The sequence below is a fragment of the Neofelis nebulosa genome, assembly GCF_028018385.1.
Source record: "Neofelis nebulosa isolate mNeoNeb1 chromosome Y unlocalized genomic scaffold, mNeoNeb1.pri SUPER_Y_unloc_3, whole genome shotgun sequence".
Classification (NCBI taxonomy): domain Eukaryota; kingdom Metazoa; phylum Chordata; class Mammalia; order Carnivora; family Felidae; genus Neofelis; species Neofelis nebulosa.
The window spans coordinates 91,590-162,500 of record NW_026691919.1 but is presented as its reverse complement, the minus strand read 5'-3'; the positions used below and the strand labels follow the sequence as shown (position 1 = coordinate 162,500).

The window sequence follows — 70,911 nt, the reverse complement described above, 5'->3', positions numbered from 1 at the left end:
CCTCTTAGGACTACATTTGCTGCATTGCAAGAGTTTGACTATTGTGTTTTCAATGTCATTTGCTTCCATGACTTTTTAATTTTGTCTTAATTTTTTGGTTAATCCATTCATTCTTTAGTAGGTTGTTCTTTAACCTCCTATGCATTGTCTTTCCAAATTTTTTCTTGTGCTTTACTTCAAGATTCCTAGTGTTGTGGCCTGAAACAATGCAAGGTATGATCTCAATCTTTTTCTCCATTTTGAGGGAAGATTTGTGAGCCAATATGTGATCTCTTCTAGTGAATGCTCCATGTGTACTTGAAAATAATGTGTATTCTAATGTTTTAGGGTGCAATGCTATGAATATACCTGTTAAGTATATCTGATCCAGTGTATTATTCAAAATAATTGTTTCCTTGTTGAATTTTCCCTACTGTTATTGTATTATTATGAATTAGTTTGTTTTTGTTAGTGAATTCATATATACATATTTGTGTGATATAAAATAGGGGGATTTTCTTGATGGAAAGACCCATTAATTATTTTATAATGCCCTTTTAAATTTCTTTTTACAGTCTTTACTTTAAAATCTCATTGTCTTATATAAGTGTGGCTACTCTGGCTTATTTTTGACATCCATTAATGGGTTTTGGTTTTTGATCCATTCTGATACCTTGTGTCTTTTGAGTAGAGAATTTAGTTCATTTACATTTAGGGTTGTTACTGAGAGATATGTGTTTAGTAGCATTGTGTTAGCTGTAAATTTGGTATTCCTGTGATTTTCTCTTTTCCTTTTTATTATTTTTTCCTGTTTGTCCTTTTTCCCCACTCAAAGAATCCCCTTTCATATTTCTTGCAGGTGTGATTTAGTGATCACATACTCCTTTATGTTTTGTCTAGGATACTCATTGTCTCTCTTTTACTCTGAACTATAGCCTTGCTGGATATATTCCTGGCTGCATATTTTTCTGCTTAGCAGTTTGAATATACCCTGCCATTCTCCTCTTGTGTGCCAAGTTTTTGTGAATAGATCTGGTCTCTCCTTGTATGTTAAAGGCTTTTTTACCCTTGTTGCTTACAGAATTCTACCCTTGTCTGTGTATTTGACTATGATGTGCCTTACAGCAAGGTATTTTCTAGAGTCCTCTAGGCTTTTTTCCAAGCCCAGCTAGAATTCTTATTATTGTTGCAAATTCTAGTTCAGAAATCTTATGTATATCTGTATTGACTACATTCCTGACCATGTTTTTTTCCTGTTCTTTATTTTCGGATTAATTCCTTCATCTTGTAATGTTGGAGGGATCAAATAATAAAATAAAAATTGAAAAATAGAAAAAAATAATAAAGAAAGATAGATCTTGCATGTGTTTTGGTCTGCTTGTTAAAAGAAGCCTAATAGAAAAAAGAAAAGACAAATGATAAAATAGAACAGAACAGAATAGAATAGAATAGAATAGAGTAGAATAGAATAAAAAATAAAATAAAATAAACATTAAAAATAAATTTCTACCTCATTTAAAGGAAAAGAAGGGGCGCCTGGGTGGCGCAGTCGGTTGAGCGTCCGACTTCAGCCAGGTCACGATCTCGCGGTCCGTGAGTTCGAGCCCCGCGTCGGGCTCTGGGCTGATGGCTCGGAGCCTGGAGCCTGTTTCCGATTCTGTGTCTCCCTCTCTCTCTGCCCCTCCCCCGTTCATGCTCTGTCTCTCTCTGTCCCAAAAATAAATAAAAAACGTTGAAAAAAAACAAAAAAAAATTTAAAGGAAAAGAAAAGAGAAACGAAGAGAAACCAATATACAAACAAAACTCAAAGGAAGCTAGATCCTTATAACACTCTAGGATCAGTAGAACTAGTGTGTGGAAAGGGTTTGTGCTATCTTCTGTGGGAGATGCCTGCTGCTCTGATAATCAGGCTGAATTTCCCTAAGGGAGATGTGCATGAAGGGCACAGGCAGACAGGGCTTGATGTAAAGACTCATTCTCTACTTGGTGGATCTGTTTATCTCATTGAGGTTCACCAGTGCCAGTGGAATGGGGGTGAAAATGTTTTCACTTTGCTCTATTCTCTGGAGCAGAAAGTACATTCTCTCACAGATACACAATCCAGCATGCCTCCTTGTCCCTGTTTGTGTCTGAACTATCTATCTACCTAGTGGTGCCACCTTCCTGCATTTTATCTCAGGAATGACTGTGTTTCAGAACTCCACACTTTACAAACCTCTGTGGCTTGGACCCATACTGATCATCTGGGGAAGTATAGCTGCACTATGGCCAGTGCCCACTTGTCACTGGAAACAGTTGAATGACCACACAGTGGCAATAACTTGGAGTTTATGGTAAAAGGCAACACATAGTGCCACCATGGCTTGCTGCCTGTGGGTGTCATCTTTGTTCCTGTACTGGTGAATGGGGCAAACACTGTACTGGGTCTTTTGCTCATGGAGAGACCATACTATCTCTACCAAATGTAATCCAAACAGGGGAACAGCTTCTCCCCATGTGACCTAGGGCAATCTCATAACACAGGGCACATTCCAGGAGCTTCACCCTGCCTTCTCTCCAGAGAAACACAAGGCCCTGATGTTCAAAGCTTCAGACTCTGTACTCTGCTATTTATAAAATACTGCTCTTATTGAAACTCTCTCATTTCCACCCTGTCAATGGTTTGGGGGAACATTTTTCTTGTGCAGTTGCTTGCATGCATTTTTTTACTCTTTTTTTTTCCTTCACTTTTCTCTAGCTCACCTTTTGGTGTAAGGGATCCCTCACCACCACAGCATTCACAGCTCTTTTCTCCCACAAGTCAACACTCTGCAATTCCTTCCTTCCATAGGTGGTCTTTCTGTTTGTGGTTGTGCATCTGTGTTCTCTAACACTTCCATAGATTCGTTTGGTGTTCAGAATTATTTGATACTTACTTAGCTATTTGGGGGAGGGGCAAGTTTAGGACACCCTAATTCTCCACCTTAATGTCCTCTTAACAAAAATTTTAATTTCCCTTTGATTACATATGTTATGTAATAACTAAATCGATGTTCAAGTGTGTATCAAAAGTAAAGGGGAAAAATAAACTATAAATAAAGAAAAGAATTTTAAAATATATCCAACAAGCAATTCATATCCAAAATATACAATGAACTTATATACTTAAGTGGTAGTAGTAATAATAATGATAATAAAAGCAATAATAATAATTATAAAAATATGCAAAGACCATGAAGAGATATTTTTTTCAGAAAAGAAATGCAGATAGCCAGAAGCTATATTAAACAGTGCTCAAAACAAATAATCGCTTAGAAATTCAAATCAAAACCACAACGATATATCACATTACCTTGTCTTATGACTAAACAAAAGACATAAAGCTTTGGTGGGATTATGGAAAAAGAACACTGTTACACTGTTTCTGGGATTGCATATTAATACATACATTAGTGTAAACAGTATGAAGTGTCTTAAATTTAAAAAAAATAGACATTAAATGAAATCAAGCAATGATGTTTCTGTGTATATATAAAAATACATTTTGGGGCGCCTGGGTGGCGCAGTCGGTTAAGCGTCCGACTTCAGCCAGGTCACGATCTCGCGGTCCGTGAGTTCGAGCCCCGCGTCAGGCTCTGGGCTGATGGCTCGGAGCCTGGAGCCTGTTTCCGATTCTGTGTCTCCCTCTCTCTCTGCCCCTCCCCCGTTCATGCTCTGTCTCTCTCTGTCCCAAAAGTAAATAAAAAACGTTGAAAAAAAATACATTTTTAACAATATGTTGAAGAGATAATTTCACTCCCATGTTCATTGCAGCATTGTCTATAATAAGCAAGATTTGAAAGCAATCTAAATGTGCAGGCAAGGGTCTAAGATGGTGGTGGAGTAGGGGACTCTTAGCTCATCCCATCCCTTGAACACACCTGCATAATTATAAAATAATCCTAACTAGCATACAAATCAAACTGAGGACTGGCAGCACAAACTTACAACTAAAGGGGGAGAAAAAGTCAAATCAAAGATTGTAAGCATTGTTGATACATGGTTTGGGAGAGAAATAGATTACAGTTAATTAAGAGGGTAGTAAACTGTGGCTGTGGAGAAAGACAAGTGCCAGAGGAACACACAGGGGAATGAACAAGAAAAACATTTCACCGGATACATTGCCTAATTAAATGATAGGGGCTGATTTTTTTTAAGTCTTGCAACCATCAGGGTGTAAGAACTAGAGTTTTTAAGTTCAGCAGGCTTCACGGGGATACAGCCCTGAAGTCAATGCTCTAGTCCTACAGAGAACCAGGTAAAGGACACTACAGCAGATGGCATGGAAATGGAGATTTGAAGAATGTTTGGCGCATATATGAGGGAGATTATTTGCTCTTCCTGGAGTATATCCCTGAGAGGAAGAGTTCAAGTAGATGCCTGTGTAGACAAAGGAGCTGGCCTGCACCATTTTCTCTCCTATCCATCAGCATAAACACAGAGCCACCTGGGGAAAGTAGCTCAGCACCAACACTTAGTGCCTAACTTGCTTGCACCAAAATACACACCACTGAACTCTTGTGTGAAAGTCGTTTTCAGTCAAGATTCCTGCAATGTAGTATTATGGGATCTCACCCCTAGAATACCAGCCTAGCACCCTGCCCATGCCACACAGCTAAAGCCTGAGTTTTGAAAGCCATCAGGGTTGGCTGGAATACAGCCTGGAGAGCACTGTGCTGTGCCTGGAGAGGACAGCCAAGCAACATTAAATGGACAATATAGAAATAGCAGTCTGAATAACACCTGGAAAAAATAGGAGGGTGAATATTCCCTCTACTCAGAGTGCTTCTCAAAAGGCAGCATGAAAGGAGGTACCATCATGGGGAAAGGGGTGTTGACTGGTGCCATTTTCCATCATCAAACCTCAAAATACACACATAAAACCCTGCAGTAAGCAGCACAATGCCAACACTAACTGCCTAGTCCACTTACACCAGGAGCCACAACCCTGAGCTCTGGTGATACTGCCCTTTTTGGTCAAGTTTGTCTCAGTCCCATTGTGGTGGGCATATCCACAGCACATCTCCTAACCAGAGAATTCTACAGGGATTCAGTTGTTGTAGAAGTAGTATCAGATCTCATTTAACAAGCAAGGCAGAACATACCTAGTTCTGGCCAGAACTATCTAGTAAGAACCATACACTGTCAACTGCAGGCAAGGAGAGCTTCTTCAGAAGACAAGCCAAGGGATAGAGAACCCAAGAGCAGAGCATACACAGAACATACCAGAGACACCTTGTATGCACGAGGCCATGATCACTATAAGAATTATTTAAGAAGCCAGAACTCTCAGAAGCAGGAAAATAAAGGGCTTTTCTAACACCCAAAGGAAGACAAAGACTTAGACAAAATGCTAAGATGGCATTCATCCATCCCAAATTAAAGAAAAAGATAGTCATCACCAGAAATCTATGCAAGACAGGTATAAATAACATGCATGATGGATAATTTAAAGCAACAATCATAACAATACTCACTGGGATTCAGAAAAAAATGGAGAAGTCTGCAGCAAGGCCTTTACCCCAGAGATGAAGAGTTAATAACAATCAGTGGGAAGTGAAAAATACAATAACTTAAACTGGAAATAAACTTGATGCAATGAACACAAACTGGAAGAAAAAAGGAAGAGATAAGTATTATAGATGCAATATATGGAAAATGATCTGAGAAAAATAGAGAAAGAAGAGTTATAGAACACAAAATAGACTTAGGTAAATCAGTAATGCCATCAAATTAAAAAAAAAAAAATTTGTATTATAGGAATTCCAGAAGAGAGAGAACAGGGACTGAATTTCAAGATACAACAGGTGAAAATTTTCCTAATTTGGGGAAGGAAACAGACATCCAGAATCCAGGAGGCACAGACAATTCCCATTAAAAGCAATAAAAGCATGCTGACACTAAGACATTTTGAAACTAAATTTGCAGAATATATCCCTAAATAAAACCTCCCAACAGCACCAAAATAAAGAATATCAATATTTTTCAAGGGAAGATGCATAAGGCTAGCTACAGATGTCTAAGCATAAAACTGTAATGCCAGAAGACAGTGGCATGACATATTCAAAGTGATGGATGAAGGGAGAGGTGCTGAATGGGAAATATCCACAGCCACAAAGACTCTATCCAATAAGGATATACTGCTGAGTAGACTAAGAAATAAAAGACTTTCCCAAACAAACTAAAATAAGAATTTCATGACCACTAAACCAGTCATGCAAAAGTAATAAAGGGGAAGGGGAATCTAAGAGGAAAGGAAAGATGAAAAGTGACAAAACAAGAAAAGAACAGATTAAAACTCCAGAAACAATGAAAAAATAAATAACAGAATGGCAATACATACATATCTATCCATAATCACTCTGACTGTAAATGGACTAAATGCACCAATCAAAAGATGCAGGGTGTCAGAATTGATGTAAAACCGGGACCAATCTATATGTTGTCTATAATAGACTAATTTTAGACCTAAAGTCACCTTAATATTGAAAGTAAGGGGATGGAGAACAATTTATCATGCAAATGGAAACCAAAAATAATCCAGAGGAGCAATCCTTATATAAAACAAACTAGACTGTAACAAGACATGAATAGTAAAACAGATTATCCAACAAAAATATCTAGTAACCTTAAAACTTATGTCCCCAACTTGAGAGGACCAAATATATTGCATAAGTTAATAACAAACATAAACAAATTGATGGCAATAAAATAACAGTGGTGAACTTTAACATTGCACTTACACAATGGACAGATCACCTAGGCAGAAAATTAGCAAGGAAACAATGGCTTTGAACTACATGATGGACAAGATGGACTTAACAACATATATTCAGAACATTGCATCCTAGAGCAGCAGAATACACATTCTTTTCAAGTGCACATGACCCATTCTCCAAAATAGATCACAAACTAGCTCACAAATCTTTCCTCAGTAAGTCCAAAAATATTGACATCATGCATGCACATTTTCTGACCATAACACCATGAAACTTGACATATACCACAAGACAAAAGTTGGAAAGGCAAAAAATGAATTGAGGGTATATTACATGCTACTTAGTTAATAGTTCAACCGAATATTAAAGAATAAATTTTTAAAATCCATGGAACAAAGTGAAAATAAATACACAACACTCTAAAACACTTGGGACAGAGCAAGACAAATTCTGAAAGGGAAGTATATAGCAGTAAAGGCCTACCTTAAGAAGCATGAAAAATCTCAAATAAACGAACAAAATTTACATTCAACAGAGATAGAAAAAGAACAACAAATGAAGTCCAGAGCCTGCAAATGGAAGGGAATAATAAAAATTAGAGCAAACAGAAATGATGTGTAAAGTAAACAAACAAACCAAAACAAAATAGAACATATCAATGAAACAAGGAGCTGGTTCTTTGTAAAAATTAACAGATTTGAAAAAAATCCTAGGGATGCTTATCAAAAAGAAAAGATAAAGGTCACATATAAAACCACAAATGATAGAGGAGAAATAAGGAACACCATAGAAATACAATTATAAGAGAATATTATTAAAAAAATATATGCCAACAAATTGAACAACCAAGAAGTAACAAACAAATTCCTAGAAACTTGTAAAATACCAAAATACTGAAACAGGAAGAAATATAAACTTTAATGATTGAGAACTAGCAAATATATTAAGTAAGGAAATAAAAGTACCTGAAAACATTATGGCGGTTCCTCAAAAAATTCAAAATAGAACTACCTTACGAACCAGCAATTGCACTACTAGGTATTTATTCGAAGAATACAAAAATGTTGATATGAAGGGGCCCATGGACCCCAATGATACAATGCACTTCTTCATCGCTTGTTATAGACCTGGTTTAATATCTAGTTTCTTATGTTTTGGATTTTAGCCTTTTGGACACGTATCAGCCCCTCATCTCATTGTGATGATTTTCACTTCCTTTTTTCTTCTTTTTTTTCTCCAACGTTTTTTTTTTTTTTTTTTTTTTAATTTTTTTTTATTTTTGGGACAGAGAGAGACAGAGCATGAACGGGGGAGGGGCAGAGAGAGAGGGAGACACAGAATCGGAAACAGGCTCCAGGCTCCGAGCCATCAGCCCAGAGCCTGACGCGGGGCTCGAACTCACGGACCGCGAGATCGTGACCTGGCTGAAGTCGGACGCTTAACCGACTGCGCCACCCAGGCGCCCCGATTTTCACTTCCTTGAAGATGAGTGAGTTTGAACATCTTCTCATGTGTCTGTTGGCCATCTGTGTGTGCCTCTGTGCTTCCTGGATTTTGATGTCTGTGTCTTTCCCCAGTCTAGCAAAGTTTTCTGCTATGATTTGTTCACATAACCCTTCTACCCCTATTTCTTTCTTCCTCTTCTGGGACCCCTATGATTCTGATGTTTTTCCTTTTTATGAGTCACGGATTTCTCTAATTCTTACATCATGCTCTTTCAACTTAATCTCCCTCGATTATTCTGCTTTGTTTTTCTCCATAAGTTTGTCCTCTATATAGCTGATTCTCTGTTCTGCCTCATCCATCCTTGATGCTGCTGCATCCATCTGTGATTGAAACTCAGTTATAGCATTTTTAATTTCATTCTGGCTATTTTTTACTTCTTTTATCTCTGCAGAAAGGGACTCTAGTCTACTTTCGACTCCAGCTACTATTCTTGTTATCATGATTCTAAATTCTGGCTGAGACATATTGCTTGTATCTGTGTTGGTTAAATCCCTGGCTGTCGTTTCTTCATGCTCTTTCTTTTGGGGTGAATACCTTCGTTTTCTAATTTTGAAGGGAGAAAAGGAATTAATTGGGTACAAAAATTGAAATTAAAAAAACTAAAATTAAAAAATAGTAAAATTAAAAAATTAAAAACACATACATACACACAAAAAATCAAATAAATGATGCTCGATTCTAGGCGTGTTTTGTCTGGGTGCTGAAAGTGGTTTGACAGATTAAAGGGAAAAAAGCGAGAGGGGGTAGAAAAAAAAAGAAAAAGGAAATCATTTGAGAATTTGAAAAAATGAATACACTGAAGTAGACTAAAATTAGATGATGGGATAAAATAGAATTTGAAAAAATTTACACAAAAGTAAAGAATATAGTAGAAAAAATTTGAAGAAAAATACTTTTAAAAGAAATTGAAAGTAAAAATGAAGTCTTTATCTTTCTGCATTCAAGAAATAGAAAATAAATGAAAAAGAGAAAAAAGAAAAAGAAAAGAAAAATAAAATGTTTAAAAAATTTAAAAAGTGAATACACTGAAGTAGACTAAAATAAAATGATGGAAGTGAAACAGAATTTGAAAAAATTTACACAAAAGTAAAAAGTATAGTAAAAAAATTAAAGAAAATATTTTTAATAAAAGTTGAAAATAAAAATAGAATTTTCTCTTTCTGTATTCAAGAAAAAGAAAATAAGTGAAAAAGAGAAAAGAAAGAAAATTGAATAGATGGGCCTGCTAACAGATTGAAATATAACTGACATTACTTTATTTTCCCCTAGAAGTCAGACTTATGAAGTGCTTTATAGTCCATAAACTAAGCGGGTGGTGAGACTTTTGTTCCTGAAAAGTGAGGTTGGCCCTTGGGTGGGCCCCAGTGTAATGTCTCCTTTCTCCACTAGATGGTGCTGCTAGCATTCTGGGGTGGAGTGTTTTGGTACCCTTAGGTGCATATGCGCATGCGCAGGAGAGGTGAAAATGGCATCACCCAGCTACCCAGTCTCTAGTATCTGAACTCTGTTCTCCCCAATCAGCCATAGTGAACCTGTCCTCTGTATTCAGCTTTAGATAACTCTCATTCTAAACAAAAAACCACTGTGGCTCACATAGGGACTCACTTAAAAATGCTGAAAATCACAAAACAGATTTGGACCAGAAGGCTAAATTTTCACCCAACATAAATTTACTTCCTGTAACTGTCTCCTTCATCCTACATTCTTCAGATCTTGTCTCTGACCTTTCAGAAGATTGTGTGACTCTGGACCTTGGCCTCAAATCCCTCTTCCACAATATGGCTATTTTATCACACAATCCTCTGGATCTGCCAAGAAACCCATTGATCACTGAGCTGCCTCTGTTCATTGCCCTTTCATGGCAAGAAATACAAAAACCACCCCAACTCAATCCGCAGGTTGTATGCCTTCCAATGCAGGACATGCAGTTACTTATGTAAAGGCTGAAAGTAAGAAAATAATGTTAGCAGAGCCTGTGAAAACACAAGGTACACTTCCTTTCACTTCACCTACTTCTCAGGGCTCTGTAATCACACTCCATCATCTCCAATCCTTCCCAGGTAGAGTCCCTTTTAAATGCATCTACTCTCACCACAGACATGTTGTCTGGACAGCTTCAAATATTAGACATTACAATATTATTTTATTCCCATATAGAAGATCTTACCAAATCTAGAAAAGGGCTAGAAAGATTAGTGGCCATTCATAATCCTATTCATAGGGAATTTAACTGGTTTGTAAAAGATGTTCTTTTCATCCATGATTACTGCAATTATTTTCCAAGTTATGTAGCCTCTTTGGAAAGTCACTGACTTGGGAAACTGTTGGCCAGACACCCTCCCAGGGCCTCTTGAAAATGACCAGGAAACAGCTCAGTTGGAGGTTTATATCAAAGTCTGGGAGAAACACTTGTAGAAGCTTTATTCCCAAAGGTAACCTGTTCTAAGAGAACATAAACCATTCAGAAATAAGGGTAGCATCCCAAAGTTTTTCTACAATACTTTATACAGGCTTTCCAAAGACACACTGCATTAAACCCCAAGCAAGGCTCATGAGCATTGAAATGTTTTCCTTTATGCATTAGCTAGAAATCTTTCCCCTTACATGAAGGAACAAATCCAAAACAGTGTAGTTGAGGTGGCAAAAAACTCTCAACATTATATCCACTATTACCCTATCCACTATTACCCAATTCTTTGAAAACAGCTAATGGGAAAGGGTGAAACAGGAAGCAAGGAGAGAGACACGCGGATAAAAGAAATAAAAATAAATGAAAAGCAAAAATCCTTGCCTTCCAAATTGTTTTTTAAGCAGAAAAATTACTCTGAAATGTAATTTTTGTTGGTGTTTGTTTTTCAGATTTCTCATATAAGTGAAATCAAACAGTATTTCTCTTTCTCTGTCTGACTTCACATAATGCCCATGTCCATCCATATTGTCTGAAATGCTATGATTTTTTTGTTATGACTCAGTAACATGCATTGCGGTTTTTTGTGTGTGTGTGGGTGTGTATCACTGCTTTATCCACCTATCCATTGATGGACACATAGATTGTTTCTATGTCTTTAATATAATAATTAATGCTGTATGAATCTAGGAGTGCACATATAATTTTGAGTTAGTGTTTTTGTTTCCTTTATATAAGTACCCAGAAGTTGATTGCTGGATCATGTGGAAGTTCCAATTTAAACTTTTTGAGAAACCTCCATACGGTTGGCCACAGTGTAAGTTCACCGTCTTACATTTCCACCAGCACATAGGGAGAAACTGGATTTCTTAACTGGTGAAACTTTCTCTATCACCCACTTGGAGTATTTATCTCCCACCCATCAACCCTAATGGCTGACTTAAACTGATGAGAGTCTTTCTGGGAAACCCAATTTTTGACCCACATCTCAGACCACTGTGATATCTGTAGGCCCTTTTCATAACCACCATCTCTTTCTAGTATCCCAATTCCTCACCAGTAAATCTCTCATGGAGGGAGGTGTGTTATCTACAATGTAATGCCACCATACAGTGTAATAGTAAGGGTGGTTTTACTCCTCTCAGACCAAACTAAAGATTGTTACTTTCCCTAATGGGGACCAATCTTGATTTAGAATCCTCTGAGGAGTACCCAGAAAAAAAAAAGATTTCCCAATTAATCTTTGCAAATGTGGTTGCGTTACTGCTAAATGGAAAACCTGTACACTATTTCATTGAAAGGGAATAAAACTTTCCCATCAGTGTCCCCAAAGCCTCTGTCATGATATGTAGAGTGAGTAACTGAACCTATAGTAGACTCTGCCTGCAATCCAGTATTCCTACATTTACCTCCTTAACCTGAAATATTACAAACTTACCAATGAAAAAGGAAGGAAAGTTTGATTCAAGAGGGAACCAAGCCTGCTCATTTATACAAGTTCTCTCAATTTCTCTTTGCATTTATATATAAAGGAAGACAATTGTGAGTCCCTCTCAATATTTTGGCAAGTTCTTTATATTGATTTTGACTCTGTAACCTTTACCCAAGACTTCAGTCTCATTTAGTATGTTGTTGACATTTTCCTCTCTAAGCACGTAACTCACTTATATAAAAATGTATACCCCAAAATTTAAAACAGGTACTCAAACAAATACTTGTACACAAATGTTCTTACCAGAAGAATTCACAAGCCAAAAGTGTGAAATGGCCTTATAATTAATCATCTGACAAATAGATGAACAAAATGAATTATGTGCATACAATGGAACATTTTTCAGTCATAAAAAGGACTAAAGCTCAAATACATGGAACAAGGTAGATGAACCTTGAAAACAATACACCAAGTAAATGAGGCCAAAAATAACAATACTTCTTGAATGATTCCATGTATACAAAATATCCAGATAGGTAAACTCATAGAGACAGAAAATTGGTTAGTTATTGCCAGGTCCTAGAGGAAAGTAGAGCTACAGAATGACTGCATAACAAGATATCCTTAAAGGGGTGGAAAAGTGTGTGAAAATACTGTGAAAAGACTAAATGCCACAAAATGTATGTAATAAAATGGTGACTTTATGTGAATTTCACTTCACTAAAAAAATAAATAACTGAGTATCTATGTTCTTATAAGATAAAAGAAGTTCAGAAGTAAGAGTATTGCCAAAAGACAAGTTAATTATGAAGACATACCAGTCATAAATGCTGTTGCACCTAATGTTGAAGTTTCGAAATATATAAAGTAAAAGTGACAGATTATATAAGAAAAATAGATACATTCAGTAGATTTTAGTACTGTTATCCCAACAAAAGTTAGGCCAAATATACACACATAGAAAAGTAAATATTGGGGATGCCTTGGTGGCTCAGTTGTTAAGCATCTGATTCTTGATTTAGGCTTAAGTCATAATCTCACAGTTGGTGGGATTGAGTGCAGAACCTGATTTGGAGACTGTCTCCTTCTCTCTTTGTTCTCCCCTGCTTGTGTGTCATAGACTCTAAGTCTAAAGTACTCTCTGAGCCAGCAAGAGAGTGGGACACAGTATTAAAGTGAGAGATGTGTGTGTGTGTGTGTGTGTGTGTGTGTGTGTGTGTGTGTGTATACAGGTTTTGTTCACATATCTCTTTCTAGGCCAGGCCTCCTATCTAAATTCTTTCAGGCAGTTAAGGAAGATGTAAAAAGTGGTAAAAAGCTTTGCCTACCTTGGCTTTAATTGGCTTTAGCTCAAAATACATTGTCAGATTAGCATATTTTGGGATGAAATAGTCTACTCTCTTTAAACACACAAAGGTATTTATAACCACACATCATTGAGAGAAACGCATATGAAAATCATGATGGGATACCACTCACATACATTAGATGTGTGTAATGAAAAAAATAGGGATTAACAATTGTTGGGAAGGCATCAAGGAATTGGAAACTTGTGTATTGCTATTGGGAATATAAAACAGTACAGCTGTTATGGAAAATAGTACATGGTTCTACAAAATGTTAACTATATAACCCAGCAATACCACTTCCGGTATCCTCAAAAGAACTAAAAACAGAGACCAAACAGAAATTTCTATAACAACATTTATAGCAGCATTATTCCTAATAGTCAAAATGTGGAAATGACCCAAATGCCCTTGAACTGATAAAATGAATAAATTGTTTGGCCATCAAAAGAAAGGAAATCCTACCATATCCTGTAAGATTGGTGAACCTCAGAAATATTTTGTAAGTAAAATAAGCCACATATAAAAAGACAAATATACAATTCCGTATCTACAAGAAAATTTCCCGTCCCTTCTATGTTCCTTGGCTGGTCTAACAATTAAGTTGATACAGACAAATTAAGATACAGGAGAAGAAAAATTAATTTTATACATATGGGGGCCCAAAAGATATGAGACTTAAGAGGTAGCTGGGAAATTGAAGCTTATATAACATCCAGAGCTAAGTATAAGTGTAGGTATGGAGATGCAATGGAGACGAAGGACATTAACAGAAAGCCAGCAATGTTTGGGCAATGAGAGCTTCCCTGTTATGCAATGGAAGTTTCTTAGGTATCTCTGGCAATACCTCTATTCCTGATACAGGTTCTCTGTCCAACGTGTAAATTTAGGTGGTAGAAGTGAAGGTAAGGAGCTTTTCCTGAATATGCTGGGTTTTTACTGCCTTTAGCTCCAAATAATTCTTATGCCAAAGAGACATATTCTGGAGTGGCAAAATCCACTCTCCTTCAATACCTAGAAGAGAGAAATTCATAGTGACAGAAAATACAATACATGGGCTAAGAGTTAGAGGTAACTTGGAGTTACTATTTAATTGATACAGAATTTCTGTTCAGAATTATGAAAGGGTTTTAGAAATGGATGGTAGTGAAGGTTGCACAACATTGTGAATGTTCTTAATGCTCCTGAACTGTACACTTAACATGGATAAGCAGTAAGCATTCTGTTATGTGCATTTTACTAAATGTAAAATAAGACAACACAGAAGTGGAGGGAAACAATATTGACACAGAAACTTTATGTAAGATATTCTACTGAACAAGAACTCTACTATTCTACTAATCTACTGAAAAAAAGAAAACCTCACCAAAGACCAGTCTGGGAACACATGAAAGAATAAAATATAAGTCTAGTGAAAAACGAAAGTTCTGAAAAGGTAAGGAGTATGGGAGAAATTAGTCCTGCTACTTCTGAAACATAATTCAAAACCTGTATAATTAAACACCTGGTTCTTACACATTCAGAGACAGAAAGGAAAAATAAATCAAATGACATGAATGCTTTCCAGTGGAACAGAACTAAGTGTCCAAAAATCACACATGTACATGTGTAAATTTAATCCACTACAAAGGTGGTATTTTGGCCAACTGGGCATAAAAACTGGACATTTCAGTAAATAGTACTGAGATTAAAGGACAGTTATTTGAAAGCAAATGATAAACCATAATACATACACTTCACATACAAGGCACTTAACTTTACTCACCATATAGAAAACTCTTGTAGAGGCCAATGGCAGGACTCCCCGAGATGGGCTACTTTGGCACAAAGATTATTTCTAATTAAAAGCAGTCAAAACCAAATAGACTCAGCAAAAGTTTTTTTTTTTTTTTAATGTTTTTTACTTTTGAGAGAGAGAGAGAGAGAGAGACAGAGGCACGAGCTCATGAGGGATAGAGGGAGACACAGAATCCAAAGCAGGCTCCAGGCTCTGAGCTGTCAATGCAGACCTTGACGTGGGGTTCAGACTCACAACTGTGAGATCATGACCTGAGCTGAAGTCCATCGCTTAACCAAGTGAGCCACCCAGGCGTCCCAACTCAGCAAAAGTTTTTGACCCTCTTGTCTCCCTCAGCTGACTCAACACAACTGAGATGTAGCAGCTGCTCCTAGAAGCAGCAATCTGCATAGATAACTACATTATGATAAGAACAAGGGGTGGAAGACAGGGATTGAAGGAGGGGAAAACAAGGAGGAATTCAGCAAAGCCTTTTTGTGAAAATTCCTATGCCCCATTGTCTGTGTGAGGCCCTGCAAACAGTTGCTTAACACATATCTACTCTTTATCTTTTTTCCTGTGATTTGCACACCTTCCCTTTGAAAGCCCAGACTCCTACCTGCTTCTCCTTAGTGCAGAATGATGTATGTCACATATATCCAGTCTTTCAATTTTGTGTTGGTGTGGAGTCCCCATGTATATGAAATTGAATTTGATGTTTTTTCCTGTTACTCTCCTTGTATCAATTTGATTCACAGTCCAGCTAGAAGGATCTTGAAGGGGACATGGAATTCCTTCCTCCCCAACAATGTTATGGAAGTTCACTCAAACAGAAAAGAAAAGAAAAAAAAAAAAAAAACCCACCCTAGAGGAGCTAAGACGGAGGTGTGGTAGGAGGACCCTAGGCTTGCTTTGTCCCTCGAACACAGCTAGATAACCATCAAATCATTCTGAGTACCCACGAAAATGACCTGAGGACTGACAGAAACAAACTCCACAAGTAGAGAGAGACGAGAGGCCACACGAAGAAAGGTAAGAAGTGCAGAGACATGGTTTGGGAGAGAAACAGACTGCAGGTGCTGCAGAGTGCAGAGAACCCTAGTCACAAAGAAGGGTGAGAAAGAGGCACACTGAGGGGAAGACACAAGAACATTTCCCCAAAGGCACTCACTCCACAACGAGAGGGGGTGAATTTTGTGAGCTTTTGTAAACAGTGGGGTTCAAAGCCTGGAGTTTCACAGGTCCCCAGGATAGCTGGGATGGAGTTCTGAGGACGGTGCCCTACTCCTGGAGAGAAGACAGGCAAACAACTTCTGGGCAGATGGCATGTTCTAAGGATCACCTCAGTGGGCAGGGAGAGACTGCTGGTTTGTTTTGGAACACATCTGTGAGGCGTGGCATTGCCTCTGTGGAGACAGAGGAGCTGGTGGGCACCATTTCCTCTGCTCCTGAGCGGAGGTGCAGAGACACATCCTGAGGGCAGCTAACCACAACACTGCACAGCAGGCTTGCTCCAAATCCCACACCCTTGTGCTCTGGTGTGACTGCCCTTCTGTACCAAACCTGCATCTGTCGCAGCACAGCGAGAACCTTTCCCAGAGGACCGGTGCCCATCTCCCCAACACCAGGACCCTGAAGTTTGGAAGTTTAGAAGTCAGCAGAGCTGGCTGGGGTAAACCCCAAATGCACTGTGCTCCTCTGGGCCGGCAAGTAACGCGGAATAGACAGAAAGCAGCAATCTGAAAGACACCTAGACACATGAGGGGAAATTATTCACTCTTCTTGGGGGGGACTTCCCTGAGAGCATAAGCATGAACTCCTCTCTCCAGAAACAACGGACCTGGCTAGGTCCCATTTCTGCCCCCCCGCCCCCACCATAAGCCACTTCAGTAAATAGCACAGTGCCCACACAGTGGATGCCTGACCTGCTAACACCGAGTCCTGCCCCCCTGCACTCTGCTGGCACCGCTTCTGTGCATAGGAGCCGGTGCAGGGGGCGCCTCCCCCAGAAGACCAGCACACATCCCCCACACCCCACGTGTACCGACCATTGAGTTGTGCAGGACTTCAGTTCTAGTGGAACTAGCATCAGGTCTCTTTTACCATGCCTGCTTAAAAACTTACCCCACTCTGGCCAAGGACCCAACACTGTCCACTGCAGGTAAAGAGAGCATCTGCAGATGACTGGCCTGAGGGATAGAGCAGCCACAGCAGAGCAGCAGAGCACACCAAGCATACACCACAGACATTCCCTGAAGCATGAAGTCCCGCACACTATATGACTGGCTCTTCATAACGCCTTTAGTCTCACTGTGTGGGCACCGTGGGCACAGCAAACATATCAGGCTTTTCTAACACAGAGAAGAAGACAGAGACCTAGACAAAGTGCCAGGAAGAAGGAATTCATCCCCAAAGAAACAACTAGATAAGGTCACAGCCAGAGATCGAACCCAAGCAGATGTAAGTAACATGCCTGGTGGAGAATTTAAAGCAACAACCATAAGGATACTGGCTGGACTTGAGAGAACAATGGAAGACATCAGGGGCGCCTGGGTGGCTCAGTCGGTTAAACGTCCAACTTCGGCTCACGTGATGATCTCGTGCTCTGTGAGTTCCAGCCCGACGTCGGGCTCTGTGCTGACAGCTCGGAGCGTGGAGCCTGCTTTGGACTCTGTGTCTCCCTCTCTCTCTGCCCCTCCCTTGATCATGCTCGCTCTCTCTCTCTCTCTCTCTCTCTCTCTCTCTCTCTCTCAAATAAAGAAGTAAATAAGTAAGTAAATATATAAACAAACAAACATTAACAATTTCTTCTAGAACTTTTAGTAGAAGGGAGGAGGACATCAGGGAGGCCACCTTGATAAAACAGTTATAACACAATCATTCAGAAATGAAAAAATAAAATAACAGCTTCATAACAGGCTAGATGGAAGGACCACAAGGCCGGAAGAAGCAGACGGATGAACAAGTGATACGGAAGATAGAGTTATGGAAAATAATGAAGGTGACAGAGGAGAGAGAGAAAGAAGAATTGTGGGGATAGATTTAGGGAACTCAGTGACTCCATCAAATGTAATAACATTCATATACTAGGAGTCCCAGAAGAAGAGAGAAAAAAGAGGAGAGAACATTTATTTGAGGAAACAAAACATCACATTCAGTGATAGGGAAAAGACAGCGCGTCCACGACAGAACTCCCATCAAAATTAACAAAAGTAGGACAACACCAAGACGTACTGTAATTAGAGATACAAAACAATAGGGACAGAGAAAAAGTGTTAAACTCAGCAAGACAGGGGTGCCTGGGTGAGTTAGTCCTTGGAGCGACCAACTTTGATTTTGGCCCAGGTCATGATCCCCGTGCTGCCTGGCCTCACTATTCTGTGAGGGCCTCACTGTTCTCACAGCGGGGGATGTGAGAGTCCCCAGTGGAGGGAGGAGAGGTTGCAGTGGCGCCATTTCCCCTCCAGCACCAACATGGTGGGACTTCAGAGAGCAGTACTGCCACTGCCAGTGGAGGCAGGACCCGCTGACACCCCACCCTGTTCATCCGTGCCTGGCAACTACTTATTTACTGGGGAAGGAAGCAGGCATTCAAGTCCAAAAGGCACAGAGAACTCCCCTCAGAATCAACAAAAGCAGGTCAACACCATGACATATCATAGGGAAACTTGCAAAATATAAGGATAAAGAGAGCATTCTGGCAGAGAGGAGTTAAGATGGCAGGGCAGCATGGAGACCCTGAGTTTGTCTCATCCCTGAAATGCAGACAGATCAGCATCAAACCATTGTAAACACCTGGGAAAATTGGTCTGAGGATTAATGAAACAATCTGCATACCTTGAGCCTCAGAACTTGGCAGGTCTGTGGTGCAAAGAAGTAAACCGGGGTAGAGAAAAGCCATGGAGGGCAGGGAGCCATTCTGGCAGAGAGAGAGCAGAGAGGGAAAGAGAAAAGGGGGAGAGTGTGGGACATCGGGAGCGTGCAAGAAAAGAACTCTCCCTGAAAGTAGCTGGAGAGAGGGAGAGAGAAAAGGGTGAAAACACTCAAAGAGGACTGGACAACAAATCTGTTCCCTATCACCACTGATGGGGGGAAAGGAGAGCATTTCAACAGCACAGGATTGTGTTAACAGTGGAGCACGAGTCTGAAGTTTCAGAGCTCAGTACCTGGTGGTGCTCTGGTGACAAAGTAGGGAGAATCTCCCAGGAGCAGGCAGCGTGGCCTGCGGGGTCCACGTGCCACATGGGGAGAAGCAATTTCCCTGCGTGGAGAGAATCTGGTAGAGGCCATATGGCCTCCCCACGGGAAAAGACCCCACAGGCCCAGGAGAGCTGCCTCATTTGCTGGTATTGAGACAAAGACGCCAGAGTGCAGGGAAACCTGGCCCCAGCTGCGTGCTGTGATCCGAACCTTTGAGGGTGTGCTGGCACACCACTGTATTCTGGGACAAGTCGTCACCTGTCCACTGCTCCCAGATAACTGGCGTGTGTCCAATCCGGGGGAATCTCTGAAGCCTGGGGTTCTGAGACACAGTCCCATCGGAGATACAACTCTGGAGGGAAGTGCTGCCTGGCCGGCAGACAGCCTGGACACAGACAGTGTGGATGCAGGGAGTGGACAGAGGCCTGAGACAAAGGAGGGGTGCTTCCTCACGTGAGGGTACAAAATTCCCATTCCAGAGACTGGAGAGCTGAGTGAAGTCATTTTCTTCTCTAGCGTGCGTCCCCTCCCACACACACTCATCAACGCTACTGAGCTAAGCAGCGCCACCCAGCGGAAAACAAAGTCCACCCCCGCCCCGAGCCTGACCAACCTGTGTCCTCCAGACACATCTCCCAGAAGACCAGAACAAATCCCTCCACCGGTCAAGTCTGTGGACTATAGCGTACTGCAAAATTTCAGTTCTAGGGAAAAGTGGAGGCAACCCCACTCGGATTTCATTCCTTACGCTTCTTCATCTGTTCATTCTCTTTGCTTCTGTTTTTCTGATGTGTTCTGTTCTCTTTTGTTATGTTGGTTCCTTTTTCTTGCACACAGAAGGAACAATTTTTTTTTTAATTTTTTCAAGTTTAAAAAATTTGTTTTGTTTTCTTTAACGGTTTTATTCGACTTTACTATTTAAATTCTTTTTAATGTGTTCATTTTTTTAGCTCTTTTTCCTTTCTCTTTAGTCCCTTTTCTATCAAGCATCTCTTAACATGCAGACAGATGCATACCTAGGATCTAGCTTCCTTTAAATGATATTTTTGTTTTGTTTTTAATATTTTACTTTTAACTCTTTAAGTTATTAATTTATTTCTCCCTCCAACATGACAAGATGGAGGAATTCACCCAAAATGAAACGAGAAGAAATGACACCTAAGACGTAATCAACACAGATACATGTAAGATGTCTGAACTAGAATTCAAAGCCACAATTTGTAAGACTACTAGCTGGGGTTGCAAACAGCACAGAAGACACCAGAGGAACACTTTCTGCAGAGATAAAAGAACTAAAAGCTAATCAGGCCAAAATGGAAAATCCTATACCGAGATGCAATCAGGAATGGCTGTCATGACGGCAAGGATGGAGAAAGCAGAGCAGCAATTCAGTGATATAGACCGTAAGACTATGGAAAATAATGGAGCAGCAAAAGAGGTAGGAAACAAAAGCAAAAGATCACGATACAAGACTTAGGTGACTCAACCACTTGTTAAAGAGGAAGGACATTCACATCCTAGAAGTTCAAGAGGAGGAATAGAGAAAACAAGGGGCAGAAGGTTTATGTGAGCAAATTGTAGCAGACAACCTTCCTAATCCGGGGAAGGACACAGACATCAAAGTCAAGGAGCACAGAGAACTCCCATTAGATTCAATGCAAAATAACCAACTCCAAGGCATATCATAGTCAAATTCACAAAACACACAGACAAGGAAAGAATTATGGAAACAGCCATGACAAAAACAGTTCTTCACCTACACGAGGAAGCAGGCCAGGCTTACAGCATATCTGTCCACAGGAACTTGGCCAGCTATAAAGGAGAGGCAGGATACATTCACCGTGCTGAATCAGAAAAATCACGCAACCAAGAATGCTTTATCCAGAACTGCTGTCACTCAGAATGGAAGGAGGGATAGAGTATTCCGGACAAGCCAAAACTAAAGGAATCTGTGGCCACTAAACGGGCCCTGCAAGGAGTCTCTAGGAGGACTCTGTGAGTGTAGAAAGAAACAAAACGGAACAGAACAGAATGTAAAAGAAAACAAACAAACAAACAAACAAACAAACAAACAAACCACAAAACAGATCAAAAGCAACCAAAACCTAGAAAGGGCAAGAGAATTTCACCAAAAAGACCACCTCCACAATGGCACTAAATTCATGTCTAAAGGTAATGGACCCAATGCTCCAATCAAAAGGTAAAGGTAACCACTCTAAAGGCAAATGGACCCAATGCTCCAATCAAAAGACCCAGGGCATCAGAACGGATTTCAAAACAAGGTCCATCCAAATGCTGCCTACACAACTCTCATTTTAGACTAAAGACACTTGAAGATTGACAATGAGGGGATAGAGAACCACCTATCGTGCTACTGGACATCAACAGAATGCTGGAGTGGCCACACCTGTATCAGACAAACTAAGCAGACCAAATAATTAAGGGGTCTATCCATCAAGAAGACCCAGCAATCGTAAATAGTTACGTCTCCAAGTGGGACCACTCAAACATGTAAGCCAATTAAGAACAAACAAAGAAAATCACGGATACTAATACCATGACTGTAGGGGACTTAAATACCCCACTACAACAATGGACAGATCATCTAAACACAAAATCAGCAAGGATACAATGGCTTTGAATGACAGGCTGGACCAGATGGACTCAGCAGATATATTCAGAACATTTCATCCTAAAGCAGAAGAATACACATTCTTCTTGAGTGCACCTGGAACATTCTCCAGAATAGATCACATACTGGGTCTCAAGTCAGCCCTCAACATGTGCAAAAAAGATTGAGCTCATACCATCCATACTTTCAGACCACAAGGCTATGAAACTTGTAATCAACCACAAGAAACAAGTTGGACAGCCCTCAGAAAGATGAAGGTTAAAGAATATCCTACTAAAGAATAAATGGGTTAACCAAGAAATTTACGAAACGATAAAGAAATACAGGGAAGCCAATGAAAATGAAAACACGGCAGTCCAAAGCCTTTGGGAGGCAGCAAAGGCAGACCTAAGAGGTTTGCAAATCAGCCGTATCTCGAGAAGCAAGAAAGTCCCCAAACACACAATCAAAACTTGGCCCCGAAGGCGCTGGAAAAAAGAACGGTGAATAAAGCCCAAAACCAGAAGAAGAAGGCAAATGATACAGATTAGAGCAGAAATCAATGATATCGACTGATCAACGGACCAGTAGAACAGATCAACGAAACTAGGAGCTGGTTCTCTCAAAGAACTAACAAAACTAATAAACCCTAGACAAAAATAAAAAATAAAAAGGAAAGGACTCAAAAAATAAAATCAGGAATAAAATAAGAGAGATGACCATCAGTACTTCACAAATACAAACAATGATAAGAGAATATTATGAGCAGTGATATGCCAACAAATTGGGCAATCTGGAAAAAACGGACAGACTCCTAGAAACATGTAAACTACCAAAACTGAAACCGAAGATATAGACAATTTGGACAGACCCATAACCAGTAAGGAAACTGAATCGTAGTCAAAACTCTCACAACAAAAACATTCCAGGGCCGGATGGCTTCCCAGAGGAATTCTACCAAACAGTTAAAGAAGAGTTAATACCTCTTCTTTCAAAGCTGTTCCAAAAAGTAGGAACGGAAGGAAAACTTCCAAATTCATTCCATGAGGCCAGCATTACCCTGAAAAATGCTGTTTCGAAGGCGCAGATGCACCCAAATGTTTATAGCAGCAGCACTCTCAACAACTGCCTATCTAGGGAAAGAGCCCAGGGAGGGAGGGAAGAAAGGAAGGGAGGGAGGGAGGGAGGGAGGGAGAGAGGGAGGGGAGAGAGAGAGAAAAGAAAAAAATGAAAGAAGAACAGAAAAAAAAAGAAGAGAAAAGAGAAGAAAAGCAAAGCCAAGCCAAGCAAAGCAAAGAGAAGAAAAGAAAGAGAAAACCGAGGCAAGTATTTGGAAAAATCTTAAAACCTATATCCCAAATGTCTCTTGGGGGGAAAAAAATGGATCCCGATTTACATGTCAGACCTAAACCTGTAAATGTCTTAGAAGAAAACTTGGGGAGGGGCGCCTGGGAGGCGCAGTCGGTTAAGCGTCCGACTTCAGCCAGGTCACGATCTCGCGGTCCGTGAGTTCGAGCCCCGCGTCAGGCTCTGGGCTGATGGCTCGGAGCCTGGAGCCTGTTTCCAATTCTGTGTCTCCCTCTCTCTCTGCCCCTCCTCCGTTCATGCTCTGTCTCTCTCTGTCCCAAAAATAAATTAAAAACGTTCAAAAAAAATTAAAAAAAAAAAAAAAGAAGAAGAAAACTTGGGGAAATGCTTCATGCCATTGTATTTGACAGGGATTCTTGGACTGACGCCAAAAGCACAGAAAGGGAAAAAAAAATAGCTTGACTTCATGAAAATTGAATATGTTGTGCATCAGAGAATACCATTAAGGGAGTGAAAAGGCAAGTGACAGAACAGAAGAAAGTATGGTGAAATTACGTATCATAAGATATTAACACCCACAACTTATAGGCAGTTCCTAAAGCACAAGAACAAAATAACAACCCAATTTAAAGATGGGCAAAAGACCTGAATAGACATGTCTCCAGAGCTGACCAACACATCGCCAATAAGCACATAAGAGATGCACACTATCACTAATCCTTACAGAAAGCAAACAAAACCACCGAGTAAGACACCATCTCACAACCATTACGATGGCTCTTATTAAACAAACAGAAAACAACAAATATTGGCAAGGCTGTGGCCTAATGGGATCTATTCTGGAGAAAGTTCCTTGAGCTCTTGAAAGAAGGTGTGTTCTGTTGCTTTGGGATGCAATGTTCTGTATATAGCTTTCAAGTCTGCCTGTTTTATTGTGCTGTTTAAGGTCAATATTCCCTTACTGATTTTCTGTCTGGATGATTGGTCCATCGATGTAAATAGGGTATGAAAGCCCCTACTGTCATTGTATACTTATCTATATTTCTCCCTTTAGGTCTGTTAATGTTTGTGTTCTCTATGTGGGCGCTCCTATGTTGGGTGCATAGATACATAAACATGTTAGGTCCTCTGCTGGACTGACGGATTTTTCATTATGATATGCCCTTCTTTGTTCTTACACAGTTTTTATTTGTCAGGTTATTTTGTCTGATGTGACCATAGGTACCCCAGCTTTGTTTTGGTTTTCATAAGCATGGGATGTCTTTTCCCATACCTTCACTTGTGGTCTGTGTGCATCCTTCCATCTTAAGTCATTCTCTCACAGGCCGCATATAGATGACTGTTGTTTTCCAAGTCCATTCAATCACTATGTTTTTTTGATTAAACAATTTAGTCCTTTTACACTTGGAGTAGTTATGGATAGGTCTGTACTCGCTGCCGGCTGTTTTGTACTTACTCTGTTTCTTTTCCTCTTGTCCAGCTCTCTGGGGTTTGATGAGTTTCTTAAGTGGTATGCTTACATTCCTTTCTCAACGTCTTTTGGTTATCTACCACAGATTTTTGTCTTGTGATTACCAAGAGGCTCCCGCATAACATCGTGTGTGTGTGTGTGTGTGTGTGTGTGTGTGTGTGTGTGTGTCTATTTTGTGTTGTAACAACTTAAGTTAGGATGCATTCTAAAGCTCTACATTTTAATTCTTTGCTCATGTTTCGGGATGTTATGGCACATTCAAAAAAACACCTTCTATCGTGTGTGTTCTCTCCGTGATTATTGTAGTAGTTATGGCTAGTTTTACCACTTTTCCCTTTTAACTTTCAAACGAGGTTTAAAGTGATGAAGCCCCTGCCTTTACAGCCTTTCACCGTGAGCAGTATGATTTATACTTCCACGTTGTGTTGCTGATTGGTGTCCTTTCTTTTCAGTTTGAAGGACTTCCTTTTACAGTTTTAGATTTCACATCTCCAGGATATCCTTTACCTCTCCTTCACTTCTGAATAACAGCGTTAGCCTGGTGGGTATTCTTAGTTAGTCACAAGTGTTTTGTTTGTTTCCTTTCAGAACTTTGAGTATATCATGTCACTGACTCTGGCCTGCAGAGTTTCTGCTGAAATACCTGCTGATAGGCTAACAGGGTTCCCTTGTATGTAAATTGGGTTGGTTTGGTTTTGGTTTTGGTTTTGTTCCCTTGCTGCTTTACAAGAATCTTTGTCTTCAACTTTTAACGTTTTAAGTACAGTGTGTCTCAGTGTGGATGTCTTTGGGTTCATAATATTTGCAACTGTGCTTCCTGAATCTCAAGGTCTGTGCTTCCTGGATCTCAAGGTCTGTTTCCTTCCCCGGGTTAGGGGGGTTTTCAGCTATTTTTTTAAGTAAATTTTCTTCCTCTTTCTCACTTGGTTCTCCACTTGATGTTGTCCCGTAAGTCCCTTTAGCTATCTTCACTTTTTTCCCATTTTCTCTTTGCTCTCTGATGGTGAGCTCCACTGCTTTTGCCAAAAAGTTTACCGACCCTTTCTTCTACCTCACTTGGTCTGCTGTTGAAACTCTCTGGTGTATTTTTCAGTTCAGTTAATTGCATTCCACTGCTCGACCACTTCTCTTTGGCTTTTTTCTTTTTTCTTTTCTTTTGTGTTTTCGATCTCTTTGTTAAAGCGCTCACTGTTCTCATCCATTCTTCTCTCAGGTTTGGTGAGCACCTTCATGACCACCACTTGGGACACTTAACAGAGAAATTACCTATTCTGTTTCATTAAGGCTTTGTTTGTTTGTTTGTTTGTTTTCCCGAGGTTGTATCTTGGTGTTTCTGCTGGAACACACTCCACTCTTTCTTCATTTTTCCAGACTCCCTGTGTCTGTTTCTATGCAACAGTTGAGGCAGTCACCCCTCCCAGTTTTGAGGGGATGCCTTGAGTAAGAGGAACCGCGGAGTTCAGCAATGCCCTAGGTCTTGGTTGTCTCTCAAACCTTCAGGATTGTCAATGGCCTATTTTGCCCTTCATAAACACACATGTTCAGTGTGCCAAGACCTGTTGGGGTCCCAATGTAGGCGGATCTCAGTGAGCATTGAGATCTGTACTAATTGGAGTACAGCCCCAGGTAACACATTTTAAAATACGCAAATATATGCAGTTCTGTAGGACCAGAAGCAGAAGCTTCCATCTGGCTGTTTCCCAGAGCAGATGTGTAGCTCTTGCCTTTCCTGACGTGGCAATCCCCAACAACTCTGATTGCTGCCATCTTTGCATCTGGACCGTGTGTAGGCCATTCAGAGACGCTCTAGGCCATTCCTGCTTCTCCACAATTTTCAGAAGGTGCCAGGTTGCTAAGTGGGGTATACTTGTGCCACTTGGAGCGGTAGTAAGTACAATTGTTCCAGCTCTATACTTAGAGTCAGTAATTCAGAAAAGAGTAACGTGTATGCTACAGAGCGGATGCTTTCAAACAGATGTGAATGGACAAAAGTCATCACTGGTAATTCACACAGACACTTCACAACCCACGAGAATTTCCGCATTTACCTTGGAACCAACAATTCTAAAACATTCCTGCCACGATTCTTCAAAATGTCCTATCCCATTCTTCACTTTTTTTTAACTTTTTTTTTTTTTTTTAACATGTATGTATTATTGAGAAACAGACAGAGACAGAGACAGAGCACGAGCCTGGGAGGGACAGAGAGAGGGGGAGACATAGAACCCGAGGCAGACTCCAGGCTCTGAGCTGTCAGCTCAGAGCCCGACGCGGGGCTCGAACCCACGAACCGTGAGATCATGACCTGAGCCGAAGTCAGAGGCCCAACCGACTGAGCCACCCAGGTGCACCGCCGCCCCTCCCCCCACCCCCTGCATTCTTCACTTTTAAACTGATGGCAGAGTTTCCTTGTTGAGAATGTTTCCATATACCCAAGGTGAATGCTACTTGAAATAACATGGGCCACAGACCAGAACAAACTCTTTATACAAGTCAGTTTCTTTGGAAGATGCAATAAAAATAGAAAATTAAAAAAATAAATAAAAATAAAAATACAGTGCCTGGCATATAGTGGATGCTAAGGAAATATTTTCCCGAGAAATAGTACTGTTTTACTACACTACTTCACAACACTCAACTTCAGTCAAATGGTTAAACACTTTTGAATCTAACCGTGTTTCAGGTCTACACTTTCTTAATCTACATATAGAAAATCATATCCTCCCAACTGTCAGGCATCTAAACGTATGATGGAAATGCTGACCTAGGAATGCCAGAGCTGACTGAGTTTTAGGAAAGCTATTCCACATCCCAGAGACTACTAAAATGCTGTATATCTAAGCATACCATAAAATGAGGCCATACAATCAACCTAAGTCTCAAGGAATTAGATTCTTACCCTCAATTTTGTAATGAAAAACAACTTTACATTTAAAACCATTCAAAATCACATCTCATAAGCTTATCAGGCACACGCACCTTTATTATATTTTATACGGGCTTTGCACCCTTAATACTCACAAGATCAGCATATGTCTTACAGAGAGCTGCCAGCTTCTCCTCTGGAGTTGAAAGAGTGTTTAAGGCTTGCATCAATAGTAACACTTCTTTTCCTGATGGTCCAAAAGGAATGGAGAAAAAAAAAGTACCAGAAGGATAAAATTAATCCAATCTGTCAATTCTACATAAAAATTATGTTCAGCTATCCAGATTATGATTTAAGGGGACATTAGATACAGGCTCACCAGTAAATCAGTGAAACTATTTTCAAATTCTTAATTAGAAGGGGTCAGCCTCCTCCCTGCCCCACATCGCTTCACTTAATAACTAACACTGCTAGTGGTCAGCTATTTGGCACTGACACTGTAAGAACACCACTGAATGAAAGTGTAAATACTCTAACTTAGCCACTGGTTCCAGATTAAGACATTTTACAAAGGGTAGGAATGTCTTCAAAAGCTTTCTGCTAGCCAAGTACAAGTATTCAAGGAAGTTTAAGACTACCTAAAGCGCACATAATCCACAGGGACACACACTTTTTCCAGTGACCAATGTGACTTATGACTGTTTCCTGGTGATTTACCAAGGATACTCTGGGTGCTAATCAAGATTAGGGCCAAGAAAAAGAAGTGGAAAAAAAAAATAGCTCTTTCCTTGGGGAGTTTTACAAGGATACTTTAATAACTGTGCCAGGGATGGGGCGACTGGGTGGCTCAGTCGGTTGAGCGTCTGCCTTCGGCTCAGGTCATGATCTCGCGGTCCGTGAGTTCGAGCCCCGCGTCGGGCTCTGTGCTGACAGCTCAGAGCCTGGAGCCTGCTTGGGATTCTGTGTCTCCCTCTCTCTCTGCCCCTCCCCTGCTCATGCTCTGTCTCTCTCTCTCTCTCTCTGTCAAAAATAAATAAACATAAAAAAAAAAAAATTTTTTTAACAGAGAAGAATGTGCCAGGGAGAAGCGGTAGCTGAGGTAAGTGGGGGCAAGCAAAGGGTGCTTCAAACTAAGTGATACGCTTCCTTCTGTACCCTGCGGGTAGGTACCTTTTTATTTTCTGAATTGTTCCCTCTTGTATGTAGGACGTTTCATTTTAAAAATCTGAAGACAACTTTAATAGTTGTCTTAAATTTAATAACTTAAATTAAGTTAGATAACCTTAATATTTTACAAACAACTATGCATGGGAAAGAGGAGGAGGAACAGGCTGACTTCAAAAAATACTCTGCTATGATAGCACACACAATTTCCGTAGTGAAACCATTTCTCAGTCTGTTCAAGGACAAATACAGAGGGAATACAATTACCGAATGTGTAAGAAGTAACAGTCCATGTCAACTCTAATTTTATGAAGGTTTTAAACTGTAACCATTTAAAACTATTTAACAATTTTAACCTGAAGCTATAATTTACACACATTGGTGGAGTGATGGGTTCTGAAGACACCTGTCTTGTTGGCGAGGAATTTTAAATCCTTCTCATATTCCTGTAATGTTAAAGTCCTACAGGGTGCTCAAAAGCGGATTTTTAACAATTCCAAGTTATAGGCAGGTACAGAACTCATGCAAATCAAACCACGTAAACGTTACATACAGTAGGAATTTTAAAAATTGAGAAGCAACCCGTAAGGCCAAGTAGGCGTTTTAGATTTTATTCCTCAAATGTAACATACCACATTCTAAGCCCTAACCTGTCAAACTAACAGAGCAGGAGGGAGAAAGCACACCCTGAAAAGCATTCTTGTGAGCCTGCCTTCTACGCCACAGAAAACATACACCGTTTCCAAATTTTAGTGAATAGTCTTTTAAATAAACTGAGCACATACAGAGTTCTCGCAGTAATTATTGGTCAGATTTCCACTCCACTCCACTCCACTCCACTCCACTCCACTCCACTCCACTCCATTCATTTAAAGGGTTAAATACAGGGCAAAACAACAGCACTGCTGCCCAAAGGCCACAAACTTTTTCCCCCAAAAAACAATTCTTGATTATTTGCAGAGAAATAATGTGATTCCTATGACCAGGCTTCCTACCTTGTCATATTCTCATCCTGATTATAACTGCCAACCTGTTCCAAGAACACAGAGGTGTGTTTGCACCTAACCACATCTTAAGACAGACTTAAAACAGACTATGTTCTGTCATTACCTGTGCTGCAGAAAGGCTAGGTAAAATGAGTAGCATGTGAAAATGTCCAAGCACTGAGCAGAAATTATTACCTAAGGTTTTTCCTTTGTTCCTGTTGCACTGTGAATCTTGCTGATCATCAGAAGGATCTCTTCCACCATCTGGCCCAGGAGGCTCCATTCTTGACTCTTGCGTGCAGTACACTGGGTTCACCAAATTCCTGTTCTTTCTTACACAGTTACTGTCTTCATCCTCTTGCAAGGAATGCCTGCTACTTGCGCGAGCAAAATTTGAGTCTTGGTGCTGAAGAGTATCGTTCGATTGAGAGTCACACAACCTATCTGCTTTCACCCCTAGCCTGCAAATTCTAGATTCATCCATTGTGCCACTCACAAACTAGAAAGAATGAAGAGGGGGAAAAAGAAATTTTAAAAAGGGCCATGGAAGGGGCTAAATCAACTGTAATGAAGGAAGGGGAACTATGCAGTGCATAAGAATACAGTTTTCCATCCTACATTGCTCATGTCTAAACACACTGTGTACTTTTCGTATGTGGTACAATCAGTGGGCCCATCATCATTTCACAGTTTTTTTCCCCCCTCCTTTCACAGTTGTTTACAAAATAGCAATGCCATTTAGAATCAAAGGAGGCAAAGAGTTGGGAAGGACTACCATAATGGTAGAATAGAAAACCCCGAGGCTCTGTCCCTCCAGCAAGTAACATGCTGGCAGAATCCACCAGAATCAACTTCTGCAGAACTCTGGGACCTTCTCAAAACTTACAACACAAACACAAAATAAAACTTATAACCCAAACGGAAGGCTGAGCGAATGAAAAAGCAGCTGTCTTGCAGCAGGAGAGAGCACTGTGGGATTTTAAACTTCCCACCAACCATTCCCTATACCCTACGTCAACAGTGACCATGGAGGCGGCAGCCCACACTCTTAGTGCCAGAGGGAACAACGCAGACATTATTTTCAAAGGATCGTGGTCCCAGTCAACCTTTCTGGCAGGTCTCTGAGAACCGTGTACGTAAGTTTGCCTCTGTTTTACTCTGGGGAGAGCTGTCCCAAGACTGAGGTAGCTTCCCAGGATGCTCTGGATACAAACATCCCAGCCACAAGTATTAACTTCAGCGGCTGGGTGTATGGAACAACAATCAGGAAAAAGGAAGTGAGAGAGAGAGACAAGCTAGAGGAGAGAGAAACTGGGAAATGAGATGATGATATAGGCTTTTTAAAAGTTCTGGCATCCGTCTGGCCTTCATGTAGAAGTGAAAGCTAACGTGTGAAAGCAAAGTTATCAACAGCCTGGCTACGCCGTTCAAAAGCAAGTGGAAACATGTCTTGTGTACTGATGGGGGGCCACCCTCTCCCTCTTCATGTCCTCTGATTTCTTCCTGTGTACCCTGACTTTAGCCACCTTAAGGAGGAGGATGGCTAGGGTCGGGAGTAAGGATTCCCCATCCCCCAATGGAAGCCAAAGGCCATACGCCTGCATCCCAGCATGCTGGTGTACCGTGGACAACAGAGGGACTCAAACTTTTATGTCTCTGTTTGGAAACAGCTACTGAAGTCACTGCCCCCATCTGAGTCTGTTCCATTGATTGCAATTGGGGCACACTTCACAGATCAAGGAAGTGAGACAATCAGCCATGGGCTTATTCAATGTACTGATACTGCGCTGCCCTAATCTGAATGTATGCTTCAGATTACTCTACAAATACATGTATACATCGGATATAAAGTGTAATATGCTGCCAGCGGGGATTCTGTCATTTGGGGAACCCACAAGTAAGTGCTTTTGGCGTCCACAAATCCTAATGACTCCTTTATGTTACAAGTCTCTGTGATAAGGCAAGCAATGGGCAAGCCTACCTCACATACCCGGTGTATCCTTTTGAAAAGCACCAATTATCTTGTCCCTGGGCTCCTGCAAACACTGAAGACTTATTCCAAGATGCTCTCCTGACTCTCTGGCCTGATATTCTCCTTTCGGGGTGGGTGAACTCAGTTTTTAAGACTAACAATGTAGGAAAAGCCCAACAGGTTTCATGTAACAAACTGAAATGGCCGACTCGAGGACTTAGTCAGCCAAGTCCCACCTCTACTTTACACAAAGAAGTGTTTGTTGTCATTCTGGAGGTCTGTTGCCTGAAGCAAAGCCACTGGCCCAGTGGGATTCAGAGGGGCTCTCCAAATTCCTGTTTCCTCTCCAAATCTCCAGTGTACCCGGTGACCTGGTTACAATGAAACCGAATGGCCGCAGCTGGCTGTGCTCGCTGTTTTGCCTCAGCACAAATTATGAAGAACCAAGAATGGACATGGCTGCTGCGTTAGGTGGAGTGAATTCAAGGTAACTCCTACTGCTCTGCTGCTCTGGCCTATACCTTATCTCTCCCCGGTAAGACTTGTTACGGCTCACTACTTGGTCTTCAACTTAGAAAAAAAAGACAGACTGGTAGATTAAGGACCTCTTCTTTAGCACCACGGAATGGGGAAATCAATCAAACCCACTAAATGAATCATCTGGGTTATTCACGTAGATGCCCATGGTGAGAGTGAAAGCAAGCTGTGGATCAAGCCTGCACCACCCAGACTGCCGCCTTTGCTACAGGCGGAATTACGCTCACTGACTGCACGGATCATGGCAACATGTACACCACCATCGTAGACTGGGCACCAAGTAAAACATTCTGTTTCTGATGTAGACGTTACCATTGTATGCTAGGCTTGTGACACAGGCTGAGAGTTGACCCAGTTGTCTCCAGATTGGGAAGGCCACAGCACACAGGGCACTGAGTGTACCTCCTGCTGGAAGTCTGAGTACCGCTGACCTTTGAACTATTGCCAGGGCTACTGGTCTCGGGTACCCCACGGCTACCTCCTTTTCAGGTTGTGGGGTTGCCACTCCACTCTGATCAGCTGACTCTCACCACAGCAACGAAGCCCTTGCCCTAATCGATCCTGTGATCACCTCCTACAGATGACCTGTGATCTGACAGTGGCACACCCCTTATCAAAGACCCACTAAGAATGCAGCGACGGTCCGGGTACGCCTTGTACCACCCATGTTCCCCCATCATCCATAGGCACGTAGTATTACTGGGAGTTAGGACTGCCCCTCAAAAGCCATCTCAACAAGATTCCCAACAGGTGCCAGGGTAGCGCAGTCAGTTAAGCCTCCAACTCCTGGTCTCAGCGCAGGTCTTCTTCATCTCAGGGTCATGAGTGCAAGCCCCACAATGGGCTCCATGCTGGGTTCCTAATATTACCTCCCCACCTTGTCCTTATCTACACACCTTGGAAATGCGAGTTGGGCCAGTGAATGCAGCTGCCCCCAGAAAGGGATCATCCCCTCTGTCTCCTCCCGGGTAATCATCATCGGGGCCAATGCGGCAGAAGAAATTCAAAGAATCCTGACCATAGCATTCTTAGGCTGATGCTTGCCTCATTCCCCCGACAGTAAAACCGAGTCACCCAGGGGGAACACTCTCCAGGTACCAAATGGGGCCTAGAGGATTCAAACGTTGCATCAGCTACCTGGAGTCTCTTGTGGGACTGACGTGGTCCTCGATCACAAGGATGATGGCGTACACTGTTGAGTACAATGCCCAAGGGATATCCCTAGGGTGATAGTCCACACCGGTCAAAGAGGAGAGAATGCATCTCTGTGCCGTTTATACAACTTACCTCAGCCCTGAAGTACCTAACCTTTCTGGACAAAAGGACTGCCACAAGTAGGGGATGACTGGACAAAAGGTAAAGATGTATCTCCTGGAAATACCGGAGATATTTTTGCGGCAGTTACCAAAATGTACGCATTGAGGCAGGAACGGGTTAGGCGAAGGGGTGCTGGGGGTGGGGGGAAGGAAGAGCTCCTTGGACTGGACACACTGCTGAATGTGCCTTCCAGCCAGACAGCTCATGACAATTTGACTGCAATTTAAATGGATGTAGCTAGCAGGGGATGTCCCCGAACCTGCATCTCCCAAATAAAATACATGTGTACCTCACTGAGTGTCTGCCCTGCCTTCCTTCCTCTTAGGCATCACCAGCTCATTCCAGGGGCAGAAAAATGCCATCCTCCCGATGTCATGGACTGGCCTCGGGCAGGCCATTCAAAAAGGGGATATAATTCAATTACTTACCTGCAAACTCTAAGACTCACCGGCTCTCTAGGGAGTTATGCTGTCAAGCACTCTGAACTTGTGCCACTTGGGGACACTGATTGAAGTCCTCCCTGGGAAGCTCCAAAATCATAAACAACACTTTCTTTCCAAAGGTACCATGTGTACCTCGTCTTTCACGGAAGTTGTGCACTAATTTGTGTCCCTCAAGCGTCGTCTATCTTAGCGGTGGTCATAATGGATCACCAAGTGTTTAAGTCATAACAGATCATCAAGTGCTGAAGTGTTTATATATATATATATTTTTCAACGTTTTTTATTTACTTTTGGGACAGAGAGAGACAGAGCATGAACGGGGGAGGGGCAGAGAGAGAGGGAGACACAGAATCGGAAACAGGCTCCAGGCTCCGAGCCATCAGCCCATAGCCTGACGCGGGGCTCGAACTCACGGACCGCGAGATCGTGACCTGGCTGAAGTCGGACGCTTAACCGACTGCGCCACCCAGGCGCCCCAGTGCTGAAGTGTTTAAATACCACTAGTACTCATGTAGCCCTCAGACAACTGTGAAGTGCTCTCCAAAATGACGCTAGCTTTGGTTCCTTGCAGGAACCCACCCGAGAACAACTAACTCCACACGTAGGTGGGTTTATGCCCACAGCGCAGGTAGTTTTATCCCCACAATGGAAGTCATTCACGAACCAAAGGCAGTCTGAAATCTGTCCACAAATTTAGTTGAAATGATCAACAAATGGCTTCAAGGGAGTCTCACCTCCCTGGCCAGAGTTATTAATGATGACAAAATTGCCCTAGACCTCTTTCTTGCGGACCACTTGTGAGTGTATCTTGCCATGCCTCAGGCCAGTGGAAAGGTCAACACCGGGCCCCATCCGGCTTTCTGATGGTCTATGAGACTTCCTCAGCCAGTTACAGCAGGGCAGGGTTGAAGTTAATCCTGCCACTTGGGCTCTTCCTCATGCTTGGAGTCCTGTTGATAGTATCCTATGAGATAGACTGGAAAAATCTGGTCCTGGGCTATGCTGGTCAGAGTGAACAAGTGTGGCCAATGGGCACCCAACAGAAGATTCACCAGAACCTACGACAGTGTTTCTGCCTCTCTTGTGGGCAGAGACACGACACACCTCCTGTCTTTGTTTCAGACTATCTTTTCAAGGATGCCCTGGGGAAAAAAATAAGAATGGCATCTACTTCTAAAGCAACGGGCAGATTTGCTTACTGCCTACGTTTCCAGTTGCTGCTGTAACAAAGGGCCACAAACTCAGTGGCTCATTTATTATCTTATATCCCTTCTTGAGGCTCTGTGGGAGAATCCATTCCCTTGTCTTTTCTGGGGGCTACCTGTGTTCTTTGGCTCGTGGCCCTTTTTTGCATGTTCAAAGCCAGTAATAGCAAGTTAAGCCTCATGCATAATGCTTCCCCCCCCCCCCGCCCCCCACCACCTCGCCACCGACTCCTCTCCCCGTCTCCCCGTCTTTCCTTTGCAAGGATCCTTGCAGTTTCACTGGGCCCATCCGAAGACTCCCTCAATATCCTAACCTATGCCGCCGCATCTTTGCCAAGTCCCTTTGGACAATGAGGTCATTCATGAGTCCTGCTGAAGACATGGGCGTCCTTGAGCAGGCACTGTTCCTCCCACCACACTGCCCATTATTAACGAGTCAGATCCCCTAAACCTAGCATTACTCTTCTGAAATGCAAACATCATCTGCTTCTCTTTACACCACCAGGCTCAGGAGACAGGTGCGTGCATGCGGGCCCTCAGGTAAATGCAATTGTAAAAAACTCTTCTTCTGTCTCGAGGTTTCTCCCCGTATTCATAAAATACTGCCAAGTTATCCGTTTGCAAGTAAAGTAAAATCTCTGGCCCTCCACAGTTTCTAGTTACCATGATTTTTCAGATTTGGGTATCTGCCCGATATTTTCTAGAAAATGAATGAAATAAGCCCGTCAGGATAAACAACAGAATTTGTCGCAATGGGAAAACTTCAAACTTTCAAATGCAAATCAGAATTTTGGATAATTTCAGTCAGTCACCATGACTCCAGCAGCTTCCCAGTACATAATGGCTTTTCTGCTGAGAGTGACAATGATATCAGCAAGTATGATTGCCTAATATTGGACAACAACATTTGGAAGAAGAATGTACGTCAGTGAATTCAGTATTTTCCACATGACAAGGCATTACAAGATGACTGAAAGGTATAGGATCCATCTGAACCATGAAATACAGCACTGGGTTTTCACAGGACCCATTAAAACTTTTTGGTAGCACTGTAGACTCCAAACTGGAGTCCTTGGTGCTTTTTAAGGAGTTTTAAAAATAAAATTAAGTAATATTTAGATAACTTCTTAGGCCGAAGAAATTAAGAACTGCCGCCCTCAGGTGTAAATAAGGACACACACAAGACGATGGCAGGAATAAAAACATAATCTAAGAAGAATTTGTACCTTACAAATGATCTGGCAAATCCAATTTTAGGGAAAATGCCCTGGCACTACGTGGGACCACAGGACCAACCACTTCCTTCTTGGTCAACTATAACTTATAAGTAAGTTATATTTATTTTTTAAGTGACTGGCATTACCAAGCCAGGATAATCCAAATAGGAGGTGAGGAAAAATGAATCCTAAGCATTTCCCCTTGCTCTTCACTGCTCTGATTAAACCATCTGGAACAGTGATATAATCCCTCATTTAATACTCAGAAATCCTTTCCAGGCAGGTATAATGAACAGTCTCGGTGATGAGCAACTTTAAGAAGTCTGTCCGTGTACAAGAACCAAAGATATGGACAAATAAAAATGCATTATCATTATGACCTATCACATTCTGAAGAGTAAGTTCTTCTGAAAGTGGTAATTGAGCTCTGGTAGGCAATAATACATGGACAAAATAACTTAGTAGGAGTTACTACAAATACTTCCTGCTGGCAGGCAAAGCATCTGGGAGAAGAAATATAAGTGCTAAATATAGGGATGAAGAAATCTAATTTTCTGCAGCACTGAAGAAGCCAAAATTGACCAAAATAGTCTGGCAAACGGTCTGTTATGAAAAGGGTCTTATAGAGTTTCTAGTTTTATAATCTCCATGCTAGTAGTATACATACTAGTAGATTCCTTATAGACGAATTCTAAAATGACAGTATATATTAGACTAAGTACTTTGCCTTTTAAAACAATCACAGAGGGTTATATATTTCAGATTTCATACCTGTGGCGGTTTTGTCTCTAAAACTACGATGAGCTAAAAACCACTTCTAGCTCTAACTATATATAATTCAATGACTATTTGTACTCTGAGAGATACAGGTACAAATCTATATTGATATTGGCAGCCAAATAATCAGGAATCCAAAGATTTTAACGTCCACTGAAATATGCTTGGACCTGACCTATTTTGCAGAGTGGCAGGGGTTGAGTCACACAACTAGCATCTTTAAAGCCAGAGAGTCCTAAAATATAAGATGGTCCTCTACTTTTGTGGGTTAGCTAAGTGCATCATCTGTGTCCCAATTTTCTGAAGCCACCTTTCTCCAGCTCCATGTGGACCAATCATCATGCCATTTTGAAACATCAATGCTTTTTTTATTTGTCCTACTTTCCCAGACCACTTTAGCATTTGTTAACACACAACTGTGGACTTTCTTCAACAGAACTTACAGTGAATGGGTCTCTCTACTTCACACTTCAAACAATGGTCAACCTGTAATTTACCTAAGTTACACTTTGAGGTGCTTTTTCCGAGAATTCCAGTGCACCCATACCTCCAAATCTGTATCTAACGTCCAGGTGGGGCTCAAATGAGTGAAACCACAGGTATGAAGCCTAGACGGTTCACAATCCACCTGGTCTCTAGATCTCACGAGATTTCTGACACTTCCTAATCACATCCCACCCTTAATTAAATTTACTTTCATTTAGTAAAACTATTACTCATTTACTTGCCACCAATATTTGCTCACACTCAGCAAGAAGGCTTTGCCCTTTATACCCTTAACAACTGAGGACTGTGCTAATAAGAGACAGCATGAGACATATGGGACAGATAATGGTCTTAGAGCCAAAAGAGCCCAATATTTTAACATATCTCTTACCACATCCTGTGCAGCCATGGTGAGAGCTAAACACTCGTTACCTCATCTGTAAACTGGATGGACAGTACCTACCTTATAGAGTTGTGAGAAAATTTGCTATGATCAATATAAACTGCTGGCCCACTGCGGAACTACTGTAATAATTTGTGAATGAGGGATTCTGTAAGATGCATGCTATGTTAGCTTCTTATTACTGTTGTTAACAAGTTACTATCAACCTAATGCATTAAAAATTCACATTTATCATCTTACAGTTATGAAGAACAGAAGCTCTCAGGCCTCCTTCTCGAGGCTCTCAAGGAGATTGTTTTCACACCTTTTCCAAGTTCTAGAGACCACTCCTTTCTCCACCTTCAAAGTCGGCAGCAGATTCTTCAGATCTCTCTCTGATACCTGCCCACACCTCCTTCTCTGAGTCTCACACTCCTGTTTTCCTATTATAAGGATGCTTGTGTTTACACTGAGCCCACCTACCCAAACAATCCAGAACAATCTCCCCATCTCAGCACACTACTTAATCATAAGTGGGGAGTTCCTTCTGCAGGATAATATACCCACGGGTTTCAGAAATTTTTTTCTCTTACCACATGTTAACACAACAACATTTCTTAAAGAAGAAATGATGTTCTATGGCATAAATTCTAGAAGCTCTTATTCCCCACCACACCAGTCTACCTTACAGAAGTAGAAAAAATGTCATCATAACAAGTAAATATTGCTTACAGCAGGTTAAGCGGTGGAAAGTGGGAAGACGGGAGGGGCATTCTGGAAACAGAATTAAAATCAATTCCCAAGACCATAAACATTAACAAAAGTATTGTGGTAGCACAGGGAGACCACATTGGTTATCTGGTAAATCTTTTCCATCAAAGAGCAGAATTTACACAGTCGTAACTACCAACATAAATTCAACTAGGACATGGATAAAACCACAAAACTATAACCTCTGGGTCTGAATGGATACTAAAGGTCACCTACTATCTGTATCTACTCTCTTTAATGCTGCTGAATACTAACATTAAATTGGTATATGCTTTAGATGTTTTAAATACAGTCACACCCGTTTGATTATCTGAAAGGTACTTATAATCATATTGGGACCATGGGGAAAAGGAGAGGTAAGAAGAAAAAGGAGGAAAAGGAATTTACTTGGGACATTACTTTAAACTCTACTTTACATAAACAACACGCGTCCCTGAAGCAAGGTCTGTCATTTGCCCTGTCAATTATACAATTATGTATCAATTCTAGATAGTCTACAGATAACTCTAGACAATCACAACTGTATGCTAACTATACATAATTCATTAGGAGCTATTTCACCTAACCAAGTTAAAAAAAAAAAAAAATTAACTAAGTGTGTTATCTGGATACCACCACCTTACAAAATTAAGCTTATGCAAGAGGGAGGGACATGACTGAAAATAATGAGGCAGGTTTTCCATAAAACCATTCCTACACTAAGGCAATGATTAAGATCCCCAAAACTGTCCAAATTCACTTTTTTTTTTTTTTTAGAAGTCTGGAATATAATCAACACACCCACCAGGGGAGGGATAAATGAAGAAAGCAGCTACTGCATATCTGTAAGAGGACAGAGTGACTTTATAATTACCTGCCTAACATACACTAACCACAGCTTGAAAGCGGCTAGCATTCCTGGTGTGGTCTGCCGGTGGCAGAGTGGCTAATAGAAACCTTGTTCTTAAGAGCACTGATGATGGGTTTTGACCCATACAGTGGCTCCAAAGGAGCCTTTATTTTGCTACTCTCTAAACGAACTCCCTTGGGCTGGTATAGCCTCCGAGTGCCAAAGTTGTAGTAACAGCCACAGCCACCATTCTGGGCTAAGAATAACAGGTAAGGCAAACAACCTAAAAATGAGAAGGTTGGAGAAGAAAGATAGATGGAACAGAGCTTTGAAAAGCCTCCAGGTATACCAGGGAATCCAGAAGACCAGACATATGTAAGAGCAGGATATGCTCAGAAAAGACCTTAAAGATCCTAAGGTTTTACATCTTGCTATGTTCAAGGAGGAAGTACGCGCTAAGACAAGTTTTAAATGGCCTAGCCAAGCGTTAACGGAGTTCCCTAAAAGAAACCCACTTGTAAAGACTGAGTTTGGTTTTTGTTTTTGTCACTCCCAGCTTTCAAGGAAGTATCTTTCATATCATTATCTAAAACAGATGACTTCCAGGACCATACAAAGTATATATTATTTTTGCAAAACAGCTCTCCATAAAGAAACCATAAAGAGTTAACTGAACAAACAACTATAATCTATCACAAGCAGCAAGAACCCTAGCTAGTGGGGGAAAGATTCTGGTATCCACAGTTCAGTACTCACAACTGCACATTTCTTACTCACTGCCTTCTCTTGACCAAAGTTTAGTCAGCCTTCTTTCCATCCCACAGACCCCTAATTTCAGGCTTACCCATGAGTAAGCACTAAAATACAGATTCTTCCCCCTATTAAGAAGTCACCCCAAGTAAGAGCTGATTCACACAGCCCACCATGCCATATGCTCACTTTCTTTGCTTGCTCATTTCCCCTGAAAAAGTTTTTACTAATCTTGCTTACCCACCCAATAAAAGAAAACCCACTCTCTGACTGAGATACTTTCAGATTTCTACAATCAGAATGTTCTCCATATTGCACCGGTCTCTTTAAATAAGGTGTCTTCTTACCAAATCAGAATTTGATTTTGTTTGATAGTAACATTCGCCACATTTAGTTGCCAACAAAAAATTATAATGTGTGCAAAGAAACACGGAACTATGGGCAAATCACAGGAATAAAACAAAGTAAGAGAAAATGTCCCTTAGGAAACCTTGGTGTTGAACTAATTACATGCATGTTTTGAATTACCTGCTGGTGTAAATATGTTACTGAGAAAGTTTTAAAAGTAATAAAATGTGTGGGGTGCTTGGGTGGCTCAGTCAGTCGAGCGGCCAGCTTCAGCTCAGGTCATGAACTCAGGTCATGGGTTCAAGCCCCGCGTCAGGTTCTGGGCTGACTCCTCGGTGTCTGGTGCCTGCTTCAGATTCTGAGTCTCCTTCTCTCTGCCTCTGCCCTGCTCATGGTCTGTCTGTCTCTGTCTCTGTCTCTGTCTCTCTCTCTCTCTCTCTCAAAACTAAACATAAAAAAATAAAATAAAATTTATATGGACAAAGTGCTAAATCGGGAGAACAATGTATGTACAAAATAACAGCATCAGTAAATAAAAGTCAAAAAAAGAACCACAAACAGAAATTCCAGACCCAAAAAGTACAGTAACTGAAATGAAAAACTCATGAAAAAGAGATTCAACAGCAGAGTTTTTAGCAGGCAGTAAAATCAGTACACTGGAAGTCAGGTCAACTGAAATGGTACAGTGTGAGAAACCGTATGAAAAAGTGTGAGAAAGAAGAATGAAAAGAATCAACATGCTTAAGAGACCTGTAGGCATACCAGCACACACATGATGGGAGTTAAAGAGGAAGTGAATACAGAAGAGCAGAAAAAAATATTTGAAGAAAATAACAGCCACTAAGAGACAATAGGAAGTGGAAAAATTTCTCGTATCTGATAAAAACTATTAATCTACACATACAAGGAGCTCAACAAACTTAAGATACGATAAATTCAAAGTCTATCCTTCAAAACAAAAGAGGGCATTAAACATCTCCAGACAAACAAAAGCTGGGGGGATGGTGACAAATGGTAAGTGGAGTAATTGTGTTTGCCGATCATTTCATAATGTATTAGTATGTTGAATCAGTATGCTGTATGCCTGAAAATAATATAATATTGTACATCAACCACACTTCAATAAAAGTAAATAAGATAATAAATTCAAAGCAAAAGAGAAGGAGAGAATACTTTATTACCAGACCCACACTACAAAAAATGAAAATGAAGATCAGATTTGAGACATCTGAAAATGAGACAGAAATGAAAGGATATTACACATCAAGTCAAAGCCATACAAAACAATAAACTACTAAAGGTACCTACATAAGATAAACACAAAAGCCAGTATTACTGTATTTCTGTTCTTAACTTCTTTTTTTCCCTAGGTGATTAAAAGACAAACTACAAACAAAAATAAAAATGTTCCATCTATAAAGATGTAATCTAAGACAATACAACAAAGAAGATGGCAAAACTGTATATGAACAGACTTTCAGTATACTACTGAAACAAACTTGGTAGTAAGTCAAATTCATTTGTTATAAACTGAAGGGGCCAATTGTAATACCCAGAAAACAACTATAAAACTAACCAATATACACAAAAAGAAATGAGGGAAAAAAATTCTACACTACAAAAAAACACAAACACAGAAGAAGGCAGTAACAGAAGGAAAAAAGACTCATACCAAACAAAACACAGCAGAAATAAATAAATAATAAAAAGCATAATTAATTAATTAATTAATTAATTAGCAGAAGTAAATTCATCCCGGTTAGTAATTACGTTCAATGTAAATGGAGTAAGCTCTCTAATTAAGGGGCCAAGTACGACACATGGATTTTAAAAATGAAGAGTCCAACTAACCGTTTTCTACAATAGACTCAGATAGAAGGACACAAACAGTATGAAAATGAAAGCATGGGGAAGGGATACTTCATAAAAACAGTAACTAACGGAAAGGTAGAGGGGCAATGCTAAAATGAGAATCGGCCTTCAGGCAAAAATTGTTACAAAAGACAAAAGCATCATATTTTGACAAAAATGTCAATCCACAAAAATTAACAATTACAACTTTACATACATCTAACAGAACCCCCAAATATATAAGCACTAATAAACACAACAAGGGAAAAACAGGTAATTCTGTAATAACAGAACCCAATCAAAGCCATCGTCTTAACAGAGGAACAAGGGAGTCACTTGTGTTTTAACTGCCCCAATATTTAAAAAATAACCGAATAATTACACATTATTTCTGCTTCCTGAAAATATAAGGGAAAAAAGAGGAAAAGAGGTTTACCTTGAGAAGTATTTTTTTTCCCAAGTCAATGAGAAAATTTAAAAACTAAAGAATGTACCTAAAAGTGACTTAAAAATTAAAGAATGTACCTAAAAGTGACTCCTGCAGATAGCAGATATTCACCCAACTTGAAATGAAAAGAAAGAAAAGAAAAGAAAAGAAAAGAAAAGAAAAGAAAAGAAAAGAAAAGGAAAGGAAAGGAAAGGAAAGGAAAGGAAAGGAAAGGAAAGGAAAGAAAAGGAAAGGAAAGAAAAGAAAAAAAAGAAAAGAAAAGAAAAGAAAAGAAAAAGAAAAGAAAGAAAAGAAATTCAAAATGAATACCTTATCCTGTTAACGTTTCAATCCCAGTTAAATGAGAAATCAAAACTAGAAAAATGCCCAGAAAAGCATAAGCAGAGAACTGTACAGTTGGTAGACAAAAATGAATCAGCTGAGACGCTATCATTTTCAGACTATTCATGTCCAACTATTAACACAAAGGGTCATTACCTTAACCTTTCTAATCTGGTCATTTAAAACACTAACTGAATAAACCCGTGTTCCTAATCCAACCACTTTCTATCCTCATCCGAAGGAGCATAAAGCAGAACTTATGTTACAATTTTAATCAGAGTTCTCCCTGGGGGAAGGATCTCTAAAATCACTGCCACACAAAGTGACAATTTTGAATTTCTAGGTCGAATCTGCGACTTCGCTTTCAGCGCTGCACATACTGGATCTTTCCTGCACATCTTTCTTGTGTGGAGAGTGAGAAGTTGGGGGGGGGGGGGGGGGCCAGGGGGGGGCGGGTGGACCCTGAGAAGTTAGTAACCCATTGTACTGATACCTGAAAATACCTAACATTGGAAACAGACCCCAAAAAGCTAGTTCTTGACACTTTGCTCAATTATAAACTTGACCTTCTGAAATTCATTAAACATGTTAGAAAAATATTATTTCGTGATTTCATACAGGAGTGAATGTTTTAATATGTTCAAGTGAAGGCGAAAGAAACGGGATTTCCAAAGCCCTCGTCTGCAATTCTCGGCAACAGGGCTGCGAAAACAGCATACCGTTAAGGAGCGCATCCGCATGCATTTGCGTGACCGTTCCCCGATTCTACAAACCGATCGCAGAACTAGTGGATTCTCCCATTCTTAAGGAGGTCTCCACTTTCTTGTATCCAGGGAGTGAAAACTCCTTGCCGTAAGTAAAATAACGGAAATTTTCTAGAATGTGTCCCAGCAAAGGCCAGGCAGGGGTAAGCCACTCAAAGCACAGAAAAAAAGAGAGAAAGGAAGAAAAACGTAAGTTAGAAAGACAAGTTGTTACACGACGATCCCGCCCAATTGTGTCGGACTGAAGTCCTCTGGCATCACCTCGGCATCGCTGCCCCCGCGTGTCGCCAAACGGGTGATGCCAAGAGCCAAGGTTCAGGAACCACGCGCCCATACCAGCTACTTCACAGCAACGGACCAGCCTGTGTGGTGGCGGAAAGGAAAGGCAGAGCAGGAAAAGGAGACGCAGCGTAGCCAGCGCCTCCGCGCCATTACCGAACTACGCAATAGCTCGCTAGTTCTGCCAGGGCGCATCCACAGCAACTCTGTGCACCCACCGAAGTCCCAGGGCTAGCTATTGACCTCAGTCCCGTCTCCCGACTGTGGTGCCCAGCGCGGGGAGCACTGGGAGCAAGATCACCAGGCTCCAAGGCCCCCGCAGCGACATTCGCACGTGGCTGTCACACCTGGCTCACCCGCACCTGGCCTTCAGATAGGGCTGCGTCCCCTGCCCTTCCTTCTCAGCCAAGCGCCCCCAAGCCCTAGCGGTCTTCCCCACCCCATTTAGTCCTACACACAGGTAAAAACACACACTCGCTCCCACAGTCATCGCCCGGGAGGAAACAAAGCCAAATGTTCGTCTCGTGGCAAAGGTTACCAAACAAGCGTTAACAGCCAACACGTAAAAAACAGTATTCTTCCTCACCTTTTACCTTGTAGTCGGTGGCAAGCCAGGCATTTCCCCCAGTGACCTAACTGAGGATGGTGGGTGCCTCTTTCAGCACTACCAGTTTCACCTGAGTCGCGAAGGATTGACGCAAGCAGCCAAAATGTGCCATTTAACCAGCAGCACGGAAGCTTTCAAAACGTAGCTTTTAGGTTCTGTACCTCGGCAACCAGTCGCGCACGAGAGGTATTTCACGTGACCGGAGGAGGTTGTCCTTAGAGGGGAGGAAGTCGGGCAGGATGGGGAATGTTAAAGGCTACGCTGTCGCTCTTTGGGGCCAAAGTTTCAGTAAAGGCCGTGAGGCGTTGCCAAGTCCGGGGTAGAGACTCCGGATCGAACTGGAACTGGCACTCCGAGCAAGCTGCGTCGCTGTAGCTCCCGAGCCCACAGCGTAATTCGGGGCTCTGAAAAAGTGAGCGTGCCCACTGGGCTGCGCCGGCAGCCTTCTGGGATTTGTAGTTTTCCGAGGAAAAGGTCCTGCTTATGGAAGGTATTCGAAGAACTTAAGAGGTATTCCAGTGTTTGGGAATGTAATAATAGATCAGCGTTGAGTGAAAGCAGCCATACACTTGTGTTTTAGTTGGAGTTTAACCTAAGGTGTCCTCACACTTCTCAAAAAGTGGAAGACTATTGGCTTTCATGATTTGTCTGGTCTCCAACACTTGCCCAGAGCCCGCCCTGCCAGCAGAACTTTGACTGTCATTTACCAGTTACAGCTTATTGGGAGATAGGGCTCTTGTCTTGTTGAGGGATTGCTGACCAACCCGGGCTTCCAGAACAAAGCTCCGCAAATAGTCGGCCTTTAGTATTTCCTGAATAAATTCTACTGTGTCCATCATCTGTTTCACTGATGACATTTACAATAAACTTGGTTTGCTGAATAGCTTTTCTTTGTTGTTGTTAATATGAAATGTTGCTCCGAGGGTTCCTGATACATTTGATACATGTTTCCATCTCATACAATTAGAGCTCCAAGAATTAAGACTTTTTTAAAAAGGTATAATTCACTACATCAAATTCTCCCATTTTTAAGTATGCAATTGGTAATTTTTATCATATCCATAAAGGTGTGTGATCATTACTATATAAATCCAAAATATTTTTGTCACCTTCACACGCACACGCGCGCGCGCACACACACACACACACACACACACACCATGCTCACTAACAACCACCTCACATTTTCCCTTCACCCTAGCAATTGATTTCTTTTGACTTCAAGATTGTAGTATCCATGAGTTCTTCATTCTTTCTAGGGCTCATTATATTCCTTGGATTTACCACATGTTCTCTATCCATTCATCTGAGGATGAATATTTGTATTGTTTTCAATTTTTGTCAATTGTGAATAGGGCTGCCATGGACATTTCTGTACAAATATTTGTGTGACCATCTGTTTTCAGTTCTTTTGGGTGTATACTTAAGAATGAAATTGCTGGATTATATAGTAGTTATATGTTTAACTTATTAAGGAAGTGACAAAAGTGTTTTCCACAGCAGTTGCACAATTTTATGTTCCCACTAGGCGACATATTTATCCACATTCTCACCAACATCTTCCTAGTATTCATTCGTTTGATTATAGACATCCAGTGGTACCCTGTTATACTTTTGACTTGTGCTTCCACATGTTTAATGATATTTATCATCTTTTCCTGTGCTTATTGGCTGGCCTTCTGGAGGAAGGGTCTCTTAAGATCTTTTGCCATTTTAAAAATGGGTTGTCTTTTATCGTGGAGATATGAGACTTATGCACACATTCCGGATATAAGCCCATATCAGATAGGGTTTACAAATATTTTCCTCCATTCTGTGAGTTACCTTTGCACTTTCTTCATGATTTCTTTTGCTCCACTGTTGAGTTATTTCTAGCGAATGTATTCTAAGTCCTGAAGGGTAAATGGGGAATTGCTGAAACGTCAGCAGTGTTCTGGTCTCAAGGCTCTTGGATGCGATAGCATTATCAGAATAGAGCCCCATGATCCCCCAAAGGATAGTTAGGTACAAAATTGGTTGTAACTTCCTGGCACTCATTGGAGATGCACGTACTCCCTGCATGTTTTTCACATAAACATCAGACGATCCTTTGTTTTCTCGTCCTATACTTTGGTACTCTTTAATACTCGTATCTGATAAAATAAGAAATAAAAGCTATGTGCAGTTAGCCGCAGCTACTGTTTTCACTGGCTGAGGCAGCCCTGCATGTTCACTCAGTCTAAGTGTCTGAGAACTTTTTCTTCGGTGCACAGTAACACCCCACAAAGGTTTTTGCTATTGATGAAACCCAGTTAACTTACTTGCACGTAAAATTTATTTTGCACTTGTACTTTGATGTCATATCTCAGAAACCACTGCCCAATCCTAGAACATGGTGATTTATGACTATGTTTTCTCTGAAAAGTTTTCGAGTTTAAATTCTTATGTTCATGAACTTACACCGTTTTTAATAGTTTTCGTATATGGTGTATCATGGAGTCCAACTTCATACTTTATTTGTTGATAACTCATCCTAGCACCATTTGTGGAAGAGACTATTTTCCCCCATTAAGTGGTTTTGACATTCCTTCTAACCATATGTGTGACTGTTTATTTCTGTCTCTAAATTTTATTATTGATCTCTATGTGTATTTATACGCCATTACCATACTCTATTTGATTTTGTAGTACATTTTGAAATTTGGAAGTATAAGTCGTATGGTTTCAAGATTGATTTGGTTTTATGGGTCCCTTGTAAGTCCGTGTGAATTTTAGAATCCCCCTGTGCGTTTCTAGGAAAACAAAATAAGCACAGGTTAAAAACAACAACAACAACAAAAAGCCAAGAGATGCTTTGAAAGGGATTGCTTTGAAGTGGCAGATCTGTTTGGATCATCTGTAGGCCACCTGTTAATGAGCACAGAAGTCTTTGTACTTGTTTTAAGGTCCTTTTAAAATTTCTTTCAACAATATTTTATAGTTTCAATGTACAAATCTTGCACATCTTTGGTTAAATACATTCCTATATATTTTATTCTTTTTGCTGCTCCTGTAAATGGAATGTTTTCTTAATTCCATTTTTGGACTATTTATTTCTAATTTATAAAAATACAATTAGTTTTTAATGTGTTGATCCTATTTAATGCCACTTTCCAGAATTTACTTATTAGGTCTAATAGAAATGTTTATTGCGTACTTATGTATGCTTGTGTTCGTTAGTACTTTCCACACTGGATACAAAAGCATGTTTTTGCAAATAGTATTACTTTTTTCTTTGCAAATATGGATGTGTCCAGTTATTCTGTTTCTCCTTAGTGTTGAGGGTTTTGGGAGATGCTTTGAGTCAAAATGGGACCTAACTTTCCAAGATAAAACTTATACGACCAGATTAAATAAAGAGAAGACTTAACATTTAGCCCTTATTTGTCAAGGAAAGTTCCAGAGCCTCTTATCTATTGAAGGAGAAGTCAGAAAAAGGCTTTGATAGAATTCCCTTTCCCTCCTCCTCCCCACCCCCCACCCAGCTTCAGGCACAATTATTGGCAGATTACCGGGCACTTATGATCACCTGCAGCCGGGCAGTGTGATCATTTCTTGCAGTTGACCAGAGCCTAAAGCTTTCTTGTGCTGGCAGGTGCCTGGTACTCAGTGAAAGAGCACCGACTCACCCTAAAATACTAGAAGATGACCTTCTAATTTGCGAAAACTGGGCCGTGTCTGATATATTCACACTATCTCTGCAGTCCACTGCTCTTATATGTTCACACTATCTCTGCAGTGATAGGCTGCTCTTATTTACCCTTAAATCTACATAGCAGAAAAATCAAAATTCCACCAAGGATAGATGGGAGAAAGCTCAGCCAGAGCTACCAGCATTGACAGGCTTTTGCATCCCTCAAGGTAGAACCCATGGGTTTTATGGAAGTGCTCTCCCAACTGGCATTGTAGTGTTCACCAGTGACTGTGTATTTCTTTATGACTTCCTCATTCAGTTGTGGCTCATTTCACAAAACAGAATAAACACATGTTCAAAGGCAACAAAACTGTTCTTTCTGTGACAACTAGTCTTTCAGGACTCTGAGGTTCTGGAATACCCCCTTCTGTTCCTACACTGTGACATAGACTGAGAGCCAGGGCCACACAAGTGCGTTTCCACTCAGCCAGGTAAAATCTCAAAATTTACAGGGAAAAGTAACGCATGTTGCCAAGTCACCAATACTCTTCTTCCCATTCTCCGTGGGAATTAGATTTAATCATGGTGAATCTCCAACCCACCCCAGAACTTATTCAGCTGTCCCTTTAGGAATTCACTCCCTCAAGGATTAGAGGAAGAGTTAAGATGGTGGGGAAGTAGGGGGACTCTGGGCTTTCCTTGTCCCTCAAACACAACTGGATTAAGGTCGGACCACTTGGAACACACAGGAAATCCATCTGTGGAGAGGCAGAAGGATCTCCACAGTTGGAAGAAGACAGCTTGGCAGGATCGAGGTGCGTGGAAGTGGATTGGGGGAGAGAAAAATGGCAGAGCTGTGGAGGAGAGTGAGCCATTTTTGTGGAGACAAAAGGGAGACAGAGAAACAGGGATAGAGAAAGTGTGGGATCATTTCACACAAGGGGACAACCTCTCTCTGGACCACAGACTGGAGAGCCAGAGGTGCTGAGGGTTGCTGTGTGTGTGTGTGTGTGTGTGTGTGTGTGTGTGTGTGTGTTTCAATCAGCATTTGGAGCTCAAACTCCAAGGTTTGGGAAATGCATGACTTTCTCTGGGGAGGGTATGTGAGGTGCACTCCTGGACAGGTGGGGGCTGGCCCCAGAGGGCGTAGGGTGGTGTAGAGATCTCCAGGGTGCATGGGGGGGGGGGGGGGAGGAGCAGTGCCCTTCCGGGAGTACTTTTGGAGCAGGGTCTGTTACCTCTTCAAGGACAAAAGACCCCGCAGCTGCCAGCCTAAGGCTTTTCGTCAGCAAGGGAGAGAGGTGCACCCAGAGGGAATATCAACTTTGCTGCTGTTAGCTGTTCTGCCTCATAGATTTGGTGCTCTCTGCAGGCATGGGAGTGCTTTTCAGGGACAAAGGATATCAGATACAGTGTGGAGAGGCTCTACTCCGGTGAAGGCTCTACTCCGGAGAAGGATCTGCACGTGCCCAGTTTTTTAAGACTTTGGGTTTTGAGTCCCAGCTACCCACCAAAGATAAAACACAGGAGAACTGTGGTGCAGGGTGAGCTGCCTGCCGTCACTATTCTATGAGGGCTGCCTGAACAACAGGGGTGTGAGATCCCCAGTCCAGGGAAGAGAGATTGGGGTGGTGCCATTTCCTCCCAACACCCATGCAGTGGGACTTCAGAGAGCAATAAACAGTCCCCAAAGGAGGAAGGACCAGCTCAACACAAACTCTGCCCCCCTGTGCCTGAAACTGCATATTTTCTGGGTCAGGACTTCATCTGAGCCAAGGCAGTGGGCTGGTCTTCCAAAAGCCCAGCACAGACAGCGCCCCCCATAAACCGAGTGTACTGAAGATCCAGTGTTTAAAACAACACTTAAAGTTTAGGTGGAAAGTTTAGGTGGAAATAGGACCAGGTTTGATTTATTTTTTAATTTATTTTTCTTTTATTTATTTTTTCTTTCTCTTTTGGAATCAGGCTCATAGTTTCTTTTTTATTTCCTTCTCTCTCTTCCCTTGCTTACTCTCTCTCTCTTTCTCTCTCTGCATCAGATTTTTTTTCTTTTTTCCTTTTCTTTTTTAAATCTTTTTTTTTCCCCTTTAGAATCAGGCATATAGATTTTGATTCTCTATTTGATTTTTTTGTTGTCGTTACTTTCCTTTCCTCTTTTTTTGGTATAAAGGTTTTTTTTTCTCTTTTTCCCAGGCTTACTTCAACAAACAAATCAAAGCACACCTGGTTTAAAGTTCAAACACTCAGCTCTAAAAGCAAGGAGGAGCTCTGCAGAGGAGTAACCAGTGGGAAAGAGAAGCCAAACACAACAGGACAGTGCACACAGCATGCACCTGAAATACAACCTGAAGTGCCAGGACCTGGACTGTTTATGACCCCTTTTTTTTAACACAGTAGTACTCCCAGGGGCAGAAAACATAACAACCTTTCAAAACATGCAAAAGACAGAAACTTAGCCAAAATAACAAGCTGAAGAAATTCTCCACAAGATAAGGGTCAAGATCAAATCAAGACCAGGGATTTGCTCAAAACAGATATGAACAATGCATCATCTGAACAAGAATTTAGAACAACAGTCAGAAGACTACTAGCTGGGCTTGAAAAAATATATGGAAGACATGAAAGAAACCCTTGCTTTGGAGATCAAAGTCATAAAAACTGGTCAGCCCGAGATTTAAAAAAAAAAATGCTATCACTGAGGTCCAAAACCCACTGGATACACAATGAGTACTGAAGAGGCAGAGAAGAAAACAGAAAATATAGAAAATAAAATTATGGAAAATAATGAAGGCGAACAAAGAGAAAGAAAAGAAAATTATTAGATCACTAGGGGAGACATGGAGAAATTAGTGATTCCATAATATGAAAAAAAAAATATCCAAATAATAAGGCTTCCAGAAGACGAGCAAAAGGCAGAAGAGAAATATTGTTTGAACAAATCGTAGCTGAAAACTTCTCTAATCTGGGGAGAAAAGCAAACATTCAAGTACAAAAGGCACAGAGAACTCACCTCAAAATCAACAAAAACAGGTCAACACCATGATATAACACAGTGAAACTTGCAAATTACAAAGAGCAGCTAGGGACAAAAGGCCCTTACTCTACAAGGGTAGGCACAAAAGGGAGGTAGCAAACCTGTCCACTGAAACTTGGAAGGCCTGAAGGGAGTTACAGAAAATATTCAATGTGCTGAATGGGAAAAAAATATTCAGCCAAAAAATTCCATATCCAGCAAGGCTGTTATTCAGAATAGATGGAGAGATAGAGACTTTCCCAGACCAACAAAAACTAAACAAGTTTGTGACCACTAAATCAATCCTGCAAAAAATTTTAAGGGGACTCTAGCAGTGGAGGCAAAAAACCCCCCAAAAGCCCAAAGAAACAAAGACTACCAAGAACTAGAGAACATCACCACAAACACAAAATCTACAGGTAACACAATAGCACTAAATTCATATCTTTCAACAAGCGCTCTGAATATTAGTGGACTAAATTGCTCCGCTCAAAGGACACAGGGTGAAGAATGTATATAAAAACGAGATCTACCCATATGTGCCAGCAAAAGACTCATTTTAGACCTAAGTACACCTGCAAATTGAAAGTAAGTGGATGGAGAACCATCTATCACAAAAAGAAAGCTAGAGCAGCCACACGTGTATCAGACAAACTAGGTTTTACTTTTTTTTTTTTAATGTTTATTCATTTTTTGATAGAGAGCGATAGAGTGTGAGTGGGAAAGGGACAGAGATAAAGGGAGACACAGGATCTGAAGCAGGCTTCCAGCTCTTAGATTTCAGCACAAAGGCTGACACTGGGCTTGGACTCACCAACCGTGAGATCATGACTTGAACCAAAGTTGGCCGCTTAACCCACAGAGCCACCCTGGCACACCCAGGCAAACTAACTTTTAAAACAAAGTCTGTAAAAAGACATGAAGAAGGACATTGTATCAGAAGTAAGTGGTCTGTATAACAGTTGTAAATATTTATGCTGCCAACTTGAAAGAACCCAAGTGTATAAGTCAATAAATCACAAAATAAACAAAGTCCTTGATAATAACACAATAATAGTAGGGGATTTTACTCTTACAGACATGGACAGAACAAGTACGCAGAAAATCAACAAGGAAACAATGACTTTGAATGACACGCTGGGCTGGTGGCCTTAACAGATCTATTCAGGTTATGTCGTTCTAAACCAGAAGAATTCACATTCTTCTCAAGTGTACATGGGACGTTCTCCAGAATGCATCACATACTGAGTCACAAAACAGCCCTCCACAAAGATAAATGATCACACCATGCACATTTTCGGGTCACAAAGCTATGAAACTTGGAGATAATCACAAGAGAAAATTAAGAAATTCCTCAAATATGTGGAGGTTAAAGAACGTCCTACTAAAGGATGAAGGGTGGGTGGCAGTGCCTGGGGGGCTCCGTCTGTTAGGCGTCGAACTTCAGCTCAGGTCATGATCTCACTATTTGTGGGTTTGAGCCCCGCGTCGGGCTCTGTGCTGACAGCTCAGAGCCTGGAGGCTGCTTCAGATTCTGTGTCTCCCTCTCTCTGACCCTCCCCTGCTCATGCTGTGTCTCTATCTTTCTCAAAATAAATGAACACGAAAAAAAAGTTTATAAAGAATGACCGGGTTAGCCAGGAAATTAAAGCAGATTTTTTTTTAAAAAACATACATGGAAGCAAATGAAAATGAAAACTCTTTGGGATGAAATGGAACCCCTTTGTGATGAAATAAAAACCTTTGTGAGGCAGCAAAAGCAGGTCTAGGAGAAGAGTATGTTGCAATTTGAGCCTCACTCAAGAAGCAAGAAAGATCCCAAATACACAACCTAACCTTACACCTAAAGGAGCTTTATAAAATAAACAGCAAAACCCGCAGAAGAAGGGAAAAATTAGAGCATAAATACAGGATGTAGAAACTGGAACAACAACAAACAGTCGAACAGACCGTTTAAACTAAATGCTCGCTCTTTGAAAGAATAAACAAAATTAATAAATCCCTCGTCAGTCTTGTCAAACAGAAAAGAGAAAGCATCCAAATAGGCAAGAGCACATATGAAAGAGGAGAGGTGACAACCAATGCCACAGGAAAAAAAAAAAAAAGTTACAACACTATGAAAAATTATATGCCAACAAATTGGGCAATCTGGAAGAAATAAAAAAACATTCCTAGAAAATCACACACTATCAAAACTCAACAGGAAGAAATAGAAAATTTGAACAGGCCCGTGACTAGTGCAGAAATTGAATCAGGTATCAAAAATCTCCCAACAAATAGGAGTGGTGGGCCAGAAGATTTCCCAGGGGGATTCTACCAGCCAGTTAAAAAAACACAGTTAATACCTATTCTTCTCAAACTGTCCCAAAAATAGAAATGGAAGGAGAGCTTCCTGATTCATTGTATGAAGCCAACATTACCTTGATTCCCAAACCAGGCAAAGATCCCACTAAGAAGGAATTACAGGCCAATATCCCTGATGAAACTAGTTGCAAAAATTCTCAACAAGATTCTAGCAAACTGGAGCCAACAACACATTAACAGAATTACTCACCAAGATCAGTGGGATTTATTCCTGGGCTGCAGGGCTGGTTCAATATATGCAAATCAGTGTGATACACCACATTAATAAAAGAAAGGATAAGACCATATGATCCTCACCGTACATCCAGGAAAAGCCTTTGACAAAATACAGCATTCATTCTTGATAAAAACTGCCAAAAAAAAAAAAATAGACACAGAATAGACACATAACATACCTCAACATCATAAAGACCGTATATGATGGGCCCACAGTATGATCATCCTCAATGGGGAAAAGTTGAAAGCCTTTGCCCTGTTGATCAAGAAATAAGACAAGAATGCCCACTCTGACACTACTATCAGATATTACTATCTGATACAGTATTGGAAGTCTTAGCCTCAGCAATCAGACAACAAAACCTTTAAAAGGACATATAAATTGGCAAGGAAGACATACAAATAGTCTGTCACTATTTGCAGATGATCTGATACCTTACATGGAAAACCCAATGACTCCATGAAAACGTAGCTAGAACTAATACATGAAAATTCAGCAAAATCACAGGATATAAGGTCACCTGATATAAATCAGTTGCATTTTTTTTTATTTAAACATTTTTTTAACATTGGGGTGCCTGGGTGGCTCAGTCAGTTAAGCGTCCGGCTTCAGCTCAGGCCACGATGTCGCACTTTGTGGGTTCGAGCCCCGCGTCGGGCTCTGTGCTGACAGCTCAGAGCCTGGAGCCTGCTTTGGATTCTGTGTCTTCTCCTGTCTCTGCCCCTCCCATGCTCATGCTCTGTCTCTCTCTCTGTCTCTCAATAATAAATAAACATTAAAAAAAATTTTAAAGATTTTTTAACATTTATTTGTTTTGGGGACAGAGAGACAGAGTGTGAGCAGGGGAGGATCAGAGAGAGAGAGGGAGACACAGAATCCAAAGCAGGCTCCAGGCTCCAAGCTGTCAGCACAGAGCCTGACGGGGGCTCGAACTCGCAAACCGTGAGATCATGACCTGAGCCAAAGTCACATGCCCAACTGACCGAGCCTCTCAGGGGCCCAAAATCACTTGCATTTGTGTATACAAATTACACAAAGTAGCAGAAAGAGAAACCAAGGAAGCTATCCAATTTATTAGTACCAAAACCAATAAGACATCTAGGAAAGAACCTAACTAAAGAGGTAAAATTCTGTACTCTAAAACTGTAGAACGTTTATGAAAGAAATTGAAGGGGATACAAAGAAATGGAAAAGCATGTCATGTTCACGGGTTGGAAGAACAAACATTGTTAAAATGTCTACACTACCTCAAGTAATTACACATTTAATGCAATCCCTTACCAGCATTCTTCACAGAACTATATCAAACATTCTTAAAATTTGCATTGAGGCACAAAAACTCTGAATACCCAAAGCAATTCTGAAATAGGAAAAAAAAAAAAAAAAGCTTGAGGAGCATGATTTCAGACATCAAGCTATATCTGAAAGTTGTAGTCTTCAAGACAGAATGGTAATAGTGCAAAAACAGACACATAGATCAATGGAACAGAATAGAGAACCCAGAAATTGACTGACAAATGTATGGCCAAATAATCTTCCAAAAAGCAGGAAACAATATCCAATGGCGGGGGTGGGGGAGGGGGTGCAGGGAAGCAGTTTCTTCAACAAATGATGCTCGGAAAACTGGACAGTGACATGCAGAAGAATAAAACTGGACTATTTCCCTACATGATACACAAAAATAAATTTGAAATGGATCAAAGATCTAAATGTGAGACAGGAAAGCATCAAAATCCTGGAGGAGAGCACAGGCAGTGACCCCTTTGCTCTCTGCTGCAGCATATTCTTATCCCAAAGGATACAATAATACAGATTCAAAGGGGTACATGCACCCCCAAGTTATATCACCAATAGCTAAACTATGGAGCTATTCATCAACAGATGGTCATCAACATCTTCATGTTCATCAACAGATGACTGATTAAAAATGATGTAGTGTACATAGGTAATATGTATACATATACATGCATAGTGAGATTTCTCAGCCATTGAAAATAATGACATGTTTCCATTTGCAATGATGAAGCAATTTTCAATGGATGAAGCTAAAATGTACTACGCTGATATTAAGTTAAGATGAGAGACAGGTAGGGGGATCCTGGGCTTCACACGCAGCTGGATTGAGGTCAGATTATTCAGAACACTCAGAAAATTGATCTGCAGAGTGGCAGAAGGATTTCCACGGTTGGAGGGAGACAGCTTGGCAGAAGCAAGGTGCATGATGTGAGTTGGGGGAAGAAAGTGTTGGAACCATGAGGGGAGGGAATCCCTTCCAAGGAGAGACAAAAGGGAGAGAAAGAGAGAAGGGTTGAGATAGTGCAGCATCAAATAAGCACAAGAGGAAAACTTCTCTGGGCCACCAATTGGGAAGTAAAGGTACTGAGCATCTCTCTTTTGCAAATAGGATATGGAGCTTAAACCCTGAGTTTCTGGACATGCACAACTTTCTCCAGAATGTAGCTGTGGAGAGTTCTCACGGGGAAAAGGGGGTAATGTATGGTGTAGCAATCCCTGGGGCACACTGGGAGAGAACAATCCCCTTTCTGGACTACTTTTGGTGGAGGGTTTATTGCCTCCCCCAGGACAAAAGACCCTGCCAGCGCCAGACAAAGGCCTTTCAACAGGTGGAGAAGTTCTACTCCAGAGGAGGAAAGAAGATCTGCACAGTGCCAGGTCCTTTAAGACACGGCTTTACATCTTAGCAGTGTGTACCAAGGAGAAGTCTCAGGATATTTGGGGCACAAAGCAAGCTGATGGCCCTTGCTCTTCTGCAAGGGCTGCCTGAACAGTGCAGCTGAGATCTCCAGTATGGCCATGAGAGACTGGAGTCATGCCATTTGTCCCAACACCAACACTCTGGGACTCCAGAAAGCAGCATAGCAGCCCCCAGAGTAGAAAAGACCTGCTTACCCCAAACTCCATTCCTCCATGCTTTGCAGCTGCTAATTAACTGGAGTAAGACTGATGCTGTGATTATGCAACCAGCCTCTTTGCAGACCAGCAAACGCACCATTCTCTGGGCACCAACAGATAACTCTTTTTTTCACCTTATTTTTCCTCCTCCTCTTCTTCCTCCTCCTCCTCCTTCTTCCCTCCTCTTCCTCCTCCTCCTCCTCCTCCTCCTCCTATTCCTGCTCCTCCACCTCCTGTTCCTGCTCCTCCACCTCCTATTCCTGCTCCTTCTCCTCCTCCTCCTCCTCCTGCTCCTCCTCCTCCTCCTCCTCCTCCTCCTCCTCCTCCTCCTCCTCCTTCCCTCCTCCTCCTCCTCCTCCTCCTCCTCCTCCTCCTTCCCTCCTCCTCCCTCCTCCTTCTTTTTTGTTTCTTCCTAGTGGAATCAGTCTCATAGTTTCTGATTTGTTTTTTTTGTCGTTTCATTTTATCTTTATTTTGGATAAATATAGATATTTTGAATAAATAAAGATATTTTATCTTTGTTTTGAATCATGCTTTTCTGTTCGCTTCTTTTTCCTTCTTGTCTCTTGTTTTTTGACCCTCTCTATTCTTTGTGCCTTTGTACCTCCTATTCTTGGCTGCTAATCCTGTTTACCCAAACTCAGATGTGAGCATCCTATGGCTTTGTACTTCTTTGTGCCTTGTTAACTCATTGGTATAAGCCCAGGCTTCTCCACTGTTCCCCCTTATTGTTTTTTGCTTTTGGGTTTTTGGTTTTGTGGGGTTTTTTTGGGGGAGGTTCTCTTAGTTTCATGTTTGAAGACAATCCGTCATGATGAGTTCCTTGTCTTTTTTAATTTTTTTGGCTTTTGGATAGCTTGGAGGGTGATTCTGCACAATGGTAAAAGCATTCCACTTCCCAAAGTTACCCAGAATTTGAGATGGGTGCTAGCCTTAAGTGAGAAAGGATTTAGGTCGTGCCACGTTTCCCAGGAATCAGCCCATTTATTTTTAAGCTGATCCTTTGCAAATTGTAGCTTTTGGAACAAAGTCGTATCTAAATCTTTTATATTGTCAGAGAGGTGGGAAGAAAAGATACTGTGAGGATGTGTCTGGACAGCATCCCAAGCTTGGGAGTGATTATAAGGAATTCCAGTCATGCATATATTCTAGTAGCTAGGGTCACAGGGCAGTTTACAGTGGAGGAACAAGGCCTCCTGTCTTGTTCCAATAAATTTCACTGCAGCCTCAAGAGCTTCCAGGTGGGCCAGAAGTTGTCTATCAATGGAAGTATGGCTTATAAATGCTTTGGTAGCATTGACCATGAATTTATTAAGGACATGGGCTGTCTGGATAGTATGATGCAGGGTGACTCCAGCTGTAGTGCAGAGGTGATAATGCCTACTGCTGCTAGGATGCCCATGATTAACAGGCCAACAAACCTTTTTTGCCTTACGGCAGAGTGCCAGTGTCGAATAAGCTTGGAAGGCATGCCTAGTCCTGAAGGATGCATATAGGGTTCAGAGCTATTAACAGGAACCCAGGCTGAGATGCACTAAGTACTCCTAAGAAGGAGGTGTTTAATTGGATGATGTTATCTTTACTTATGCAGGACATAAACCAGCCCTGAGAGGTAGAGATATTATCAGTATTTCCTAGTTGTTGGATCTGCAAAGGGGAGGTAGCAAAGAGAACGTAGGGAAAAGGGACACAAATAGTTGTCCACGCAAATTGGTCATTGTGCAGAGAGGCCCAAGTTAGGTTGCCATGTCGCTTTACATAAATTTCACCATTGGTTAATAGTACGAGTGAAGAAGGGAAGGCCTAGTTTCCAAAGATTAACAGGCCAAGGTCCTTTTAATTTCCCTTTATGTGCAGAAATTATAGGGCCGGACAAGTCTCCATCTTTTCAAAAAATATTCTCCTACTAGGCTGGCCAAAGGATGTGGTGTTATTAGAATATTTTGTTTCAAGATGTCCTCTAGGACCCCTGTCAACAATAGCCCAGGTACCCCAGTGAAGATTATGCTCAGTCTCTCCATAACAGGTTGTCCAAGGAATATTATTCCAGGGGTGGTCTGAATACTTGAGACTAGAGCAAGCTATAACATTAGGAGTGCGAGATATGCTTGTTTTTTTTGAGGTATATCAAAGCTTGTGACCGAGAAAAAGGTAAAGTCGTCTGGCCTGGTAGAAATTTGGGGTTGTACATGTAAAAGCCAGTTGATTTTTAGTCTAAGGCAAGCAGGTAAGTTGCTAAGTTTAGTAACACGCATAGGAGGTGCTGGAGGAAGTCACCGTGAAGGTCTTGGCATATAAAGCCAACGCTCTTGTTCTATTTGGAAGGGCAGGTTAAGATTGGCTCCATCTATGAACTCTGTCGTCATTGCTAATAAGAATAGCCCAGTCTAGGAGTGTTAGGCTATCAAATATAGGTGGCTTAAGGAGATGAGCCCCAACTTGAATAGTGAACTTGGCCTGGACAAAAGAGGGCAAGGAGAAGAATCAGGCTTACACACACTGAATTTTCGTTAAAGACAGAAATCATGGCCATCAGAGGTGAATTAGGGGTATACGCAACATCATTGTTTTGTAAGAGGATGCCGGCCTGGTTAGGCGGCATTTAAGTGTTCCTCATGTTATGTCAGGGGCAAGGACTTACGTTTTGTGGAGTGGCTTCAGGATGAGGAGTTCACGAAGAGGCTTCTTCCATATTGCAAAAGGGGCCGGTGGCCGCTCACTCAGAGGCATTCTCTGGATGTCCTGGTTGGTTGGAAGATATCCCGGGGATCTCCGTGATGCCATGGTAAGGCTTTACCAAACAAGAAGGAATCCACAAATGTCCAGAATCTGAAAGAACACAAGTGTACCCTCAACCCCAGGTGAGAAGTTTAGTGGGCCCAGTCCGTGTGGGCCCCCCTTCAGCGGTTTTGCGTAGCACCGTAAGGTGAGAGGGTTTATCTTATTTTGAAGAATGTCACTCAGCTGCATTAGTCCTTGAGGATTAAGACTTAAAAAGTTAAGAGTCATCATAGCAAGAAGGAGCTGAGGTTGTAATGCAGACAGCCAGGGGTATCTCCCCCTTTTTGTTTTGGTTTTGGTTTTGGTTTTTGTTAACACGTGTTTGAGCTTATTACGTGCTCATTTTATAATTGCTTGGCCTTGTGGACTATAAGGAATGGGTAACTCCAACCAAGGCTTAGGTAAAACAACATAAAAGGGTGTGTTGTCCTGTTGTTTTACTCTTTTTGTTAAAATTATATTTATTTTGTATTTATTTATGTGTTTATTTACCTATTCACTCATTTATTTATTACCATTAGCAGTAGTGTTTTTGTTTTTTGTTTTGTTTTTGTTTTGTTTTGTTCTGTTTTTGTTTGTTTTTGTGGTTGTCGTGGGATGCACTAATTGTGTTTTGGTTCAGCAATAACTTGCATATTGATCATTGGCCATTGAGGGAGGGGGCGAAAGGGCCAAAATCAAGGTCTATTTCCCTGCCTTTCTCAACAATGCCCACATAAATATGTTTTAGCCACGCGGATATCCATTTCTGCCATACAGTGGGCTAAGTTTAGGAAAATGGCTCCCATGAACCTTAGTAAAAGCCCTTCATAGATATTCCATCCCTCACATGGCAGAGGCATCCATTCCCCTGCTGAACAGGAACAACACAAACGTGGAGCATTTGGAGGCTGGCAGCAAGAGTATTGTTATCATTTTCCCAGCCTTTGGATCCAAGGAGGAGAAATTTTAATCTTAACACAGTGTACTTTAAAAATCTATTTATTTTAACCTTAGTGTGTCATGACCACACATAAAATTTTTTTAAGATTTTTTTCCCCATGAACCTTCTACCACTCTTCTTTGCATTTAGATTTTGTCACAAGCCATTTTCCTCCAAATAACCCATCTTGTTTAGGACAAAATTACTTTCTTTTACTTTCAACAAAAAAAATATTTCCATTTCTCATATCTTTTTTTATGTCTCCTACTCTTCCACATACAGTTGTTTTTGTTAGTTTTATTAGTTTAACTACATTTAGCAGAATTTTAAGTCTTAGAAATCTTAGTCTCCAGTGAAAACTATGTAGTGACCAGTTGTGAATTATCTGTTACACCAGACAATTGTGAATTATCTGTTACAAGAGAAAATTTTTTATGTGGTAGACTTATGAATCCATTAGCATAAACATGTTTTTTTAACAATTTTAAATATCCTTACTTTTTTTTTGCCACAAGTCAAAACACAGACTTACATTTGGCAATTAGTGCTTTAGTTTTTTTATCTGTTTAGATGTCCAGTGAATTTATCCCAAATTTATCATGCAAGCAAAACTTTAACATTTAGGTTACCAAAGACCTAAAAAAGCTACCTTAACAATTACCCTTGAAAACTATGAGCAAACAAAGTTAACCATTACTTGAAGTTACTCTTTTGTTACCAAATTGGAACAGATATAACATGAGCTATTTGACCTTTGGTAAACCTTAGTAGAATAAAGTTTTATATTTAATACTATTAACTTTAAACACAGATCCAACACACTTAAATTAGTTTAAACACCGAATATATTTTATTTACCATTTAAATCCTGGAAAGTTTGTTAAAACCTTAGGAAGTCATTATGAAGGACATCCTATGTAAGATTAGAGATCATTACAAATCTTAAAACTTTATTTATCCAACCAACACAACAATAAAAGATCCTAAAGGTGAATGTATACCATTATATAGTTGTTAGCAAAACCTAGCTCCTTTAACATTGGAAGTTTTAACTTAAGCAATCAAAGACCTGGTAAATATGAAACCTAAAGCTTTGGTTTTCTGACATACAAAAGAGAAAAACAAAAACAAAAACAAAACCTTTGTTTACATTGTCTTATCAAGAGGAGAACAATTCAAGAAAACTTTGTTTTTTTGAACAGACGGAAAAGCAGAATTTCAGCCTTATACCAGTGTACTTTAAAAATTGCATTAATGTCAACCTTAGTAGAATAAACTTTAATAATTTAAAAGGCATGCCTATCTTAATAATATTTTATCTGTGTCCCCTTAAAAGTTTACCACTGTTAATTTTTTTCCATGGAGTCAGTGAGAAAATTTAAAGTTTAAGGGGGTGTATTTTTGTCTCTTGACAGCATAGGGAGGAGGAGCTGATGTTGTCTGAGACACTGAAGAGCCAGATATGTTAGCCACACCCCATGTGGTGCAGAAATGGGAGGATGGGGAGGAGGGCAGAAAAGGTGAGGGGTGGCCAAGAGGCCTGAAGGCAGACAAAGGTGCAGAGGGCAGAGAAGAGTTCACATGATCCTAAAGCCTGTCAGCTCAGACAGATGAGTGGATACTGAGTTTTGTTTTGTTTTGTATTATGTGTTTTGTTTTGTTTTCCACTAGTGGATTAGGCATCCATGTCAGGCCAGAGAAGACAGAGAAGTTCCCCCAAACAAAAGTAGTTTCAGCAGCTGCTTGGGGATATTCCTTAAGATCTCTATCCTGAGGTAGACTAGCCAGAGACAATTGGCTCTTATCATCATAGTTATTAATCCAGTGAATGAATGAGGCAGAAGCCCTGACATATAATTACGGTAACCAGAGTGTATAGGGAGAAACAGTGTGAGAGTTAGAGTCTCCTAAATTGGGGATGCAGTGTGTAAAACACACCATACTATTTCAACTCCTTGTTTTACTGACAATGATTGGAAGCTGGGCTCGTTGTCTTGGTTGTATATACTGACCCATGTCAGACAGTTGCTCAAAAGACACTGGGAGAGCAGCAGCAAAGTTCTGAATATCACGAGCCACACAAGCATCATGAAATTCCTGAGCAAAGACAGCATATTGGGCCGGGTCAGGATGATGTTCATGAGAGAGCCCTAGTCCCAGGGACACATGGAATAAGTGCCACAAATGTTTTCTAAAATACGGATTGTTAAAGGGCTATGCAGGCCATATAGTTGAACTGCTTTCTGTAATGTTTTTTACTATTTTGTTTTTTTCAACGTTTTTTTTTTTTTTTTTTTTTTTATTTTTGGGACAGAGAGAGACAGAGCATGAACGGGGGAGGGGCAGAGAGAGAGGGAGACACAGAATCGGAAACAGGCTCCAGGCTCCGAGCCGTCAGCCCAGAGCCTGACGCGGGGCTCGAACTCACGGACCGCGAGATCGTGACCTGGCTGAAGTCGGACGCTTAACCGACTGCGCCACCCAGGCGCCCCTGTTTTTTACTATTTTGAAGGGCAGGCTTTCATGGACATACTGTCCATTTTTCCTGACAATAGGAAACAGCTGGAATTTACTGGCCTTAAGGGATATTTTAATGTACTTTTGCATCAGGGTAAGGACTTTATCAGAGCTGGTCGGTTAGGTTTTTAGAGGCTCAATATGGCCCCACCCTTTTGGAGGAGAGGGAGTATCTTTTTGCTGTAGAGGCACCAGAGGCACAGTCTGACTGACCTTTCTTCTCCTTTTTAGATAACTATGTCTTTACATACACCATCCGAGGTTAAGGAGGGAAGGGCAGTGTGGATGATGGACCAGGTGAGGATTGCTTTAGGGGGATATTAGCCCCTTTAGAATGCCTGGCCTTTAATGTTTTCTCTATTCATTCCCACACATCAAGATCATAAGTTCCTTGTTCGATAGCAATAATTTAAGGAGAGTCCTTATAATTTAGAGTCATCCCTGCTCCTAGTGACTGAAGTATTCGAATATAGTGCTTTTGTTCAGGCTCTAGGGAGTCAGGGGGAGAGTGGTTCCCATGGGAGATCTCTCAAAAAGTTCCACAGAAGCAAATCGTAATATAGTTTTGCTTTATCCCTTGCCTTGTCAGGTAGAGACTGTACCTGGTGCATTGTTTTTTTTTTTTCTCAGAGCTCCTAAACCACTCTGCGACATCTTGCAGTCCTTGTGTCACACTGCCTGGCCATGTCGGCTCATTGCCTATGTTTGCCCATAGTCACCCTTTCCTTCTATCACGTCTGTGTGTCGTAGACTCTATGTCTAAAGTTCTCTCTTGTCTAGCAAGAAAGCGGGATGCAGGATGAAAAGTGAGAAATGGCTAATGTCTGGGAAAAGACAAGAGGCCCTGAATAAGGGTCCTTCCCTACATTTATTAAGATCAGAAGGCTTACAAATGTGATGGGCATGTAGAAAGACACAATGAAACTGTGAATATTAACTTGGGAATGTGAGGGGAAGGGAGTTTTGAAGATATACGGTCTTTGGGGTTTGGGTCAATATAAAACAAAATGCAGGTGCCAGGCAGATGGACAGATGGTTGTTAATGGCAGACAGGAGGCGCTATGTCTGTTTATTTTAGCTAGCCTAGGGGATAAGACAGATAGGGGAAACGTCCTCAGGCTTAACAAGGCACCTTTTCTTTTTTAATCACTTTGCCTCTGGGCTGCTTCTCCTGCAGCACAGCAGTCTATAGCCCAAATTTCCTGTTTACCTAACTTGGTCTATTCCTCCTGTGAGAGCAAATTTCTGCTATAGTACCAAATCGGGGGCGCTTCCACCCTGAACACCTAATCTTGCTTACCTCATATATACCTTTGTATTGGGGGCCTTTACTCCCCCTCTCTGTTCCAGGGTCTTTTCCCCTCCTTCTCTATTTTGGGGCTCTGGCCCCTCTCTATTCTATCTGGGGACTTTTCCCCTCCCTCTCTATTCTGGGAGCCCTGGCCCTTCCTTATTCTTGGTGACTTTGTACCTCCGTATTCTTGGGTGCTACTCTTATTTACCCAAACTCGTGTGAGCATCCTATGCCACTGTACTTCTTCATGCCTTGTTAACCCACTGGTGTAAGCCTGGAGGATTCCTAAGCTTATTCCCCACATAAGGTCAGGAATATGACAGGGATGCCCCATCTTGCCACTGTTGTTCAACATAGTACCTGAAGTCCTAGCCCCAGCAATAAAACAACAAACAATTAAAAGGCACACAACTTAGCAAAAAAAGAAGTCAAACTTTCGCTCTTTGCAAATGACATGATGCTCCATATAGAAAACATGAAAGCAAGAATTTGTTAGAATTAATATGTGAATTCAGCTAAATCACAGGATATAAAATGTATAAAAATTGGTTTCTTTTCTACACACTAATAATGAAGCAGCGGAAAGAGAAATAAAGGAATAAATCACTTTTACAAATGCAAAAAAAAAACCCCAAAAAACAACCCATAAGGTACCTAGGAATAAACGTAACCAAGAAGGTAAAAGATATGTATGCTGAAAACTATAGCAATCTTATGAAAGAAAATGAAGAAGACACCAAGAAATGGGAAAACATTTCATGTTCATCGATTAGAAGATATATATTGTTAAAACATCAATACCACCTAAAGTTATCTACACATTCAGTGCAATCCCTATCAAAATACCACCAGTGTTCTTGACAGAGCTAGAACAAACAATCCTAAAACTTGTATGGAACCTCAAAAGACCCCAAAGTGGAAATCATCAAAACAGTGTAATACTGGCACAAAAGCAAACACACAGATTAATGGAACAGAATAGAGAACCCAGAAATGGACCCCCAAACATATGGTCAAAGAATCCTTGAAAAAGCAGGAAAGAACATCTAGAAAAAAGTCAGTAATGTCAGCAAATAGTGCTGGGAAAACTGGACAGTGACATGGAGAAGAATGAACCTGGATCACTTTTTTTACACTGTTGCCAAAAATAAATTCAAAATGGATGAAAGACCTAAATGCAAGGCAGGAAACCATCAAAACTCTAGAGGAGAAAACAGGCAGCAATTTCTTTGACCTGGGCCACAGCAACTTCCTGCTAGACATTGCTCTGGAGGCAAGGGAAATTAATTAAAAATGAACTATTGGGACTGCATCAAGATAAAAAGATTCTGCACAGCAAAGGAAACAAGTGACAAAACTAAAAGGCAACTGATGGAATGGGAGAAACTATTTACAAATGACATGTTGGTGTTAGCTCAAACCCCTAAACCTGAATATCTTCAAGACCCCCTTTCCCTCATGCCCATGAGTTAATGTTCACAGTTTCATTGTCTCTTTGTGCACGTCCATTGCCATGTTTGTAAGCCTTCTGATCCTGATAAAAATGGAGCAAGGACCCTTAATCAGGACTCTTTGTCTTTTCCCAGACATTAGCCTTCTCTCCTATTTTAATCCTGCATATGCTCTCTTGCTGGACAAGAGAGAACTTTAGACTTAGAGTCTACAACAATCACTCATCATCAGGGAAATACAAATCCAAACTGCAGTGAGATACCATCTCACACCTGTCAGAATGGCTAAAATGAACAACTCAGGAAACAACATAAAAACTGGGCACTGTGAGGAGCCAGAGTCCCTTTGTCAGTTGGCTTTATGGAGTGGTGCTTCCCCAGAACCAGGGCACTTGGAGGAGGATCTGTTAAGACATCAGGGTTTGAATCCCAGCCATGCACCTGAGAGGCACAGGAGACTGTGTAGCAAAGCAAATCTAGCTGCCTATGCCCACATGGCACCATGAAAATGGCCTGAACTGAGTTCTTTGGGACAGCTGGTCTGGGGAAGACAGACTGGGGAGTTGCCATTGTTCTCTGCATCACCAACAAGGGAAGGCTTCAGAGAATGGACAATGGGTCCACAGTGGAGGCACAACCCTGCTACACCAAACCACACCCCTCCTTGCCTGGTAGCTGTGTATCAAACAGAGCAAGATTGACACTGAGAGAACCAGACAGTCCTTCCTTGAGACCAGCACAGCCACTGGTTCCAAGACACTGTCAGATATTGGTCCAGTGATTTTGTATTCTGTGACTTGATTCTTAGTTCATATATATATATATATATATATATATATATATATATATATATATATATATTTTTTTTTTTTTTCCTTTTCTTCTTCTTATTTCTTCCCTTCTGTCTTCTGGTTATTCTGGTTATTGGTTTGTTTAAGCAGACACTTTTAATCTATCCTTTTAACACTTGTTGTGTATCTCCTTCTTCATGTTCCTCTCTCTCCCTCTGGACTAAGCCATATAGTCTTTCTCATTGTCTATCTGGTGAATTTTTTTTCTTTTCCTTTTCACTGTTGTGTAATTTCTCTCTTTGTATGGGATAAGACCTCTTCCACCACCACCACCACCCCCTTTGTTTGTTTGTTTGAGTTTTTTCCAGGGATACTTCAATGGGCAAACCAAAGCACACCTGATGAAAGGTTCAAACCACCACTACAAGTAGGGTGAAAAAAACAACCAGAGGCACAACAACAGAGAGGATGAAATACACTCTAAAACACCTCCTGAAGGGCTAGGTCCTGGACAGTGTATGACCTCTCTTTAGTAGAGTAGAGCTCACAGGTGAAGGACTCACAACAAGCTATTAAAACACATAAGGGACAGAAACCTAGCCAATATGATGACATGGAAGAATTCTTCTCAGGAGATTCCAGGAAGAAATGACAGCTAGAGAATTGCTCAAGACAGATATAAACGATATAACTGAGCAAGAATTTATAATAATAGCCATAAGATTAATAGCTGACAACAGCATAAAAGACAGCAGATCATCTATTGCTGCAGAGATCAAGGAACTAACAAATAGACACAAGAATTAAGGAATGATGTAAACAAGGTACAAAATAAACTAGATGCAGTGACAGCCATGATAGAGCAGGCATAAGGGAGATTAAGTGAAACAGAAGATAAAATTATAGAAAATGACTAGGCTGAGAAAAGGAGAGATTAAAAAAAATACTAGACCATGAGGGGAGAATTAGAGAACTAACTGATTCAGTGAAATGTAATGATATTTGTATCATATGAGTTCTGGAAGGAGAAGAAGGAGAAGAAGAAGAGGAAGGGGAAGAAGAAGAAGAAGAAGAAGAAGAAGAAGAAGAAGAAGAAGAAGAAGAAGAAGAAGAAGAAGAAGAAGAAGAAGAAGAAGAAGAAGAAGAAGAAGGGGAAGAAGAAGGAGGAGGAGGAGGAGGAGGAGGAGGAGGAGGAGGAGGAGGAGGAGGAGGAGGAGGAGGAGGGGGAGGAGGAGAAGAAGACGGAGGAGAAGGTGGAGGAGGAGGAGGAGAAGAAGAAGACGGAGGAGAAGGAGGAGGAGGAGGAGGAGAAGAGGAGGAGGAGGAGAAGGAGGAGAAGGGGGAGGAGAAAGAGGAGGAGAAAGAGGAGGAGAAGGAGGAGGAGAAGAAGGAGGAGAAGAAGAAGGGCAAGAGGGGGAAGAGGAAGAGGAAGAAGGAGAAGGAGAGGGAGAGGAAGAAGAAGGAGGAGGAGGTGGAGGAGGAGGGGGGAGAAGGAGAAGAAGGAGAAGAAGGAGAAGGAGGAGAAGGAGAAGGAGAAGGAGAAAGAGAAGGAGAAGGAGAAGGAGAAGGAGAAGAGGAGGAGACGGAGGAAGAAGAGGAAAAAGAAGGAGGAGAAGCAGGAGAAGGAGGAGGAAGAAGAAGAAGGAGGAAGAGGAACTAGAAGAAGAAAAAGAAGAAGAAGAAGAAGAAGAAGAAGAAGAAGAAGAAGGGGGAGGGGAGGGGGAGGGGGAGGGGGAGAGGGAGGAAGAAGCAAAGCTGTAGTTATCACAATTCCATACTTTGAGTTACATTACAAAGCTATAGTAATTAAAACAGTATGGTAATATCATAAAATAGAAACCTAGATCAATAGGACAAAATAAAGTCCGACAATAAAACGACAATTATGAGGTCAATTAATCTTTGAGAAGTTAGGAAAGAAAACCCAGTGGGAAACAGACAGTCTTTTTAACAAATGATGTTGGGAAACTGGATATTGACATGCAAAACAAAAACAAAAACAAAACAAAACTGGACCACTTTCTTATGTCAAACACAAATAAACTCAGAATGGATTAAAGACCTAAATATAACACCTGAAAACATAAATATCCTAGAGGAGATCATAAGCAGTAATGTTTCTGGCAATGGGTGTAGCAACATTTTTCTAGATGTCTCCTAAGCCAGGGAAATAAAAGCAAAAATTAACTGTTGGGATTTCATTAAAATAAAAGTCTTCTGCACAGAGAAGTAAATAATCAACAAAACTGAAAGGCAGCCTACAGAACAGCAAAATATTTGCAAATGACATATCAGATAAAGTATTGTATCCAAATAATAAACTCAACACCAACTAATAAAACTCAACACCAAAAATACCAATAATGCAATTAAAATTGGGTAGAAGACATGAATGGACATTCCTATAAAGAAGACGCCTAGATGGACAACTGACACATTAATAGATGTTCATCACCATTTACTGTCAAGGAAATGCAAAGCAAAACCATAGTGAGATATCACTGCACACCTGTAAGAATAGCTAAAATAAACACAAGAAACAACAATTATTGAAGTTTTGGAGAAAAAGGAATCCTTTTGCACTTCTGGTTCCTCAAAAAATTAAAAATAGAACTGCTCCATGATCCAATAGCTACATTACTAGCCCTTCCCTGCAAAACACAAAACACTAATGTAAAGAGGTATAGGTACCCCTATATACAGTAGCATTATTTATAATAATCAAACCATGGAAGCAACCTAAGTGTCTATTTATTGATGAATGAATAAAGAAAAATTATTACATATAGTAGAATATTACTCAACCACAAGAAAAGTGAAATCTTGCCATTTGTAAGCAACGTTGCTAGAAGTAGAGAATATTATGTTCAATAAAATAAGTCAGTCAAGGAAAGACAAATATCCTAAGATTTCACTCATATGTGGAATTTAAGGAACACAACAAAGGAGCAAAGAGAAAAAAAGAGAAGAAAGAGAGGCAAGCCAGGAAAGAGACTTTTAACTACAGAGAACACACTGATGGTTACCAGAGGTGAGGTAGACAGCAGATGGATTATATAGACGATGGGGATTGAGGTGGGGCAATTTTGATGAGCACCAGGCATTGTATGAAAGTGTTGAATCACTGTATTGTAAACCTGAAACGAATACAACATTGTATGTCAACATGTTATCTGCAAAGAGTGAAAATTTGATTTCTTTACAAATGTGTGTGCCTTTTACATCCTTTTGCTGTCTGATCATTCAGGCTAGAACTTCCAGTAGTACGTTGAACAACAGTGGTGAGAGTGGACATCCCTGTCGTGTTCCTGACCTTAGGGGGAAAGCTCTCAGTTTTTCCCCATTGAGGATGATATTAGCAATAGGACTATCGTACATGGGTTTTATGATGTTGAGATATGCTCCTTTTACCCATAATTTTAAGCGTTTTTATCAAGAAAGGATGTTGCATTTTGTTAAATGCATTTGCATCTATCGAAAGGATCATATAGTTCTTATCCTTTCTTATATTAATGTGGTGTACCACATAGATTGACTTACCAATATTGAACCAGACCTGCAGCCCAGAAATAGATTCGACTAGATCGTGGTGAATAATTCTTTAATGTACTGTTAAATTTGATTCGCTAGTATCTTAATGAGACTTTTTGCATTTAGGTTTACCAAAGTAATGGTGGGCTTAGAGAATGAGTTTAGAAGCTTTCCTTCATTTCTATTTTTCGGAACAATGAGAGAAGAATAGATATTTATTCTTCCTTAAATATTTGGTAGAATTCCCCCAGGGACGTCACCTGGCTCAGGACTCTTATTTGTTGGCAGATTTTTTATTCAACTTCTTTGCTGTTTAGGGGCCTGTTCAAATTTTCTATTTCTCCCCAACGGAGTTTTGGTAGTGTGTGAGT

General features: G+C 40.9%; 1 protein-coding gene across 3 annotated transcripts; it reads right to left on the bottom strand.

The window, feature by feature from the left end:
* Positions 1 to 10,460: 10,460 nt before the first annotated feature.
* Positions 10,461 to 45,274, bottom strand: LOC131503600 (gamma-taxilin-like). Of its 3 annotated transcripts, XM_058715065.1 has the most exons (5): positions 45,074 to 45,274; positions 44,470 to 44,570; positions 29,986 to 30,289; positions 27,796 to 27,887; positions 10,461 to 10,664 (listed from the first exon to the last, which is right to left on the bottom strand). In XM_058715065.1, the coding sequence occupies exons 3-5, from the start codon at positions 30,272 to 30,274 to the stop codon at positions 10,476 to 10,478; spliced, it is 570 nt and encodes a 189-aa protein (XP_058571048.1). In that variant the 5' UTR covers positions 30,275 to 30,289; positions 44,470 to 44,570; positions 45,074 to 45,274; the 3' UTR covers positions 10,461 to 10,475. The 3 variants fall into 3 exon arrangements, with proteins under 3 accessions (XP_058571048.1, XP_058571047.1, XP_058571046.1); XM_058715064.1 differs by lacking the exon at positions 44,470 to 44,570 and having other exon boundaries at positions 45,081 to 45,273; XM_058715063.1 differs by lacking the exon at positions 44,470 to 44,570 and having other exon boundaries at positions 45,074 to 45,271.
* Between the last annotated feature and the right edge of the window lie 25,637 nt (positions 45,275 to 70,911).

Excerpts from the sequence above, each read along its gene's own strand:
- LOC131503600 (XM_058715065.1), bottom strand. The coding sequence starts at position 30,274 with ATGGATGAATCTAGAATTTGCAGGCTAGGGGTGAAAGCAGATAGGTTG. Across the intron at positions 27,888-29,985 it reads GAACAAAGGAAAAACCTTAG|GAAAAGAAGTGTTACTATTG; the intron begins GTAATAATTTCT and ends TTGGACCATCAG. Across the intron at positions 10,665-27,795 it reads GTAAGACATATGCTGATCTT|AACAGGTTACCTTTGGGAAT; the intron begins GTGAGTATTAAG and ends ATGTTCTCTTAG.